At 44.2% G+C, this 72,089-nt stretch overlaps 1 protein-coding gene across 1 annotated transcript; it reads right to left on the bottom strand.

Annotated features, from left to right (window-relative positions):
* Positions 31,477 to 70,064, bottom strand: GPA33 (glycoprotein A33). Its single transcript, XM_005663142.3, has 7 exons — positions 69,698 to 70,064; positions 57,474 to 57,628; positions 51,486 to 51,702; positions 42,816 to 42,971; positions 36,335 to 36,454; positions 35,246 to 35,378; positions 31,477 to 34,782 (listed from the first exon to the last, which is right to left on the bottom strand). The coding sequence occupies exons 1-7, from the start codon at positions 69,738 to 69,740 to the stop codon at positions 34,644 to 34,646; spliced, it is 963 nt and encodes a 320-aa protein (XP_005663199.1). The 5' UTR covers positions 69,741 to 70,064; the 3' UTR covers positions 31,477 to 34,643.

Below are 72,089 nucleotides of genomic sequence, written 5' to 3'. Positions count from 1 at the left end.
CCCACATTGAGGTGCAAAATAATGTATATATGCCATACTTCTCAGACTTTTAGAATTTGTTTTATATTTTAATTTTTAATCCTTGTATCCTAATGACAGATCCTGATATAGATTCAGACTGTATTTTTTCCAGATAGTTTCCCCATATCATTTATTAAATAAGCCGTAGTTCCACACTAATTTCAAAATGCAGATTTTTTTCATATCATCAATTCCTATGTGTATTTAGGTCTAATGCCTGATTTTCTGTTCTATTCTGTGTGCTTATGCTCCATTTTACTTAGTATAATAGCTTTACAACAAGTTTTTCACACCTGGTATGGCAAAGAACAGTTTCATTCATTTTTAACCCAACATCTACCTTTCTACCAGGTCAAATTTGTTCATTTTTCTGCTTATTCATTCATTTTCTATTGAAACATATATGAAAAGCCTCCTAGGAAGTTCCCATCATGGCTCAGCAGAAACGAATCTGACCAGCATCTATGAGGATTATTCAGGTTCAATCCCTGGCCTTGCTCAGTGGGTTAAGGATTCAGTGTTGCCGTGAGCTGTGGTGCAGGTCACATACGCAGCTCCCATCTGGTGTGGCTGTGGCATAGGCCGGTGACTACAGCTCCAATTTGACCCCTAGCCTGGAAATCTCCATATGCGGTCCTAAAAAGACAAAACAAAAACAAACACTCACCTCCTAAATACCTGGCATTATACCAGGTGCAGGAGAGGAAAAGCTGGACAGCAGTCTCTCCTTTTAGTGAGTTCACAGAGCAGTGGGCATATAGCTGGTACCCCACAATGTTCAATAAATGTCCGACATCTGCAGTGTTCTTGGTTAAGAGTATGGGCCCCAGGCAGATAGTCTCCATTCATATCTGGGCTCTACCACTTGCTGGCTATATGGCCTTGGGCAAATTATTTAACTCTCTGTGGTTCTTATCTAAAAGTGGTGATAACAACACCTACCTCATGGGGTTATAATGAAAATGAAAAGATTTAATGTACTTAAATTCTCAGCACTGTATAAATTCTAGGTAAGACAACCTCACCCTGCACCGCCATCTGCCTTGAAACTATTGGGCCAGCCTCACCGTGCTGTTTATTCCTGTTTGCATCATCCACCTTCCCCACCAGCCCTGTCCCCAAACACCTGACTCTTAGATCATCCCTCTTCCCCCACATTGGGATCCCCATACAGCTCCATGGGCTCCTTTCCTGCCCCATCTCCCAGCCCTCCTCATGTCATAAAACCCTTGGCTGGGCCCTTTGGAGCACAGGGCAACTGTGGGAACAGCCTCCTCTGTACACCACCTCCTGTCAGAACATGCCCTCCCCCTTCATGTGCTTTAGGCCCCTCCACTGCTGGCTGCTTCCCTCTCACCTTCCACCTACCCCCAGGCTCCTTGTTGCTCTTTAAACACTGTTTTCCCACCCTCTTCCTCCGACCCTCTAAAACCTACACCTAAAAAAAACCCTGCAGGCTTGAGGGTCCCACTGATAGACTGTCACCAACCACCCCCCTTCTTGTTGCTGTCATCTGCCCCCACTCCAGCACTCCTCATTCTTTGATGATTTCAGCCCTGGGCTCACTGTCACACACTCCAGTGTTGTTCTGCCACAGTTCATGGTGACTTCGGTCTCCATGGAGATGATCTTTTCAAATCCTGATGTCTCAGTTCTTTGACATCTTCTCCCCAGTGAACTTGTCCTTTATCCCTCTGCAGCTACCCATCCTCCTAGTCATAGCCTGGTCCTTTTCACTACCAAAAACACAACCCCACCATACGTTCCAATTCAGGTGGTGCTTTATGCTCATACCTTCTGGCACCCCAGGTTCAACAATTCCTCTGTTGCACATGGGACCTAAAACCTGTTGATTCAATCACCTTTTCCCCCATCTCTCACTCTGCTTTGTCTTCGCTTTGCTTTTTACCAGAAGTCCACAATCAAGTGTAATAAGCCCTCCCTTGCATCATTCTTACCTCTTTTGCTCATCTTTCCCTTTCTTTGGTTGGCACAATCCAAATCTTTGCTAAACCCAACTCTGCCTACTTTGTATCAACACGCACACATCTGAATACAGCTGGAGAAAGACAAACAGCCATGCTGCCCAGTCTCACTATAAATTCATGACCTTCACCTCCAGGGGGCCCTTAATGCTGCTGTCTTTCCACAGTCCCTCATTCTCCTGCTCTTCTAGATAATTCAGACCTGTTCTTCTTTCCTTAAAACTCCAATACCCCCTTCCCCATGCTCACTTATAGCTTCATACTTCACTGAGAAAGAACTTCAACAAGCTCCCTCTACCATATCTACCCAGTCACTGGCACCTGTTCCATATCTGTGTCCTTGCCATCCCAGCCCATTAGAACAGACAGCTTGCTCATGCTCCTCCTTAAGGCCAGCACCACTCCTCCAGGCTGCATCTCATCCCTCTCTCTCAGGGTGTTGCACTTGCAATTACCCTTTTTCCTCTGGTACTCTTAATCCTTCCCCCAATTCAATCATTCCTATTACTGCTCAAACTTGAGATTATTTCTGCCATTTAAAAATAGGGAGTTCCCATCATGCACAGCAGAAATGAATCTAACTAGGAACCATGAGGTTGTGGGTTCGATCCCTGGCCTCGCTCAGTGGGTTAAGGATCTGGCATTTCTGTGGCTGTAGTGTAGGCTGCAGACGCAACTCAGATCTGGCATTGCTGTGGCTGTGGTGTAGGCCGACAGCTGTAGCCCTGCTTCAGCCCCTAGCCTGGGAACCTCCATATGCCTTGGGTACGGCCCTAGGAAGATGAAAGACAAAAAAATAAAAACAAGCAATCCTCGTGCTCCTCTACTGCTCCTTTTTAGAGCAAAGGTTCTCAAAAGAGTTTTCTTTCCTGCCTTGCCTCAATTCCTCTTCTCTCATGTTTCTTGAAACCACATAGAAACTTGTCCCTGTCCTTCAACTGTAATTGTTCTTTATCAACATCACCAGCGACTTTCATATTGCTAAACTTACTGTCCACGGATTTGGAGAACAGACTTGTGGTTGCCAAAGGGGAGGGGGAGGGAGTGGGATGGACTGGGAGTCCGGGGTTAATAGATGCAAACTATGGCATCTGGAATGTATAAGCAATGAGATCTTGCTGTATAGCACAGGGAACTATATCTAGTCACTGATGATGGCACATGATGGAGGATAATGTGAGACAAAGAATGTTATGTGTGACTGGGTCACTTTGCTGTACAGTAGAAATTGACAGAACACTGTAAACCAACTATAATGGAAAAAATAAAAATCATTTAAAAATAAATTTAAAAAATAAATGAATAAACTGAAGGTCAAAGTCTCAGTCCTCCTCCTCTTAACCAGCAACATTCCTTAGACACACTTGGCTCCCAGGACACCACACTCTTGGTTCTCTCATCTTACTGATTACTCATCAGTCTTAGCTCCATTATCCTGTCCCCTAAAATTTTGTAGTTCTTCAGGGCTCAGCCCTCAAAGGATCAACCCCCTGGACATCCCGATTTCAAACTTCTGAGTTCTGGAACTGTGAGGGAATACATTTCTCTTGTTTTAAGCCACCCAGTTTGTGGTCATTTGCATGGCAGCCCTAGGAAATGAATACATATTTCAATAAAGCTACTTAAAAACAAGCAAACAAACCTTTGATGGCTTTCAATCTCAAGTCATGTAAAAGTCCAAATCCTGGGAGTCCCTGTTGTGGTTTAGCAGGTTACAAACCCAACTAGTATCCATGAGGATGCAGATTTGATCCCTGGCCTGCCTCAGTGGGTTAAGGATCTGGCATTGTCATGAGCTGTGGTGGTGTAGGTCACAGATGCATCTCGGATCTGCTGTTGCTGTGGCTGTGGTATAGGCTGGTGGCTGCAGCTCTGATTTGACCCCTAGCCTGGGAACTTCCATATGGCAAAGGTGTGGCCCTAAAAAGCAAAAAAAAAAAAAAAAAGTCCAAGTCCTTTCTCTAGCTACTAAGACCTAGAACTACCTCTTTGACTGGCTTCCTACCCTCTCCTTTGCTCCAGCCTCACTCCCGCCTTGCTGTCCTGTAAGCACTGCAGACACACTAGCACACGAGGCCTATGTGCTGGCTGGTCCATCTGCCTGCAGTGCTCTTCCAGGCATCTGTGTAGCCCTCTCCTTACCTACTTTAAGTATTTGCTCAAATGTCATCTTCCCAGTGACCTCGTCAAGATAACTGTTCCCCCACATTTTCTAGCTCCCTAGCCTTATTTACTATTCACTACTGCAGTTAGAACACACTTGTTGCACTTGTTCATTTTTTTGTGATTACCTTTTCCCATCGCTAGAATGTAAGCTCCAAGGGAGCAAGGACTTTTCTTTCTCTTTGTTCACCTCTGTTTTCATGTTACCTGACACGGAATAGATGATCCATAAATGTTTACTGAATGAACAAATGAATGAATTTATTCATTTTTTTCAGTCAAAACAATGGGGCCATCTTACTATTTAATTCAGGGCTTTTCTTACTGTCCTTTGTTTTTTTACTTTTAATGATAGAAAATGTCAAACATATAAAAGGAAAGAGAATATAAATGTATCTGTCACCCTGGCAGAACAATTATCAACATAAATGTGACCAGTTTAGGGAGTTCTTATTGTGGCTCAGTGGAAACGAATCTGACTAGCATCCATAAGGACACAGGTTCGAGCCCTGGCCTCACTCAGTGGGTTAAGGCTCTAGAATTGCTGTGAGCTGTGGTATAGTTTGCAGATGCAGCTCAGATCCTGAGTTGCTGTGGCTGTGGTGTAGGCCAGTGGCTACAGCTCCAATTAGACCCCTAGCCTGGGAACCTCCATATGCCTTGGGTACAGTCCTAAAAAGACAAAAAAAAAAAAATGTGATGTTTTGTTTCATCTATATCCTCATTCATTCCATGTACCTCCCAAGAGATTATTTGGAAGCAAATCTCAACCATCATATCGTTAATCTGTAAGTGTTTAAAATGTACCTCTGAAAGATAAGGAGTCTTTTAAAAATACACATATCCTCACACCTAAAATTAAAATTTCTCAATTATCATCATATAATCATTGTTCATACTTCCCTCCTTATAAATGTTTTTGGTTTTGCTTTTTGTTTTTCACTTTGATAATTTGAATTGGGATACAAATAAATATCAGACCTTCTGATCTGCCGATATGTCCCTTTTATTCTGTGAATTCTCTATTTTTTGGTAAATTTTCAGTTGAAAAAGCCAGCTCTAATTTCCCATAGTTCACCTACCATAATTGTCCTATAGTTTCTCCTAGTCTGGATTTTGCTTACTGCATGGCTGCATTCCTGGGTGTCATTTAACATGTTCCTCTGTTCCCTGTATCACCTATAAACGGGTAGTTAGACACTTGGTCGTACTTTGATTCTTTGGTTTTTCTCAAGCCTGCTTTACTGGTGTTTCCTCTTTTTTAGGGGTGATGATCATCGCCCAAGTACACCAGTTTATCATTCCCTCCCCCATTTCTTAGCTGAAAAAAGTTCTACAAAAGAGAAGGCCCTCCACCTTCACCCTACATCAGCTCTCTTGTTTCCCTGAAATGCTTCATTTACCTTTTTTCAAAGTAATGATGTGAGTTTTTCTTATCATCTTCCAGAGGTGACTGATGAGTGGCTGTGGTTATTTTAGCATCATTGTGAACAACAAATATAAGTATTTTTGTGTGCTTTAACCTATTATAATAATCTTTATTGTTGCTCAAATTGCCCTCTCTTTGGCCAGTGGCCACTTATTTGGATTGACTTCTAAAACCTATTAACACGATTCCAATGGTCTAGGATAAACTTCTTTACTCTCCGTTATGACGTTATGTCCTACTTGTACCTCTCTTTCCCCGGACCTAGATTCAGCCTTTTCTCCAAAGAGCCCTGTTTTCTTTTGTGGGAAACAGTATTTAAAGACCACGATCTGAGTACCAGTGGTGCCTCACTTGTAAGAACAGTGTGCAGTAAAGAACTAAGCAGGACTAGATTACCCAAACCCTGCATATTCCAAAGAAAGGTTTGGCTCTTGACTGACTCCTGAGATATAACCTCTAACTAAGCCCTTGGAATATCCTGCCTAAGAGCATCTGTTTATGAAGGACTTTGAGCCATATCAGGTACCCTGTGCTAACAGTGTGACTTATGGTGGGGGCCTTGGATCACAAAATAGCTATCCGTTGACCTCTGGAGGACATCCCTACCGGACTGACCTCTAATAAAGATCCTGACATCGACGTATGAGTAAACCTCTGTGGTTGGCAGTACTTGGTGCAAATTGCTACACGTCACTGCTGGGAAAATTAAGTTTTGTCTATAAGACTCCCCTGGAAGGGGACAACTGGAAGCTTATCCCTGGTCTACCCGATGTGCCTTTTTCTATTGCTGATTTTAGTCTGTATCCTTTCATTGTAATAAACTGCAATCGTGAGTACAACAGTTTTGCTGAGGTCTGTGAGTCCTTTTAGAGAATCATTGAACCTGAGAGATTGCTTTGGGGGACCCTCTGACTAAAACTGGGAACTGTGTCTGGGCCTCTTCAGTAGATAGAACTATAAAATATATATTTTTAAGATCTAAGTACATCATGATTTCATATTTATATTCTAAATGAATTCAGGTCTACAGACTCAAACTTACTAACCTTGCATTTGTATGTCCTTTCAACCACTCCAAAAATATTTGGTTCTTAATGATAACAAATAATCACTCTTCTTTAATCCTATCATACAACAATCTCAAAATAGCAATACTAAATCTACTACCAACAATGTGATTACTGAGACCAATTTAAGGTTTTTTGTTTTGGTTACTTCTGTCTTCAGGGTTGATCCCAGTGGAAATATATGATCAAATTAGTGCTTTTACAGTTATTTTAAATAGTTCCTTTCTGGAGTTCCTGTATGGTACAGCAGAAACGAATCTGACTAGGAACCATGAGGTTGCAGGTTTGATCCCTGGCCTTGCTCAGTGGGTTAAGGGTCTGGTGTTGCCATGAGCTGTGGTGTAGGTCACAGACATGACTCAGAGCTGGTGTTGCTGTGGCTCTCGTGCAGATCAGCAGCTGTAGCTCTGATTCGATCCCTAGCCTAGGAACCTCCGTATACCACAGGTATGGCCCTAAAAAACAACAACAAAAAAGCTCCTTTCTGTGTTATTATGCCATTAACTGTATGCATAGATATAATCTCTTGTTTTATTTTTGCTTTTTAGGGATTGTTTATTTAATTTTTAAAAAATTAAAAAATATTTGTGTTTCTAAAGACAAATCTTAGGAATGTTCAAAAAAACCTCCTCCCTCTCCTCCTTTATATATAATCATTTAAAATTTATTATTCTTTTATTGGTTTTTATAATATGAGCAAATGCATATATGTATATCTATATATTATCTATATGCATATTTGGATAATATAGGTATATAAATACATTCACATCTTCCCTTTCTTGTTTAAATTGTAGCATACTATACTAAAACTATGATAAGCGTTTTTCTTCACTTTGCTTTTTCCACTTAAAAACATACCCTAGAGAACCTTCCTACACTGTTGGAGGGAATGTAAGTTGGTGCAGCCACTGTGGAAAACAGTATGGAAGTTCCTCAAAACACTAAATACAGAGCTGCCATATGATCCAGCAGTCCCACTCCTGGGCACATATCCAGACAAAATTATAATTCAAAAAGACAATGCAGGTGTTCCCGTCATGGCATAGCAGAAACAAATCCAACTAGAAACGATGAGGTTGCGGGTTCAATCCCTGGCCTCACTCAGTGGGTTAAGGATCCGGCATTGCTGTGAGCTGTGGTATAGGTCACAGATGTGACTCAGATCTGGTGTTGCTGTGGCTGTGGCATAGACTAGCAGCTGTAGCTCCAATTCTACCCCTAGCCTGGGAACCTCCATATGCCATGGGTGCGGCCCTAAAATGCTAATAAATAAATAAATAAATAAATAAATAAATGTTGCAATTCTCACTTAAAATAAAAAGATAATGCACCCCTAGTTCATAGCAGCAGTATTCCCAATAGAGAAGACATGGAAACAAATGTCCATCGACAGATGAATGGATAAAGAAGATACAGTACATATATACAATGAAATATAGAACTCAGCCATAAAAAAGAATGAAATAACGCCATTTTCAGCAACATGGATGGACTTAGAGATTATTATACTAAGTGATGTAAGAAAGAGAAAGAAAAATACATGATATCCCTTATATGTGGAATCTAAAATATGACACAAATGAACCTATTTACAAAACAGAAACAGACTCACAGAGAACAGACCTGTAGTTGCCAAGGGGGAGCAGGGGAGGGATGAATTGGGCATTTGAGGTTAGTAGATGCAAGCTATTGTATATAGAATGGATAAACAACAAGGTTTTATTGTATAGCATGGGGAACTATATTCGATATGCTGTAATAAGCCGTGATGAAAATGAATATAAAAAAAGAATGTACACATATGTATAGCTGAATCAGTTTGCCGTAAAGCTGAAACTAACACCACTTTGTATATCTGTTATACATCAACAAAAAATTTGCTTGGCAACAACAATAGCAACAAAACACAGTATACCCTAGAGATCACTGCATGTCTTGTACCCTTTTACACTCTATTGTATTTGTGCAGCTGAAGTTATTTATTCAACTGTTTTCCTGTTGGTTCAGGTTGTTGCCCATCTTTTGTTGTTATAAATAATGCTACAATAGTACCTTGTTCATATATGTTGTCAAAGTTTTAGTTATGTCTTTAAGAGTATTCCAAAATCTAGATTCTTAAAATATAAGCTTCCAGTGTGATTTCTGGGTGAAATGACAAATGCACATATAACTTTGCTAAATATTACCAATTTCCCCTCCATCAGAGTTCTTCTACTATACTGTTGTGCATGCCTAGCATGCCCAGCAGCTATCCTTTCTTCCTTTCTTCCTCCTTCCTTCCTTCCTTCCTTCCTGCTTTTGGCCCACACCCATGACATACGGAAGTTCCCAGGCTAGGGGTCAAACCTGAGCTACAACTGTCAGCCTACACCACAGCCACAGCCACAGCCACGTAGGATCTGAGCCGAGTCTGCGACTTATACCACAGCTCACGGCGATGTAGGATCCTTAACTCACTGAGCAGGGCCAGGGACTGAACCCACATTTTCATGGATACTAGTCAGATTGGTTTCTGCTGTGCCACAACAGGAACTCCATTCCTAGCAGCTATGCTTTCAAAAGTGCTTGTTTCATCATACCCTTGCTAATAGAATATATCATCCAAATTTTGGATTTTTGCTGATCTTACAGGAGGGAAACTGTATCTCAGTGTAGTTTTAACTTACATTTATCTCTTTTTTTTGGTCTTTTTTTTTAGGGCCCCACCCACCATATGGAGGTTCCAGGGTGAGGGGTCGAAATAGAGCTGTTGCTGCCGGCCTGCGCCAAAGCCACAGCAATGCCAGAGCCATGTCTGTGACCTACACCACAGTTCATGGCAACGTCAGATCCTTAACCCGCTGAGAAAGGCCAGGGATTGAACCTGTGTCCTCATGGTTACTAGTCAGAATCATTTCTGCTGAGCCATGATGGAAACTCCCACATTTATCTTATTATGAGTGATTTTGGACATCTTTTCACTTGGCTAACTATAATTTTCATGCTTTTTCTATACATTGTCCATTCATATCTCTGATTATGTTCTCATCAGGTGTTTTCTTATATTTCAAATTATCTTTCTGCTAACAGCCTCAAATTCCAACAAGGATGTTATATACCAAAGAATCCTCAGGTCCTGCTGTGACTGCAGTTGAAGGGTGGTATAGGGACCATGGAGGGTCACAGACCATGTGGAATCACCTGGACAACAGTACAGATATTTTCAAATATTAAGGTTTTGAATTATGAGATAAGAAATATTGGATTTCCTGGATAATTAATTTCATTAACTCATTAACTCAACTAATATTTCTTGAGCACATGCCATGTCAAAACACTGTTTCAGGCACTGGAGACACAATGATGAACTTATTCTCCTACCTCAGGGAGCTAATGGAGACGGAAATGACATTATTCTCTTGATTCATTATTCCCTAAAAAATATACTCTTATTTCATGTGATTTTCCCCATGTTTCCATTTGCAGTATGCAGAAATTGGGGATCAGCCCCACTAGTGGATCAAAAGCAATGGTAAAAACTCTGGTTTCTGCCAGAGAGATGACTTTCAGGGCTAGAGGAGGACCATTGGCCTCATCTTGTCTCATTTGCTTCTTCTGTTGATGGAGAAAAGATCCAGAGATCTCAACACTGCTCAAAGTCATCCAGAACCAGGCCCCTCGTTTTTAGCTCTTACTAGGTTATTTTTACAGCATCAACCTTGTAGAGAAGTTAAAGGAGCAAAAAGAATACAAATGCAACCCTTGCCTCTGGTCCCCATCTGGTCTAGAGAGTAACTCCTATCACTGAGGCCCTGAACAATATTTGCTCAGGCTGTTCCCTGGCGTCACGCTTATGCACCAAGTTACAGAGCTGTCCTGGGTCATGGAACTGGTTCAAAGGGACTGCAGGATGTTTTTAGTTTCATGAGGGTGACAATAAAAGCCAGTTAGAGAAAAATGGGAGCAGGAAGATAAAAGCAACATGCTGAGAGAGGAGGAAGGCTGCTCTGAACTGATAGACCACATAGATTTTTCCTGAAGGAAAGGACTAAGGCTCATGATAGGTAGACTTGTGCTTAAGCAAATAACTGTATTTTATTTAGGGGTTCTGGATCACTCTCTGAAAGAGGAAGTTGTGTAATAAAGCCCAGAAGTTAGACTCTTTGGGTTCCAGCTCTGTCACTCATCAGCTGCCTGAATCATCCTCAAGCCGCATCGATCTTCTGAGCCTTGGTTTCTTCATCTATAAATGGAGAGCGTGGCTGTCTGACTAAGCGTGGATGTAAGGATGAAAATGGGTCATGTGTTTTAACGTGCTTTGTAAAGTTCAATGCTTCCACCATTCCTGATCTGGCTATTCATGAACTCTGTTAAACCAGTCCCCTCCCCAGCACCCTGGGCATGTGTACCCATATCACAAGATATTTGGACGCTGTGATCCACCAAGGCTGATTTTTCTAGAAAGCCCTTCCCTTACACCCTGGGCATGTGTATCCATACTGCAAGATATTTATTTTGGGGCGGGGGGTGGGGGGTTGTTTTTTTTTTAGGGCTGAATGTGCAGCATATGGAAGTTCCCAGGCTTGGAGTCAAATTGGAGCAGTAGCTGCCAACTTAGGCCACAGCCACCAGCAACGCTGGATGGAGCTGCATCTGCAACCTACACCACAGCTCTCGGCAATGCCGGATCCTTAACCTACTGAGCTGGGCCAGGGATTGAACCCTCGTCCCCATGGATCCTAGTAAGCTTCATTATTGTCGAGCCATAGAACTCCCCATACTGCAAGATATTTGGATAGGGAGATAGAAGTTTTGATCTACCAAGGCCGATTTTTTCTAGAAAATGCCTTAATGAGCACTTTAGTACAATCTTTGAAGCCTATGTCTGGATGCTGGTTGAGAAGAGACACTTTGAATCCACCTCACAAAACTGCTGCTCCAAGGCAGCTGCAGTGTGTACTCTTTTCAGAGTGATATGAAATAATTGCCCGTTGGCACAGTGAGCCCATCTCTTCTCTAGGCAGCACAAAAGAAAACTCAAAAGCATCTCCGGTTTTGATTGCCAACTGGGGGAGGGAATAAAAGCAGCCTAAATTATGGGTCCAGGTGTTTCTCTGCAGGAAGCCATTTACGCCTCTGTGCGATGCTGATGTCACCCCCACCCCGCACCCCATGCTACCTGAGTTCCCAGTTCCGGCTCTCTGGGAGGTCCACATGGTGTAGTCGGGGCTAATGCTCCCTGCCTGAAAGATTGAAAAGTTCCTTAACCTGGCAGTAGACCAGGCTGAGAGGTGTCTGTCAGGGCCCCTGGGAACCTGGGCTGTGAATTTTGGTGGAAACAGAATGGCTTATCTTTCCATGGGTAGCCTTGTTTTGATTCAGGAAAAAAAATTTAAAAAGAAGGAAGAAATCAGAGAACATTGTCTTGCTGAGTAAGCCGTGCTTAGTTAACACTTTCAATTGTGGAATATTTCATGTTGCTTTTATGAGGAAAAGGTGGATTTGTTTTAAAAAAAACTTTAAGGAAGAATCTATTCTACTGCTGTGCGGACCATCCTCTGTAAGGCTTTCCAACATCCTAGCTGAAGGCTTTTTTTTTGTTGTTGTTGTTGCTATTTCTTGGGCTGCTCCCGCGGCATATGGAGGTTCCCAGGCTAGGGGTCGTTCGGAGCTGTAGCCACCGGCCTACGCCAGAGCCACAGCAACGCGGGATCCGAGCCGCGTCTGCAACCTACACCACAGCTCACGGCAACGCCGGATTGTTAACCCACTGAGCAAGGGCAGGGACCGAACCCGCAACCTCATGGTTCCTAGTCGGATTCGTTAACCACTGCGCCACGATGGGAACTCCTGAAGGCTTTTCACTTTCATCTCCTTTGTGAGTTCTCTTCCACCAAGTGCCATTAAAGATGTCCTGAGAACTCCTATTGGCTCCTTTCTCACCACACACCCTCAACCTCTCCATGTCCACGGGTCCCTCCTGGATACCTATGACCACTGAAGCATTAAACCAGCCAAAACTCTCTTCCAGATCTCCAAGCACTTAGACCTAACACTCCATAGCTGTTTTCATTATTCTTATTTATTGCTAATCAAACTTATCTTTTTTTGAAAAAAAAAAAAAGGACTTAGGGTGAATTATAAAAATACATAAAAAGTAAAAACTAAATAAAGGTAATGAATAAGGTGAAATCAATGTGATGATAAAAATGCAAAAAAAAAGAAATAACGGGAAAAAAATGTTTCACAAATCTCCTTAGAACAGTTTTATATGGTTGCTTGACCTGCATCATGAGTTTGACTTTCAGCTTGCTACTAACCATTGCAAAGAGGGGAGCACAAGTTCATTGTCCATCTATAGCAAATTTGTTGTGCATGAGTAGCAAAAACCTCCGAGTAAGAAGAGTTGAGAGAAAATTCTGTAGCGGATTCTAATCAATAAGAAATTTATGATGTAATGATCACAACATCCTACGAGTGAGTGCAAAAATGAGACCCAATACTGTTTCTAATAATTTCCTACAACAGTGTTCAGTGGAATAATATAATTTGCAAAAGAATTCCAGAAGAAAGCAAGATGGTACAAACCAAGTGTAGATCTGATGGTTTGGCTTGAGTCAAAGGTGAAGAATATTATTACTTTGTAAATTTTATTTTTTTATTTTAGGAGAGGTTTTGAAATTTATTAACTGGCAGAGATGTTTCTGGAGTGCAAAATATTTTTTTCTTGGCAGTTCAGTGCAGACATATTTGCTTGGAAAGCCAGCCAATGGGTGTGAGGGTAAAAGTGACAAACTTTTATGAAGGTTTTAATGCCTAATGTACACAGTGACCTAGCAGAAGCCACTGCACCTATTTCTGCATGGAGATGGCCTCAGGAGCTACCAGTGGACAGAAAACAACCCTAGTTTCACTCCAAACTGGGGTTAGCAGTTGAGGCCTCAGGTCTCTATGCCATGGAACAATACCAAAATAGCAAGGAGAATGCAGAGGAGGAGGACAGGTTGAGAAATGCTAAATGAATAGAATCTTCAGAACTGGCCACTGGATGATTTGAAGGAAAAGAGTGGATTCTGGAAGGACCCTCAGGTTGGGAAAAGACTTTCATTTGTGTTCTTTTCTCTTCATTGTATTTCCTTGGGAAAATTGCTATTGATAAAGAGAAAAGAAGATGCTCAATACTACAGGAATAAGCTCCAAGCAGTAAAGCACCTAGCCAGAGGAAATAATGAGAGGGACCCTAGCTGAACCCTCCTCTCTGCACACCCTTGAGGCTGAGTGAGTACAATCAGGAAAGAAGACAGAAGAGGGGCAGAACTTGAGGCTGAGGTATAAAGAGACTGCTTGGAGTTCAGGAACTCCTTGTGGTAGAGCAGCCTTGTAGGCTCTCAACCTTGGGGACTAAAGTTGGGCAAACACTTGTGGTCCCTACCATCTCTTTCTTTTGGTCACCTGATTTCAGTGCCGCTGTGATTGACCGGTCCATGTAGGTGCATCTGCTCCCACTTGAATGAATGCTACAGTCTCCTTTTTTGCCTCGGGATGATGCCTGGCCACCTATGTGTGCGCAGGTGGTAAGTATGGGGGAGTTTACACCCCCAGAAACAACCATTAACCAGTAGAACATGTATGGGATATAAGCTGGTGAATAAATGCCCTGGTTGTTTATCCCTTCAATGAGACAATTCTGAGGCACATTCTACATAGTTTCTCAGAGAGTCCCCAGTGGCATTGAGCCCTGGTGTTCCACAGCAGCAACCAACTCAATAACAGATTTACTGACCTTTTCACTATCCCTTTCTGTTTATTCATCACTTCAGCTTCTTGATAATCACTTCGTAAGACTGGCACCTTGAACTCAGGCTTTGCTCTCAGGGGAAACTGGACTAAGTCAGGCCCTTTCCCAGAATTAGTGAGCTAGAAGGGTGGGTTAAGGAAACCTCCAGAAGGCATGGAGGGAGTAAAGTAATGAAAAAATTATGTGTTAAGAGATCTGGATGCTAGAAATGGATGTGTCATTATTCATACAGTAGGAATTCCAGGAGGAGACAAATTATTGATTGTAATTATTCATGTTAGATTATCTCTGACTAATTTTATTGAGTAGATCTATCACCTTCTCACAACCACTTAGTTTTTTCCTGCCTTCCAACAAAGGACGTAGAGAAGAAATGAACTCAATGGGTCAGGTAGTTTGCCCTTGGGTCATTTCCATTGGCATCTGGTGATCAGAGCCACTTAGAACTCAGTTCAAGCTGGTCACCTTTCTGTTCTAGAACTGAGACACCATAGCTGGTGGCCTTTAGTTGCCTCAACTCATTGGCCTATTTGCCAAGACACTTGTACAAGACCTGCACTTGTACCTACTCTACAACAGCTTCTAGACATCATGAGGAATGCCTTTCCAAGAGAACAAGGGTGCAAGTCTGGATGGATACTTCTCCCTTCATGAAGGAAAGAAGAAAAACTGTGGAGTTCTGTTTCTCTTGCTGGGTGGCCCCTGGCAAGATCAGAGAGGACAATGCTGTTGTCTACCAGCCATGGCATACTAATCAAGGTCAGAACCATCAAAATGCATTTAGAAATTGTAACATTCACTTTGGTGGCTCCATAGACTACCCCAATATCACTTTCTTCTTCCTCTTTTCTCTTCTTCCCATCGATCTTATTGCTCTTCTGAAGGTCTAGATGGATTTTCATGCTACTTTCCCTTAATTTGCTATGGTAAATTGTCTCCAACTTCTCTCAGTCTGGAAAGAGAAAGATTTCTGACCCATGAGTTTCCACACTCTTATCAGGAGCCTCCATACAGAGGTACAAAAGGTGCCAACAGATCTCACAGACTTTTATATGAATTACAAGAGCTGCATTTTCAGTCAAATTTTGCCCAGACTCCTAGTGTGGGATTAATATATCAGGCCCCATAACTGAAATGAAAAATACACTGAAAGGAATCAATAGAAAAATAAATGAGGCAGAAGAGCAAATAAGCAAGCTGGAAAACAGATTGGTGGAAATTCACTGCCATGGAACAGAATAAAGAAAAAAGAAATAAAATAAATTAGAACAGTCTAAAAGTCCTCGGGGACAATATTAAACCCACCAACATTTGCATGATGAGAGAGAAAGGACCAGAGAAAATATTTGAAGAGATAATGGCCAAAAACTTCCCTAACATGGGAAAGGAAACACTCAAGTCCAGGAATCACAGTGAGTCCCCTACCAGACAAACCCAAAGAGGAACATGCTGACATGTATGAATCAAGTTGAACAAAATTAAAGACAATATAAGAAAATTATGAGAAAATATTAAAAGCAACAAGGGAAAAGCAACAAATAACAATACAAAGGAATCCTCATAAGGAATCTACAGGCCAGAAGGGAATGGCATGATAAGTTTAAAATGATGAAAGTGAAAAACCTACAAACAAGACTACTCCAGCCAGCCAGGCTCTTGTTCAGCTTTGATGGAGGAATCAAGAGCTTTATAGACAAACAAAAGCAAAGAGAATTCAGCACCACAAAACCAGCTTTACAACAAATGCTAAAGGAAATTCTCTAGGTGAAAAGAAAAAAATCACAACTAGAAACAAGAAAACCATGAAGCCAAAAAAAAAAGGGGGGGGGATTGGGGTAATATTCATTTAACCTTCTAAGCTTTCTGGGCAGACTTGACGACCTTGCCAGCTCCAGCTGCCTCCTTGTCCACCGCTTTGATGAGACCCATGGCAACCATCAATCTAATGTCACAAACAGCAAAATGGCTCAGAAGAGGATAGTCAGAGAAGCTCTCAACATACATGGGCTTGCCAGGAACCATACCAACCCCAGTACCATAACCAGATTCCAAGAATTTGGGGACTTGCATCTTTTCCCTAGAATAATGATCAATCTTCTCCTTCAGCCCAAGAGACCTGCAAATAATGAGCTCTGTGATAATCCAGCACAGGTGCATATCCAGCACTGATTTGACCTGGATGGCTCAATATAATCACTTGACCTGTGAAGACAGCTGCCTTCAACAGTGAGTCATTTTTACTGTCGCCAGCCACACTGCCAGGATGAACATCTTTGACAGACACATTCTTGACAATGAAGCCCACATTTTCCCCAGGAAGAGCTTTTCTCAAAGCTTCATGGTACATTTCAACAGACTTTACTTCAGTTGTAACATCTGACTGGAGCAAAGGTGACCACCTTGCCACTTGACCCATAGGGACAGTACTGGTACCACTCATTTTATACATGTCCTGGAGGGGCAGACACAAGGAATACACTGGCTGGTATTTTGACACTTCAATTTGTGGGAGAAGTGATCCTCTTGCCTCAGAAGATTGTTCTAGATTAGATGTCCCAAAGTCTCCACCCCCCCCTTTTTTTTGTCTTTTTGCCTTTTCTAGGGCTGCTCCCGTGGCATATGGAGGTTCCCAGGCTAGCGGTCTAATTGGAGCTGTAGCCGCCAGCCTACACCAGAGCCACAGCAATGCAGGATCCAAGCCACGTCTGCAACCTACACCACAGCTCCGGCAACGTCAGATCCTTAACCCACGAGCAAGGCCAGGGATCAAACCCGCAACCTCATGGTTCCTAGTCAGATTCATTAACCACTGCGCCACGATGGGAACTCCCCAAAGTCCCTTTTTTTTAAGTTTTTTTTTTTTTCCCGATAGCTGGTTTACAGCGTTCTGTCAGTTTTCTACTGTACAGCAACTTGGTCACGCATGTGTACGTTGTTTTTCTCACATTCTCATGCTCCATCATAAGTGACTAGATATAGTTCCCAGTGCTACACAGCAGGATCTCATTGCTTCTCCATTCCAAAGGCAATTTTTTGCTTCTATTAATGCCAAATTCCCAGTCCATCCACTTCCTCCCCTTCCCAAATTTCCTTTTTAATGGGACTGGTATTGGCCATGTGTTTTTGGCCTTCCTTGAAGTGCCGTGACCACACACTATGGTCTTGCCTTTTCATAGCCCTCAGGGGTTGGAGGGAAAGAGCACTGTCTCCTTTCCTGGGGTTTTCAGGTGGGTTTGTTTTTGTTTTGGGTTTTTTGTTTGTTTGTTTTTTGCCAAATTTCTTGAATTTTGTTCAAAACTCTTTTGCTTCAGTTCCCCTTTTCAAAGCCCTGCCAAGATGCACTAATTAGTAGTGCTCTAACACTGGCCTCCCTCCCTTATTGGGGTCCCAGTTTGGTTCAGTTATAGGTGCTGCCACATGGGCTTTAGGTATTGGGGATCTTCCCTATAAAGGAGGGCTGTGAGCTTTCCAATTAAGAAGTCTGAGAAGCCCGGCTGGCCATTTTCATTCAGCCCCTATATGAGATAATAACAATGGAAATTGCCCTGCACTGAGAGTGGCTCCTGCCCAAACTGGGTGCCCTATTGGGTCTTAGATGGTAGTATCAGACCAAGTCCCCTGTGCCCTGGAAACTAACACAGGATTTTCTTTTTCTTTTATGTCTTTTTAAGGCTGCACCCACAGCATGTGGAGGTTCCCGGGCTAGGGTCCTATAGGAGCTATAGCCGCCGGCATATGCCACAGTCACAGCAACGCTGGATAGAGCCACATCTGCAACCTACACCAAAGCTCATGGCAATGCTGGATCCTTAACCCACTGAGCAAGGCCAGGGATCAAACCCGCGTCATCATGAATGCTATTTGGGTTCATTAACCACTGAGCCATGATGGGAACTCCCTACCACAGGAGTTTCTAATTGATCCCTAGAAGGAGAGGCAGTCCTGAGCCCTGGTGTCAGCAATTAGGGCTAGAAAAGAATGGAAGGTGGTGGAAAGGGTGATTATATTGGCACAACGGCTGGAGCAGCTGGGACAGCCAGCTTGGTGGAGAAGTCAGAGTTTGAAGCAACATATTCTCAATTTCATTCCTTCCTTTTCTTACTTTTCTTGATGTAATAGTGCTTATACAGGAGTTCCTGTTGTGGTGCAGTGGTTAACGAATCTGATTAGGAACCATGAGGTCTTGCTCAGTGGGTTAAGGATCCTGTGTTGCCGTGAGCTGTGGTGTAGGTTGCAGACATGGCTCGGATCCCACGTTGCTGTGGCTCTGGTGTAGGCTGGCGGCTACAGCTCTGATTAGACCCCTAGCCTGGGAACCTCCATATGCCATGGGAGCAGCCTTAGAAAAGGCCAAAAGCCAAAAAAAAAAAAAAAAAAAAAATAGTGCTTATACATGAAGGATTCATCATTCTTCCCCACTTCTTCACAAAATAGCTATACAGTCATTCAAAAGCTACTCTAAAACTAAATAGCAATTGATCATCACTAACCATTTTGCTTTGGTATCAACCAACTGGGATTACAATGCAATTGAAAAGAAACTTGGTTACTGCTGTGACATACAGCAATTTAAGATAATTACTGGTGAGACGGAAAGGCAAGATGGTAGAAGAGTAGGGGGACACGCTCGCCCTCTCCCACAAACACAACAACAACAACAAAAAAACACATCTACAGGTTAAACGACTTGCACAGAACAGCAATTAATCACTGGCAGAAGAACCTAACTCCAATAACAGCAAGAATCTCGTGACATAACTGGGTAAAACAAGAGAAAAGAGGAGAGTGAGAGAAGGGGAATCCGGGCTGGACGGGTGCCCCCGAAAAAGAACTGTGGAGGAGAAAGGGATCCCACACCCTAGAAAGTCACCTACTCAACAGAAAGATCAGCCGAATCAGAGGAATCTCCAGATGCAGAGAAGAGCACAGAAGTAAGTCTGAGTTCTGAAGAGCAGAGTGAGAACTGAACAGATCATCCGAACTACTTACTGGCACAGTCACCAAAAACCGAGATGCTTGGGTGGGGGCTGGGCACCGAGACCTCAGCTCCAGAGTTTAGTCCCTGGAAACGGGCTGGGGTGGGCGGTGCTGAGACTGCTTGGGGGACCAGGAACCAGTCTGTCCAGTTGTCAGGGCAGAGACTGCCTGGGAGACTAGGAAGCTGAGCATTGCAGGTGCACTGGAGCAATATGCTAAGGGCTAGGGGGTGGAAAGTCACATCAGAGGGAACCTGGGAGAAGAGCTGGATCTGCAGGAGAGACAAGGCACCAGTGTTGGGGAGGGAAGAGGAGGAGGGGTGGGCCACCATAGAATACTCCTCACATCACAGCGAGCTCACTTGCCCACCAGCTATCAGAAAGCTGTGCTTCCCAGTGCATCCTGCCTCCCCCTGCCACGCGAGCCGGACCTGAGGCTGCCTGCCACCCTGGAGGGCTGGCCTCACCATTTGCAGGAAGCCCACCACTGCAAGGGCTTTCCCTGCCCTGGCCTGCCTGCCCTCTGGAGGGGCTACACCCCCGCAGAGCAGCACCCAGCACCACCAGCCCCCGGGGAAAAGGCCTGCAGCCCAGAAAAGCTAGTACAAGCTTGGCCTGGCTGTGCAAATCTGCCTCATTGCGGTGTGATCCTGCCAATCCCTGCTGCCCTTGGGAAGAGCCCCTTGGATTCTCAGTGGCCCAACTGGCTGCTCCCGCCCTTGGGGGTGCTGCACTCCCGTGGAACAGCTGACCAGCATGGCCAGCCCCCTAGAAAAGCCCCACCACCCAGTAACACCAGAGCAAGCTCTGCTCAGCCGCGTGAAATCTGCTTCCATCGCATTGCGGACCTCCCAGTCCTGTCTCCCTCAGGAAGTCCTCCTTTGCTTCAGAGAGACCCTGTCAGCCCCGCCCACCCCCAAGAAAACTCACGCTGCCTCAAAGAAGACAACCAACAACAGCCAGCCCCCAGGAAACATTCCATAGCAGTGCCAAGGCAATCCCTGCCTGGCCATGGGGAGTACAACTCCACCAAGAAAAAAAAAAAACAACAAGCAAGATGAAGAAGCTGAGAAACCACCCCTAGTTAAACCAGCAGGAGATCTCACCTAAAGCAGTCAACAATGAAACAGACCTCTGCAATCTGACAGACTTGGAGTTCAAAAGGGAAATAGTGAAAATACTGAAGGAATTTAGAAGATATGAAGGAATTAAGAGAAGATATGAACAGTAATGCAGATGCCCTCAGAAAGGAACTAGAAAATATAAGGATGAGCCAACAAAAACTAGAAAATTCACTTGCAGAGATACAAACTGAGCTAACGGCAGTAAAAACCAGAATGAATAATGCAGAAGAACAAATTAGTGATGTGGAAGATAGAATAATGGAAATTACCCAAACAGGACAACAGACAGAAAACCAAGGGAAAAAACATGAAAGCAATATAAGAGACCTATGGAATAAAATAAAGTGGGCCAATCTACACAGAATAGGAATTCCAGAAGGAGCAGAAAAAGATAAGGGGATGGAAAATATATTTGAAGAAATTATCACTGGAAACTTCTCAAATCTAAAGGATACTGATTTCAAGATACAGGAATCACAGAGGGCCCCAAACAAGTTGAACCCAAATAGACCCACACCAAGACACATTATAATAAAAATGGCAAAAGTTAATGATAAAGAGAGGATCCTAAAGGCAGCAAGAGAAAAGCAAAATGTTACCTATAAGGGAACCCCCATAAGGTTATCAGCTGATTTCTCTTCAGAAACACTACAGGCCAGGAGGGAATGGCAAGAGATATTTAAAGTGCTAAAAGGAAAAAAATATGCAACCTAGAATACGCTATCCAGCAAGAATATCATTTAAAATAGAAGGGGAAATAAAAATTTCTTCCAGCAAATAAAAGCTAAAAGAATACAGCAATACAAAATCCAGGCTAAAAGAAATATTGAAAGGGCTTCTCTAAACCAAAAAGAAGGATTAAGGAAGCCACAATCAGGGAGCAGTCACTCAGATAAGCCAGCATACAGATTTAATCATGAACATGTTTAAAAAAAAATAAAATTAAAAAGAGTCATCAAAATCATAAAATGTGGGAAAGGGATGTGAGGAAATAAATTCTCTTTTTAAAAATTTTTTCTTTTATGTCTTTATTTTTTTCCTTTGTTTCTCTTCTTAATTTTAGTATAATAATGAAGTGTTTGCCTATAGGACCATCAGGCTAAAACATATAATTATAGGAAGGGGTTAGCATTCTTTAAAAACAGGGCAACCACAAATCAAAAACCAAACATTGCATTTGCAAAAAATGAAAAAAAAAAAACCACTCAAAGCAGAAAATATTTGGAGATCATCCAACCAAAAAAAGAAAGGAAGAATGGAGAATCACAGAATCAACTGGAACACAGAGTTTAAAATGGCAATAAATAATCATCTATCAATTATCACCTTAAATGTCAATGGACTGAATGCTCCAATCAAAAGACACAGAGTGGCTGAGTGGATAAAAAAGCAAAAACCTTCAATCTGCTGCCTACAAGAAACCCACCTTAGGACAAAAGACACATATAGATTGAAAGTGAAGGGGTGAGAAAAAATATTTCATGCCAATAGACATGACAGAAAAGCAGGAGTTGCAATACTCATATCAGACAAAATTGACTTTAAAACAAAAGACATAAAGAAAGGCAAAGAAGAACACTATTTAATGATTAAGGGATCCACCCAAAGAGAGGATGTTACTATCGTCAACATATATGCCCCAAATACAGGAGCACCCAGATACATACAACAAATATTAACAGACATAAAGGGAGAAATTGATGGGAATACAATCATAGTAGGAGACTTTAATACCCCCCTCACATCAATGGACAGATCCTCTAGACAGAAAACCAATAAAGCAACAGAGATCCTAAAGGAAACAATAGAAAAGTTAGACTTAACTGATATCTTCAGGACACTACATCCAAAAAAATCAGAATACACATTCTTCTCAAATGCTCATGGAACATTCTCAAGAATCAACCACATATTGGGACACAAAGCTAACCTCAACAAATTTAGAAGCATAGAAGTTATTTCAAGTATCTTCTCTGACCACAATGGCGTGAAACTAGAAATCAACCACAGGAAAAGAAATGAGAAAAAACCTACTACATGGAGACTAAACAACATGCTACTAAAAAACCAATGGGTCAATGAGGAAATCAAGAAGGAAATTAAAAAATAGATCAAAGAGGAAATCAATAAAATAGAGATTCAAAAAACAATAGAGAAAATTAATAAAACCAAGAGCTGGTTCTTTGAAAAGGTAAACAAAATTGACAAACCCCTGGCTAGACTCACCAAGAGGAGGAGAGAAAGAACCCAAATAAACAAAATTAGAAATGAAAAAGGAGAAATCACAATGGATACTGCAGAAATACAAAAAACCATAAGAGAATACTATGAACAAATATACGGCAACAAGTTTGACAATCTGGAAGAAATGGACAGTTTCCTAGAATCTTACAGCCTGCCAAAACTGAATCAAGAAGAAACAGACCAACTGAACAGACCGATCACTAGAAATGAAATTGAAGAGGTCATAAAAACACTCCCTACAAATAAAAGTCCAGGACCAGATGGCTTCACAGGTGAATTCTACCAACCATATAAAGAGGAACTGGTGCCCATCCTCCTTAAACTTTTTCAAAAGGTTGAAGAAGAAGGAACACTCCCAAGACATTCTGTGATGCCACCATCACCCTAATCCCAAAACCAGACAAAGATACCACCAAAAAAGAAAACTATCGGCCAATTTCTTTGATGAATATAGACACAAAAGTTCTCAACAAAATTTTAGCCAACCGAATCCAACAAATCAAAAAGATCATACAACATGACCAGGTAGGGTTCATCCCGGGTTCACAAGGATGGTTCAACATACGCAAATCAATCAGCATCATACACCACATTAACAAAAGAAAAGTCAAAAACCATATGATCATCTCAATAGATGCAGAAAAAGTACTTGACAAAGTCCAACATCCATTCATGATCAAGACTCTCACCAGTGGGTATAGAGGGAACATTCCTGAACATAACCAAAGCCATTTATGACAAACCCACAGCAAATATAATACTCAATGGAGAAAAACTGAAAGCCTTCTCACTCAAATTTGGAACAAGACAGGGATGCCCACTCTCACCACTGCTATTCAACATAGTTTTGGAAGTCCTAGCCACAGTGATTAGACCAACAAATAAAATAAAAAGGCATCCAAATAGGAAGAGAAGAGATAAAACTGTCACTGTATGCAGATGACATGATACTATACACAGAAAACCCTAAGGACTCAACCCAAAAACTACTTGAACTGATTCATAAATTCAGCAAAGTAGCAGGCTGTAAGATTAACATTCAGAAATCAGTCGCATTTCTATATACCAACAATGAAATATTAGAAAAGAAATACAAAAATATAATACCTTTTAAAATTGCACCTCAAAAAATAAAATACCTCGGAATACACCTGACCAAGGAGGTAAAGGACCTATATGCCGAGAACTATAAAACTTTAATCAAAGAAATTAAAGAAGATGTAAAGAAATGGAAAGATATTCCATGTTCATGGATTGGGAAAATCTATATTGTAAAAACGGCCATACTACCCAAAGCAATCTACAGATTCAATGCAATCCCTATCAAATTACCCATGACATTTTTCACAGAACTAGAACAAACAATCCAAACATTTATATGGAACAGCAAAAGACCCAGAATCGCCAAAGCAATCCTGAGAAACAAAAACCAAGCAGGAGGTATAACTCTCCCAGACTTCAAGAAATACTACAAAGCCACAGTCATCAAAACAGCATGGTACTGGTATCAAAACAGACAGACAGACCAATGGAACAGAATAGAGAATCCAGAAATAAACCCTGACACCTATGGTCAATTAATCTTTGACAAGGGAGGCAAGAACATAAAATGGGAAAAAGAAAGTCTATTCAGCAAGCATTGCTGGGAAACCTGGACAGCTGCATGCAAAGCAATGAAACTAGAACACACCCTCACACCATGCACCAAAATAAACTCCAAATGGCTGAAAGACTTAAATAGAAGACAAGACACCATCAAATTCCTAGAAGAAAACATAGGCAAAACACTCTCTGACATCAACCTCATGAATATTTTCTCAGGTCAGTCTCCCAAAGCAACAGAAATAAGAGCAAAAATAAACCCATGGGACCTAATCAACTGAAAAGCTTTTACACAGCAAAGAAAACAAAAAGACAACTTTAAGAATGGAAGAAAATAGTTTCAAATGATGCAACTGACAAGGGCGTAATCTCTAGAATATATAAACAACTTATACAACTCAACAGCAAAAAAGCCAATCACCCAATGGAAAAATGGGCAAAAGACCTGAATAGACTGTTCTCCAAGGAAGATGTACAGATGGCCAGCAAACACATGAAAAAATGCTCAACATCGCTGATTATAAGAGAAATGCAAATCAAAACTACCATGAGATACCATCTCACACCAGTCAGAATGGCCATCATTAATAAGTCCACAAATAACAAGTGCTAGAGGGGGTGTGGAGAAAAGGGAACCCTCCTGCACTGCTGGTGGGAATATCAACTGGTACAGCCACTATGGAGAACAGTTTGGAGATACCTTAGAAATCTACACATCGAACTTTCATATGACCCTGCAATCCCTCTCTTGGGCATCTATCCGGACAAAACTCTACTTAAAAGAGACACATGCACCCGCATGTTCATTGCAGCACTATTCACAATAGCCAAGACATGGAAACAACCTAAATGTCCATCAACAGATGATTGGACTAAGAAGATGTGGTATATATACACAATGGAATACTACTCAGCCATAAAAAAGAATGACATAATACCATTTATAGCAACATGGGTGGAACTAGAGACTCTCATACTGAGTGAAGTAAGTCAGAAAGAGAAAGACAAATGCCATATGATTTCACTTATAACTGGAATCTAATATCCAGCACAAATGAACATTTCCACAGAAAAGAAAATCATGGACCTGGAGAATAGACTTGTGGATGCCTGGGGGAAGAGGGAGGGAGTAGGAGGGATTGGGAGCTTGGGGTTATCGGATACAACTTGGAATGGATTTACAATGAGATCCTGCTGAGTTGCATTGAGAACTATGTCTAGATACTTATATTGTAACAGAACGAAGGGTGGAAAAAAAAAAACGCATACATGTAAGTGTATCTTGGCCCCCATGCTGAACAGCAGAAAAATAAATTAAAAAACAAAAACAAAAACAAAAAACAAGATAATTACTAAAACAAGGACTGATATCTTTTAGCAGAATATACCAGAATTTTAGGAGTTCCATTTAATTTCCAAAATGTGTACATTAACACTGTTTACCCATATGATACAATCCATGAAGTTTTATCACCCCTTATTTGACAATGCCTCCCACCAAATTCGACATATAGAATAAGCCCAATTAGTATTCCTCTCTCTGAGATGGAGAGAAATCAAATTGAGGTTTTCCAGGGATCCTTTGGAAAACCTCAGAGTTAGCTAAAGGTCAAATAAATCTCACCCAAAATTTGATTTTGAGGAAGTTTGTCAAAGTATCAAAAAGTTTTAACCAATGATTAAAAAAAAAAAAAAAGATCAATGGCAAATACAGATCACTTAAACAAAGAAACTTCAATTACCAAAAGCAGTTCATATTTTAAGAAAACTTTGTCCCCTTAGAGAACCAGATTTCAGGTTTTGCACCACTTTACCTTTATTTACTTATTTATTTTTGTCTTTTTAGGGCTGCACGCAGGGCATATGGAAGTTCCCAGCCTAGGGGTCGAATGGGAGGTGCAACTACCAGCCTACAACCACAGCCACAGCAACATGGGATCTGAGGCATGCTGTGACCTACACCATAGCTCATGGCAACACTGAGCTCCATCATAAGTGACCAGACAGAGTTCCCAGTGCTACACAGCAGGATCTCATTGCTTGAGATCTCTTGCCATTCTTAACCTCAAAAACTTGATCTCTAGTGAAAATCAAGAAGCAATCGTAAAATGCTTGTCACACCAGCATTTCCTGATTGACAACTTACGCTTTAGTCTTCCTTTCTAAGACAAAAGTAAATAACTTAGACCTGCCCCACAATTGGTGTTCTAATATTTTGTCCTATTTGAAATGACCCAAATAGTCAATGAATTCTCTTCATTTAACTTTAGTTTCGAGTTAACACAAATCTGGAGGATACTATTTTATATAGACACTCCCGAAGCATAATTATTTCTATAGAGTTTGCCTAAAACCCTTACCTCATTTAGCTCTATTTTATTTACTTGAAAGCTTTGTCGCATTGTTATTTTTCCTGCTGACAAAACTTTGTAACAGGAATAAGTTCTTATTTGATTTCTAGTAAACCTATGTATGATAACAGTATTATACTTAATATTGATGATTCTAGACATGTAAATCAAGCCAACAAGCTTATCTAACTTTAATATCAGCTGATATTTCCTAGATCATGCGAACTCAAAATTCATTCTGGCAAGTTTCTTTTATATTTAGCATTTAGATAAGCACTTAATTTCCTTTCAGTCAATTAAATCGAGCTCTTTCACAAGTTTGTATTGTTATAGATGTGTGGCATTGCCAAAACTAACACAGAGAACTCATAGCTCTTTTCCAGAATTTCAGCCATGAATCAGGTGCAACAGGTACATCAGCTACAAAAGAGGTTGGATACAAATTGCGTTTCTGGCAGCTGGGACAAGTAAATGTCACCTGTCTAGGTGACTAAATCCTTTTTACCAATATTTATGGAAAAGACACTATTTGTAGCTTTTGCTGATTTTAGGAACCAAGTGGAATTTTTCTCTTCTTCCTGGAAATGTCCTGCTCTCGGATACAAACAGAGCGGACAGCTCTTTTTTTTTTTTTTTTTCTTTTCCTTTTCTCCTTTTGACATCAGTAAAAGTTTTAAATATCATGAAACTGATTTTGCTGTAAATGGAGTAACAGTCCCAAACAAGCAAAACCCCAAAGGACCATCAGAAAATCCTAAACAAATGCTCAAGTTTAGTCTTGGGGTTTTACATATACCAACAACACAGGAGACCATAAAGAACATAATTGCACAGGTAAGGAGAGCAGTGTGTGGTGCACAGGGTCCCCTGACTAGTCCTTCCCCTTGTGGGGATCCAATCAGGTACTATAGCCTGCAATTATTACAATAAAATATCTTTTTCTCACCCATGGGTTCCTAGCTGTAATCAGATCACTTTTCTAAAATGTGCCACAGAGGACTTTCCTTAGGGATAGTTGAAACATTCACCATCTTTATTTATTTATTTATTTTCTTTTTAGGGCCACATCCGAGGCATATGGATTTTCCAGGCTAGGCACTGAATCGGACCTGCAGCTGCCCACCTACACCACAGCCACAGCAAGGCCAAATCGTTTAACCCGCTCAGCGAGGCCAGGAATCAAAACCCACCTCCTCAGGGCTGCTAGTTGGATTTGTTACCGCTGAGCCACAACAAGAACTCCCTCCATCTTTAAAGATAGAAATTCAAGACAAGCAGATACAAACTGCGCACAAGCTCTAGGATCCAAAGAAACAAACAAATCAGCTCACAAATCAGGTAAAATCCGACCACTCTTTCCTCTCTCCAACAGGGTACCATACACAAAACAAAATGACTTATTCCAGAGAAAAGCCTGAAACAGAGACGGAATACAACTATTTCCTTGCTCCAACAGGGTACCCCAAACAAACCGGCTTATTCTGGAGGAAAAAAACCCAAACAAAGAGGAAAATTTTCGCCTGTATACACCGAGCGACTTACCCTACTGTGTGCAGCCCACTGGCTCCCACATTGTCTTCTTCAGCGGCCAAGCACTGGGGCAGCCAATGCCACTTCCAGGAACTTTGAAGGGAAGATCCTCAAAACTAGTGCTCCTGGCTAGGGCTTTACCCAAAAATTTCCCAACCAGGGCCAGCTAGCCACTAGTAGCAAGGCTTCTGGCTGGAGCGCTGAAATGTTTTACTGAGTCCAAGCTGATACTGCTCACCACACAATAGGCCAGTAAATGAAGAAACAAACTGTCGGGGCAGGAGCAGCGACTTTATTTGGAAAGTCAGCAGGCCAAGGACATGGTGGACCTATATCCCAAGGAACCATCTTGCCTGAGTGAGAACCGGGTTTCCTTTATTCTAAAAGGGGAGGGGGTAACGTCAAACATTTCCTGCTTCCTTTCAGCCTCCAGAGGGGAAGTTAATTTCCTCCTCCCTACAGTCATGACAGGTGGACCTGGCCTGGATGTTTCCTGTGAGCTAAACAAAGGTATTTTAGATTAACGCTTATTATCTGGGAGGTGGGGTGCCCAGAGATGGGCTGTTATGTATAATCAAAGCTCATTGGAAACATCACTTTAGTGATTAACTTGTAATAGAATACAGGTTGGTCTTCAGCTTGGAACCCAGAGTGGGGAAGATGTGGAACAAAGCTGAGCTAACCTGTTGTACGGGCAAGAAGTAACCCTTTGTTATTGTGAACCACTGAGATTTTATGTTTTTACCACGCATAACTTGGTTTAAGTTTGCTGATACAAAAGATGCTTTCCTTGTGTTAACAAAAAAAAAGGGAGGTGTGTGTGTGTGTGCTTTTTAGGGCCACACCTGTGGCATATGGAGGGTCCCAGGCTAGGGTTCTAATCAAAGCTGCAGCTGCTGGCCTACGTCACAGTCACAGCAATGTGGGATCCGAGCCGCGTCTGCAACCTACACCACAGCTCCCATCAACACCCGATCCCTAACCCACTGAGCAAGGCCGGGGATCAAACCCACATCCTCATGGATACTAGGATTTATTTCTGCTGCACCACAATGGGAACTCCAGAAAAAGGATCTTTAAAGATGGGCTAATGGTACATACCACCCTGCAACACAGTCTGGCCCTTTCCCACATCTAGCAAAGGCAGATAGATCCATAAACAGTTAACCCTTAAACCACATGGGGTAAGAGTCCAAATCCTGTACTGTCAAAAGTCTGCATATGACTTTTAACTCCCTAAAAATTAACTACTAATAGCTTACTGTTAATTGGAAACCTTACTGATAACATAAACTGTCAACACATATTTCGTATGTTATACGTTTTCTATCCTATATTCTTACAATACAGGAAGCTGGAAAAAATAAAATATTATTAGGAAAATCATAAGGAAGAGATGATGCATTTACAGAATTGACCTGTATTGACATCGTAAGTTTATATGTTGTCCGTTTACAAGATGAATCATCTGTCAGTACCTACATCAATATAGTCTCATATGATACAAAACACCGTAGATGTTGTACGTGTTACTAACACCAGACATCCAAAATGAAAAGATAACGTGAAAAAGAAATTCATGTTTATTTACAAGTATAATGAATCATGCATTGATAATGAGGCAGCAATATGATCTCTTTTCTGTAGCCTAATGTAATATGATTGCTTCATGATAGCCTAGCTTATACAGTAATGAATGAATTATTATATAATATTTGTGGCATACAGTATTACAGTCAAATCCATAGTAGAGTATTGGAAACATTGTTACTTTAAAAAAAAAAACCCATTTACCTGTGATGATAGGCTGTTAGACAGTTTCTCTTCCTTACTAATGAATGTCCTTTGTGGAATTTTTTTTCCAGAATAAGGCACTTCGTCTATAATAAACGCCTGTTCAGGCCGATATCCTTTTTCCTCAGTGATTATCTTAATGGCGTCTGGGAACCCGTCTGCCGCCATTTGGTCAGAAGAAGCTGCTTCCCCTGTTATCTTGACATTTTGAAAGCTAAGCCTCTTTCTAAACTTATCAAACCATTCTTTACTGGTATTAAATTCTCCAGCTTTAGGTCCTTCACTTTTCTTTTGCCTTAAGTTATCATCTAGAATGACTTCACTTTTTCTCAAATCATTATTAGAGTCTACAGGTATGCCTTTCTTACAGCAATCCTGCACTGACATAAAAGCTGCACTTCTCAACACTAGATAAAGAGGTATTTCGCAAAAAGTGCAAGGTTTTCAGAGCCTGCTGGAGTAGCTGCAGCAATGGCTTCACGAATTTCCTTTTCTTTTTTTACAATAGTTCTTACGCTGGATTCATTTATCCTGAGATGGTGGGGCAACCACAGCTGCAGACATCAATCTATGGTACACATCAAGCCATTCAGCTTTTCCTTGTAATGTCATGACTTTTCTCTGCGTCTTGGGAGCACTTCCAGCATCACTAGTGCCACTTTGAATGGGTCCCCTGGTGTTATTCAAGGGCTAGGGCAGTGCACTAAACACAATGAAAAATATGTGAGGACCACAAGATGACTTTTTACTGTGGTATAAAATTTATTGGAGATGCCGTGCCCACACGATGATTAGCTGGTCAGCATACACAGCATTTGAAGTGGACACTCACAACACTTGAGCTCATCGCAAGAGCAACAGGAAGTGGCTATGGCATGATTAGTATAGTATGTCCCATAGTTAACCTTATGCAGTTATGCTTTAATACTGTATCTTTACACTTGTTCATATTTCCCTCAACTGGGTATGGCGCATGTTTGGTCTGTATTTGTATGTGTAAGTTTTGATAAATTTTAATCTTTTTATAATGTAGTTGTGTATATATTTTTTAAAATTTATCTATTTTTTTGTCTTTTGTCTTTTTTAGGGCTGCACCTGAAACATATGGAAGTTCCCAGGCTAGGGGTCCAATCGGAGCTGCAGCTGCTGGCCTATGACACAGCCACAGCAACACGGGATCCAAGCCATGTCTGTGACCTATACCACAGCTCATGGCAATGCCAGATCCTTGACCCTCTGAGCAAGGCCAGGAATCGACCTGCATCCTCATGGATACTGGTTAAGTTCGTTAACCATAATCACTGAGCCACAACGGGAACTCCCTATTTGTGTATATTTTAAGACAGTAAATAATACAATAGACTAGTACCTACATATATTTTATGCATTCATGATAGACCTATCTTTTTCTTTTTTTTTTTTGCTATTTCTAGGCTATGTAGTTTGTCTGCAAGTTTTTCAAGTTGTCATAAATCTCCCCAAAATTTTCCAATGTATTTGTTGAAAAAACTCTTCATAGAAGTGGACCCATGTAGTTCAAACCTGTGTTCTTCAAAGTCAGCTGTATTAACAAGAAAACTCAAATACAAAGATAAGCACCACACCTAAAAACCAACGCATGTGATAAAAGTCAAATTTTTAAAAGAGAGACCTCCCCTCCAACTCTACAGTCAGATGAACTGCCTGGACCATTTCTTTATTTTGATAAGTAGGTCTCTATAGAAAGGATGCTCAATTGAAATAAATTTAACAGGAGAGTGCAGTCTCATCAACTGATAAGGTGATTCGAGACCCAAGTAATAAAGCCCTGAAAGGGAGGGCAGAAGGGTCAGCAGCACCCCCTTTCCACTCATAAAGGTCCTCATTTTCCTTCAAGATGCAGCCCATATATCACCTCTTCTTTGAAGCTCACAAAATATCTGTTGCTGAATTAATGCCATGGATCCTGATTGCGCTCATTTTCTTTCTTTTTTCCTTTCTTCCCTTCTTTCTGTCTGTCTGTCTTTTTAGGGCCACACCCATGGCATATGGAAGTTCTCAGGCTAGGGGTGAAATTAGAGCTGCAGCTGCCAGTCTACACCACAGCAACACCAGATCCAAGCCACGTCTGCAACTTACATCACAGCTCACTGCAATGCCGGATCCTTCACCCACTGAGTGAGGCCAGGGATCAAACCCAAAACCTTTTGGTTCCTAGTCGGGTTTGTTACCATTGAGCCACAATAAGAACCCCTTCATTTTCTTACCCAAGACTGGAGCTAAGGTGGATGAACTTTCAGAGCCCTTCCAGAGGCAGAGAGGTGAGCCAGGCCAGGACTAGGGGAAGGGGTCACTTCCCTTCCACAGCTCCCTCAAGAACGTGCCTGGAGAACCTGGCACCAGGATGACTGGAAGGCACCCAGAGTATTTAGAGGATTAGGAGGTGGCCTTGGGCAGGATATGGTGATACCAGACATCATTCATTCCATGAACATTTATCGAGTTTGTGTCAACACATCCAGGCCATGGGTAAGATTCAGCTCCTATCCTCATGAATCTTACAGGCCTAGGTGGAAACAGACCATGGTAATGACAGTACCATGGGACAGGTGCTGGGGGGGGGATGGGGGATGGGAGCAAAGGGCACCATGGGAAAGGACGTGGAGGAGAGGACCTGCAACGTGTGGCAGGAGACAGTCACAGAGCAAGTTGGCAGAGCAAGCTGCTGGGGTTGCTTCCTCTTCTTTCAGGAGAGGCGCCGTTTAGGGTAAAACTGGCAGGAGCCTCTCCACCATCTTTCTTGAAACATGTGCACAGACTCCCAAGTCTGTGCGGTCTTCCTGTCCCTGCAGGTGTCTAGAATATTCTTCTACAACTAGGCAAGACTATGTCCTGTCCCCAGCCACCATTGGCAACACTGCCTGACCCTATGGTGGCCACAAGCAATGGGACCCACACCATCAGACCCTCTGCTCTCCTCACTCCACTCCATCACCTCACCTCACCTCTCCCAGGAAGCTCAAGAGGCCCACAGTAGGTCAACACAAACCCATGAAACACAATCTCTACCTTGGTGTGAACAAAACCCACATTAAAAAAGGAATAAGAATCCCCACTGACAATTTTATTATTACTGACAACATTCTGAATGAAGCAAAAAAATTTTAACAAAAGATATAAAATATATATTTTAAAAAATCACGGATGGACAACAGATATACAGAATTGCTTTTCTGATCATCCAGAAAAAAAAATGACAATGTTTACTTCCTAGTAAATTGCTTTTGGGTGAGACTAGCACTAGGCCACAAAACCCAAACAGCCAGGACTTTGCTGAGCTCCTGGGAGCACAAGAAATAATCCACCAACAGGGGAGAGGCTGTGGGAGAGGGAGCAAGACAGCCCAGGCAGCAAAGCAGAGCCAGGAACAGGCAGGGCAGGGCAGGCGTTAAGCTTCGGGAAGCAAAGGTGGGCATGTCAGTTGCTCTGGGCTTGAGAGGAATCACTACAACCTTAGAACCCAGGGCCAGCTGCAAACTAGCTCCCTTGTGTGTGCTCCTATGGGTGTGCATTCATTTAAATTGTCTCCTGCTTAGTTCACAAAACTAGCAAGTGGGTTTGGGTGAGAGTCATCTCTGGGTCTACAATCCTATCAGGGAGACCAGAGAGGGGAAGGCCCAACCTATCAAAGTAGTTTCCCAAATGAAGCTGGACTGAGCACCTGCTAGGAGGGCTGTGGGCTACAAGGCCTCTGGGGGAGGAGTGAGGCCCAGGCCCTGCCCTCAGAACTCACACTATAACATGGGGGAGAGACATGCTCAGTTAACTGTGCCAGATAGCCTGTGATGTGGGACAAAACAACAAGACTGTCCTTAGACATGTGGCCATTCAGGAGAGGGTTAGAGTCTGCTGGGATTTGAGAGGGGCCTAGAGGGCCAAGCATGATTTGACAGGCGGAAATGAGAGCTGCATGGGCTCTCCCAGCCAAACAGAAAGCAAAGCCCCATAAAGGAGTGGGCAGTGGGAGCTGGGGTGGCCCTTGCAGGGAGCCTCTGGAATGTTCAGGAAAGTTGTAGGAGATGCAGCTGGAAAGGGAGCTTGAGGCCAGGCCAGCATGGGTCCAAAGCAAGGAGTCTGTACTGAAGTTGGATAAAGAAAGGGACTCCTTTATGTACTCATTTATTCTTTCATTCCTTCAACAAAAATGTATTGCATGCAGACCCTCTGCCAGGTTTGTTCCCTTGGGTGCTGGGCATACAGGTGGCCAAGGGCAGCTGTCACCCACCTGAGGAGCATTTGTAGAACATTCACGGGTGGTAGCACCATGGGGAGGTGGAAACCGAGGCCTGGTCCAGGGTGAGGGTGGGTCCTGAGCCAGATGTGGCAATGGGAGGGCCACCATGCAGGTGAGGGCCCCTGGCAGTGTCAGTCACAATTGAGATGCCCCCGGCCAGGCCAAGCCAAGTCCTCCAGCAGCCATCATGGGGAAGAAGCAGCCCATCAATGATGGGGATGAAGGGTCAGAACAGCGCAGTTTGGAAAGGAGAGGTAGGGTGATGACCCCATCCTCCCCTCCCCCAGACTGTAGCAGGCCCCGGTCATTGGCCAGCTTGGTCAGGGGACTCCTGGTCAGGGTCACTCGGATCTTCATCCCTGTAGCCGTCCTCTCCCTCCTCTTGCCGCTCTCTGGAAAGCTCTATCATCTGCTCTGGCGGCTCCTGGTAAGCTGCCCGATTCCTGCAGGTGGTGAGGGCAGAGGAGAAGGGTTTGCCTCCTTCAGTCAGGCCTGAGTGCTCCGGGAGGGAGGAGCACCCATGAGATCCGGGGTCCCCACCCATCAGCTGCAAAGGCGCCCTGGGCTGCAGGGCTGGGCTCAGAGCGAAGTAGGGTGGCACAGACTTGTTTTGCTCATGACCTGAGGGCCTTACGGGAACAGGCTGGTTCCTCAGGGGAGGAGCGGGACAGAGGCTCCCCCCACGTCGTCCGGCCCCGGGAATCTACAGGAAGCCCCACCCTGAGATCAGAGTCTTGGAGAACTCGGACCTTAGGGTCAAGCCGCTTGAGGATCATTCACTCTCCTGTCAGCTATAAAACGCGGCTCATAAAAACAACAGCTGTCCCCTGGGGTGTTGTGAGTGAGCCAGGGCGCACCATCCCAGTGGGCTCAGACCCTTGCCAGCAGGCTGCCCCCGACACTCACGGCCGCGCCACCTCAGCGTCCTCGGCCTTACTGGTCTCCCGGCAGCAGCAGCAGTAGACGATGACGCCGATGATGATGAGGGCCGCCGCCACGCCCCCCGCGATGCCCGCGTACAGGGCCACGTTCATGGAGGCTGCGAGAGACAGCCGCCACACGTCCTGAGCCGCAATCCCAGAACCCAGGACAGGCCGAGGCTCTGGGTGGCCAGCTCGCCGTGGATAGGAACCACATCAGTCTGTGTCTGGGATGTGGGAGGTGGTCTCTCCCAGGCTCCAGGGGCCCCAGTCCTCCTCCCAGCCCCGGGGGCGGGGGGTGCTGCCAGCCTTGGGTAGCACTCCCTGAAAGGCACCCTCTCTTGGGAAAGCAACCAGACAAAACTGGGGGATATGCTTCAGGGTGGAGGGGAAGACAAAGACAGATGGGGCAACAGATTTGGGCACCCAGATTCCAAAAACGTCCTCGGTGGGCGTTCCTGTCTTGGTGCAGCATAAACGAATCTGACTAGGACTCATGAGGTTGTGGATTCGATCCCTGGCCTCACTCAGTGGGTTAAGGATCTGGCATTGCAGTGAGCTGAGGTGTAGGTTGCAGACGTGGCTCGGATCTGGTGTTGCTGTGGCTCTGGTGTAGGCCAGCAGCAAAAGCTCTGATTAGACCCTTAGCCCAGGAACCTCCATATGCTATGGGTGCCGCCCTAAAAAAAGACAAAAAAGTCCTTGGGATCAGTCTCACCAACTCCTACTCTAGCTCACCCTAAAGGGTGGGGTCCAAACACCACAGCAGCCAAGTCTGGGCACTTCCCCCTGCCCACTAAGTGACCCTAAGAGCAGGCAGGACTAAGCAGGTCTCCAGAAGCCAGTCCTAGGCACTATTTCCAAAGAACCAAGGGAACTGGACTGGCCTCCAGATGAGGATACCCTGGGACAAGAGCATCTGGCCATCACTTCCCCCACCCTGCCAGGGCAAGACCTTAAAGAAGCTGCCCAATTTACCTCTATGGTGGTCCCTCTCAGCTGGCTCTTTGGACCCCCAGCCAATCATCTTCTGGCCTTTGTCCCCCCTCCCTCCCTCCATCCCCAATGCTCTTACGTGGTCTGACGGCCAGAGTGATGTTGCAGGACCGTATCCCCACCTCATTGGAACTGGTGCAGACATAGTAACCTGACATTTCTGTGGAGATGTTCTTCAGAGAGAAGATCTGTCCTGTGACTGGGAAGGAAGAAGAGGCAGGGTGAGGAGACAGGTCACCACAGTAGAGGAGAGACAGCTGGGAAGGAGCATGGTCGCCTCAATTCCTGGTAGATGCAAGCACTGCCACTGAATTTGTCTGAGCCTTATCTGCGACATGGAGAAAATATCCGCCTCTAGGACTGCAGAATGATTACACCAAGCAGGCTGCACAATTCTGAAGTGCTTAGAATTCAAGCAGGCCCTCTGGGTTTGAAGCCTGGTTCTACTACTTATTAATTTTGTGACGTTGGGCATAGAACTTAGCTTCGCTGAATCTGTTCATTTAAATAACATGGTAACAGCGCCTGCTTTGCAGTGTAATTGTGAACATAAAATGAGGTATGAATAAGTATAAGCCCACAACCAAAGGCCAGATGTATAAATGCTCAGGAAACATACAATATATATTACATGGAAACACTTTATAGTTAGATGATATGATTATAACCATTTTTTTTTGATCTTTAAAAACAAAATCCCTTCACTTGGACTCATGTGAAAGAGGCTTTAGAAATTTAAGAACTCTGACTTCTGCATTTCTCTGCCATGTGTAGTATGTGTTGAGGGGGGCGGTAAGTGTGTGGGTGTGGGGACATATATGGTGTGTGTGAATGTGGGCAGGAAGGTGGCAGGCTGTCAGACTAGTCGTTTCCTCTTCCTCTTCTTCTTCCACCACTGAAGTAAGCCGTTTAACTTCTGTGAACCATAGTTTATCTTAAACCTTAACTGGAAGTGGGAGGGAAAGCACCTGATGTTCCTGAATTCAGGGCCATGGTTCAAATGTCTTCATGCCAAACCTTCCTGCTAAATCTGTGGTCCTATGAATTTTTCCACCTTGAAAGGGAGAGCTTAGACATATTTATATGTTCTGTCCTCAGAGATGCTCTGTCATACCTGCTATTTTCAGAGCGGAGTTAGAGAGATTTGTCCCCTAATTTACTGCAGAGCCAGCCTCCCCTGCTGTCACTTAGGTAGCTATGCTCCACCTAGAGGAGATGTTCTAAATTGAAAATAGGATCCAGCCACAGCCCTGTTCACGTTTCAGAGGCAGCCCATCATCTTCAATAACAAGTCCAGACCTGCTTTTTTTTTTTTTTTTTTTTTTTGTCTTTTTAGGGCCACACCCAAGGCATATGGAGGTTCCCTGGCTAGGGGGTGAATTGGAGCTGTAGCTGCCAGCCTACACCAGAGCCACAGCAATGCTGGATCTGAGCTATGTCTGCCACCTACATAGCTCATGGCAATGTCGGATCCTTAACCCACTGAGAAAGGCCAGGGATCGAACCCGCGTCCTCATGGATCCTAGTCAGGTTCATTAACCACTGAGCCACAATGGGTGCTCCTAGACTTTTTTTTTTTTTTTTTTTTTTTGTCTTTTTGCCTTTTCTAGGGCCGCTCCCACGGCATATGGAGGTTCCCAAGCTAGGGGTCTAATCAGAGCTGTAGCCACCGGCCTACGCCAGAGCCATGGCAACACGGGATCCAAGCCACATCTTCGATCTACACCACAGCTAACGGCAACACCGGATCTTTAATTCACTGAGCAAGGCCAGGGATCGAATCCACAACCTCATGGTTCCTAGTCGGATTTGTTAACCACTGCCCCACGACGGTAACTCCTAGACTTCTTAATATGGATGTGAAGTTACAGATCTGACCCACCTGCACTCTGTTGCAGGACTGTAGCTCAGTGTGGATTTTCCTTGTCTGAACATGCTACTCAGTACACTTCCTAAAATATATGTCCTTAGATTTTCCAACAAACATTTGTGTCATGACATAAAACTATTACTTCAATTCAGTCCAGTCCAGAAAATCTTTAGATGCTCATGGCAACAGCTCAAAACAAGATGAAGAGGCATTTCCAGTATATAAGGGAAGACAGACATGAAAAATGGTGATTCAGGGTGATTAGAGTTCAACCTGGAAGCATTATTTGAGCTTAATCTCCTCTGAAGGGTCAGGGGAAGCCTCTCTGAAGAGCAGAGAGTAAGATAAAGATCTCATCAGTTGGAAATAATAACACTTTGATTTGGGGTTATTTTCTTCCACTCTTTTCGTATACAGTTTTCTCAGATTCTTCCCTTAAAACCTAGCATGCTAGTCTCTGGATGCGCATTCTCTATGAAATGCTACCCCTTCTATCCTAGAATTCCTTGGTGATTTTTCTGGAATATTGCTTACATGTGAGATTCATACATGGAAGTGAGAAAGGAGCCCATGGCCAAACCAAGTTTAGAGCTAATGGGCACTGGACAGGAGGTTACAGTATTAATTGTCTCATTTTCTAAACCAATTGGATGGATGGATGTGTGTGTGCATGTGTGCATTTTTTTTAAGGTCCACACCCGCAGCATATGGAAGTTCCCAGGCTAGGGGTTAAATTGGAGCTGCAGCTGCAGGCCACGTCCACAGCCACAGCAACACCAGATTCGAACTGTATCTTCAACCTACACTGCAGCTCAAGGCAATGCCGGATCCTTAACCCATTGAACAAACCCACTTCCTCATGGATACTAGTTGTGTTCTTAATCTGCTAAGCCACAATGGGAACTCCTGGATTTTTACATTTTTAAGAGGCTTCTTGAAGGAACACACTCTAAGAACTGTTCTACGACCCTGGGCACATTTCAGAGGTGTATAGCTCTTATCAGAATCCTACTGTTTTAGCTTCTGAAACTCATCTACATGTTAAGTATACACAGCACATTGCAGATAAATTGACGGCAGAAGACCTCAGACTCTCTCTTTCCCACTGATCAGAGCTTAACTTTGAGCTCCTGGACCTGTTTAAGGTGGGAGAACATGTGGCATGCTAGGTGGGAGTCAGCACTATCTTTCTACAGCTCCTCAAAAACAGTGGACATTAGGAGTTTCCTTTGTGGCTCTGTGGTTAAGGAACCCGACTGGTATCCATGAGGACTCAGGTTCGATTCCTGGCCTCACTCAGTGGGTTAAGGATCCAGCATTTCCTTGAGCTGTGGTATAGGTAGCAGACAGCTCGGATCCTGTGTTGCTGTGGCTGTGGTGTAGGCCGGCAGCTGTAGCTCCAATTTGACTCCTAGCCTGAGAACTTCCATGTGCCACGAATTTGGCCCTAAAAAGCAAAAACACAAACAAGCAAGCAAACAAACAAACCAACAAACAAAAAGTGGACATTAGTAGCTACTCTGGATTACTCAGTGCACACCCATTGCCACAAGACCAGCTTTGATTCTGATTTGGCGCTTCCAAGCCCCTTTTCCTCTTGGAAAGGACCCAATCCCACTCCAGTGGCGGCACCTTGTGGTCAGAGTGGGGAATGCAGAGGACAGTAGGGCTCCCACATTCCCTCTGCTCCAAGGGGAAGAGGTTTCTTCCAGAAAAGCCCTAGTCTGCCAAAGACACTGATGCCAAACGGACAAGATTCAGAACACTCTCCCCTAAGGTGCTCCAGCCCAAGAATTACCCTTCCCTCCTTCCTTGATAAACAGATTCCTATTTTTCAGCACATGGAGCTCAGGTGACTGGGATGGGGTTAACAGAGGATGCTTGGAGTTATCACATTTATGATCTCTTCACAGCTTTCAGGGAAGGTTGTATAATACCCTAGTTTTGCAGATAAAGGTACTAAGGGTCAAGGAGGCTGTGAATGACTTAAGCTTCAAAGTGGAAAAGCCAGGACTCAAATCCCTTGTTTGCTAATTCCAGAGTCCCTATTTTTACTGCTGGCTAGCGGCCACTGTTCTAAGACAAAGGAAACAATCTCTAATAGTGTGAATTCTGTCTTCAGATGTAGGAGGGTGGAGGAAACCTTCTCCCCAAATTGTCCATTGTGGACTGTTGTAAAATTCAAAAATGGGTTTGGACTGACCCACAGAGGTAGAAGACACAACAGAGCTCCGAGAGGCAGAGCAGAGCAGAGCCACTCCACCCCACTATCCAGATGCGAGCTTATGTTGTTATTACCATTAATGCTCTTTTCTGTCACTCTCAGGTCCCCGTTCTGACTGACTGAGCAAATCATTTATTTATTTATGTCTTTTTAGGGCTGCACTTGTGGCATATGGAGATTCCCAGGCTAGGGGTCTAATTGGAGCTGTAGCTGCTGGCCTATACCACAGCCACAGCAATGCCAGATTGGAGCCGAGTCTGGGACCTACACCACAGCTCATGGCAACACCAGATCCTTAACCCACTGAACAAGGCCAGGGATCGAACCTGAGTCCTCACGGATGCAAGTTAGATTGTTTCCACTGAGCTACGACGGGAACTCCGTGACTGGGCAAATCTCGAGGCAGGATAAAGCTTTTCCAAAGTAACTAAGGTCTTTTCACACCCTCGGGTTTCTCTCCTTTGGGAGCACTAAAAAACTATGTTTTCACTTCTAAAAAGCAGAAGAGTCTTTCCTGATGGAGTCAGGAGAGCTGTAAGGAGGGTAAAGGCCAGCCTCCCTAGCCCATGCATGCTCTCTGCCCCAGCTCTCATTGCTGCATTTCTTAACAGCGGTACCTCCCGCCATTCCTGTATGTGTGGTTCCTGCACTGCTCTCATGATGAGCCGACTCATCCTTAAGGACCCAGCTCAGATAATGGCTAATAATTCCTAGCCTTAACTGAGTGCTTGCTGTCTACTGGGCACTGGTCTCAGTGCTTTACATGTGCCTTTACTTAATCTTCACAACATACCTACTAAGTAAATACTAATATTATGCCCATTTTATTTTTTTTTTAATTTTTTGCTTTTTAGGGCCACACCCATGGCTAAGCCCATGTTATAGATGTAGAAATGAAGGCACAGAGAGGCTGAGTAATGTGCCAAGATCACACAGCTAACAAGTGGTAAAGCCAGCACTCAAGCTCATGATATGCTCCTAACCACCATGCCAACTCGAGTGCCCCCCTCCTGGGAGAAACCCTCTTTGACACCCATTACACATCCTCTGGGTTCCAGCACCACTGGATATAAACTATTGTAACATTTCCCACCTTGGTAACTGCCAGCTTTGGACCCACTTGTACACACTTTGGTAGAAGGTCAGACAACCAGCATCCATGGCCAGCCTACTGAGCCCATTGCTAGAGTCCCTAAGCTGATTATAAGCCAGAGAGGGGAGGCCAGCTCAGAGCTAGTTTTGACAGAAATTCCAGAGACACTTGATAAAAATTTTCCAACTAGACCCCTAGCCTGGGAACCTCCATATGCCACAGGTGAGGCCCTAAAAAGAAAAAACAACAACAACAACAACAACAAAAACCTGCCAACCAGAAATATGTAAACAAAACTGAAAGGTTGTTGAAATCCACAATACCTCTATTTTACATTTGATATGGTGGATTCTACTCATTCTTTTTTTGTTGTTTTTTGTTGTTGTTGTTGTTTGCTTTTAAGAAGTTCTTGTTTTACCCCCAAATGAACAAAAGGTATCTTGATGAGGTTCTCCCTGGTTTGACCAGAGCCTGGATTGGGGCATTTACCCCTCGGGGCTCCCCTCCCACTCCACCTCCTCAGAACCATAGTCTACACTCACTGCTCCACTCTCCACCCACACTGGACAGAAAGTCCTCCCAGAAGTTAATCCAGTGGGACCTTCCAGGCTTTGTCTTCCTTGATCTTCAGGAGTAGTGGGTGCAGCTGGCTGGGCAGTCAGGGAGCACCAGGGCGGAAGGATTTAACCAGAGTTTTCCCACCCCAGCTGGCTCCAAGATAATGACTGTGAGATGTTCATGCAGCTCTTCCCCCTGCCCCCCCCCCTTTGTTTCCCGACCAAAAGGTCAACTACCAAGCTGCCCAGTGCAAAACCAGTCTCCTGGCAACCAGAGCAGAATCTACCATCTCCTTCCCTGAGAACGTGGGACTCTTACAGCAGACCTAGTTGTGCAGTTTGGTGGGGCCATAAAACGGGGGTGTGTTTGGCGGGGGGACAGTTAGAGGAGACTGAGATGGACCCGCCTGGATGAAGATGAGAATAGGAAATTCTCTACCCTTAAGTGGAGCCATAAAGGTAGACTTGGGCCTTAAGTGTATATTTTAGGACACGATCGTAATCAAAACTGAAATCCCACCCTGTGCTTTTAGCACAGAGTAGTTATCCATGCACGCTCACTCAAGAGAATTGAGTTATGGGGAATAAAGAAAAGAAGTTAATGTTTATTATGTTATTATTTCTCACAACAACCTATGAGGTAGGTACTCTTATGAAAAAAATGCTATTTAGAGAGATGGACCAAGATATCGCATGGTGACGACCGTGGGGTTGGGGAAAGGGGCAGCTTTCAGTGGAATCTGATTGGTCAGCCCCAGGTCTCCCCTGGCAACACTAACCAATGATGTGGGGACTCCGCCTCCCCGCTGATCTTACCTGGTGTGACCTGATGACGCTCCTGGTTCAGCACGTCATAGCTCTTCCAGCTGTACTGAGGGGCTGGGGAGCCCTCCTTGGATTCGCAGGTCAGCTGGATGTCGTTCCCAATCACAGTCTCTCCCTGGATGCCGCAGTCTGGGTTGGAGGGTGGCACTACGTAGGGGAGGGGCCAAAGAGAAGCCATGAATTGGGGCTTGATGACAGCCATCCCTTGACCCCAAACACATGCACATATATACATACTGCCTTGTTTGTTCACGGGCAGAGAAAGGTTAAAACCATTCTTCGCTCACAGGTCATATAAAAACAGTCTTCAGGCTGGATTTGGCTGTTTGTAATGTGCCTGCCCTTGGATTCAGTGAAAGCCTTTTTCTCTGAAGCCCTTCATGGTAACTTCTTAGGAATGTTCCCTTCAGTAAAACATTATCCTCTTCCTGTGCTTTACTGATAAAATGCAATTGCCAGAGTTCCCATCGTGGCTCAGTGGTTAACAGACCCAATTAGTATCCGTGGATATGGGGGTTTGATCCCTGGCCTCGCACAGTGGATTAGGGATCCAGCATTGCCGTGAGCTGTGGTGAAGGTCGCAGATGCAGCTCGGAATTTGGCGTTGCTGTGGCTGTGGCGTAGGCTGGCAGCTGCGGCTCTGATTTGACCCCTAGCCTGGGAACCTCCATATGCCACAGGTGCGGCTCTAAAAAGACAAAAAAAAAAAAAAATGCAATTGCCACAGTGATGAGAAAGAACTCTGGCAGCAGCAGGGGTTGTGCAGGGTGGAGAATGAGGACTGAAGGCGATGGTGAGGACTGGGGATAGGGATGGGATAGGAACAAGGAAAGGGAAGTCCATAGAAAGAAGGTTATAAAAATCAACAGGCTGCCCTCAATTCACAAGCCTAACCTGATCTCCGTGAATTCCTGAAGACCTTAAGCTAGTCCCTTTCACTCTTGTCAGCACTGTTAACATACCAGTGTGTAGAGTGGTTTGTTCTACAAATCTCATTGGGCACCTACTGTTTGCGTGACACCTCTGGCCATGAGATGACACAGCGAGTGAGTCCTCCTATTCATGGAGTCCAGTGGGGGCAAAAGACACACAGCCAAACAAAAACCAGGCAAGAGGCAAGGATGCTGGGACAGGGAAGGCCTGACAAGGGACACTGACGCAATCAGGAAGCCAATGGCAGAAGTAGTAGGGGGAGGGGATCAGAGAAAGAGAGGGGAGGGTACTCTACACAGAGGGGAAACAGCATGTGCAAAGGCCCTGAGGCAAGAGGTATAAAGTATGCCTGGGACCACTGGCAGTGTTTGGGGAGTGGAAAGGGGATGACACCCAGAGGAGAGGGCTATTACTAGAAGCCCCTGGTAGCAGGCCTTTCTCATCTGCTTCTTTCTTTATGTGCTTCCTTGGATGGTTTACTTGCCCCAATAAATCATGCTGCTCATTCTGCAATCCACAAGTGCATGGTCACTGAGCATGGAGGATGAATTCCATTCTCTGTTCTGTTCAGAGCTACTGGGAGAAGCTGCTAGGACCTACCTCTCGCTCTAGCCTCTAGCCCGTGGTATTTCCTCTCTGACAAGGTGGGTGGTTGCTGTGTGTGTCCATGTATCCTGCTGTCTTAGTGAGATCCAGCCAAGCATGGGGCGAGTGTAGGGCAAATCAGAGGCATTCCCTCCTGCCACCCCCAGTAAGACAATCCCTAAACCTAAAAGACCTCAGGTTCAAGGACAGCCCTTAGGGATCCATGCCCAGACCTCCGGGGACTGAAGCAGCCTAGGGAGGGAGAGGCTGCTGCTCACTGGCCACCCTCACAAGTAGCCCTCCTGTCCTCCCTGATGGCCCAACAAGCAGGTAGCTGGGGGCCAGAGAAAGTGAATATTGCCTCGGAGGAGCCCGGCTCCATGTCAGGGTTGCTGAGCCGAGCTTTATCTCTTGAGCTGTCCAGAGGTCCAGGAACATCCCTCTCCAGCAATCAAAACTGTCACCCTTGTTTTGGAGATAAGCCTTTACCAGGAGGCTGAGGCTTTATTCCACAAAAAGAGACCTGACCATAAATATAGTACCACCTGCGGAGTCTCACATGACTCAGTCATGCTAAGTGTGCATGACTGGAAGTCCAGCCTTTCCATGACTGAGTTTCTTTGAGATACAAGCCAAAAGGGAGAGGGGAGGGACTGGGGCAAATGAACAGCCAGAGAACGCGAAGCCTAGCTTTCTTACACCACCATTTGCTGAGGAAAGATTGCTAACAGCAAATCTTTAATCCATTCTGGAGGCCGCAGAAGAGCAAATAAGGAACCAACCACCCCTAGTAGACAGGTCTTATGGAGAAAGGTGTTGGGTTCTTTTCCCAGGTCCTTATTCTCAGCCCCCAAACTGCCTTCTCGCCTCACCTCATCCTAGGCACCCCCAGCCCTCACTCCCTCCAGACCCCTCCCTGAAGCTCCCTTCCTCAGCCCCCACCATCAAGAGCAGCCAGAACCTTCAATCAGACAGAACTAGCTCAAATTGCCCTTCCGCCTGCTGCGGGGGCTGGAGACCTGTGCGCACTCTCGCAGATCTAGATCTCAACCGGCGCGTCCCATCTCCCAAACAGAATGTAGATGCTACCTGAATATTTATTGAGGGCGGAGTGATGGGAGGGGCGGGGCACGCGCTGGGCTCCGAGGCCTCTCCAAAGCGTGAGACTCCCTTCACAGACAGCAGAGGGCGCCAGAGGCCGTGAAGACGACCGGTCCTTCCTGGTGGCTCCAGGTCCCGGGCCCCAGAGCCAGGTGGCTTTCCAGTGGTGACCAGGCTGGTGCATGCCTTTCTGTCCGGAAGCTGTTCGCCTCAGTTTACTGTGAGGTTACGCAACCTGAGTGGGTGGCCTCGTGTAATTAAAGCTTTTCTGCCTAAAAATATCCTAGCAGCAAAGCCATTTGGAAAGAAAACTTTTAAAAAAAAAATATTAATTGGATTTCTTAACATACAGTACCAAATTATCCCTTCTTTTAAAAAAGCAAAACATTCTTTTCACTGAGTTCCATAATCTCTGATTAAACTTGTAGCCTTTGCCCTTCGAGTTAACTAGTTCCTCTCTAAAAGGCAGCTGGCCCTGAGAAGGGAGGGGGGCAACTCGGGACAGTTACACCTGAGTGGGCTCCTGCTACCTTCCCTCAACTAGCTTGTTACCAGAAGAAAATAGGTGCTGTTTAAGGGAAGCCATGAATTAGCCAGAGAAGGATCAGGTGGGGAAATGAGGGACTTCGATCGAGGGAAGGGGTGGGGGGGTGTGCAAAAGAGAAACAGCAGAAAAAAATCTCGTTTTCCTGGCTGGGTAACACCTCTCCCAGGAGCTAATACAAATAAAAATTAAGTGCTATGCAGGCAAAACTGTTTGATGCAACCTTAATCATAAGAGCTTAAATTGGAGATAGCCTGAGTGTCCAGTCCAGGGACAGAGGACTCTGCATCCACTTGCTGGAGTGGCATGAAATTTAAAGAACAGTGAGTCGTAAGACAGCAGGAAATGTTACCTGATATGTAATGAAAGGAGAAAAATACTAATTGCTAGACTACAAATTCAGTTATGTACATGCGTATGTAGGATGAGCTAAAAGAAAACGTGGAGAAATATAAAACCTAGTGATATAGGTGAATTCGTTTTTTATTTTTTCTCTCTTTATTTATTTATTTATTTATTTATTTATTTATTTATTGTCTTTTTGCTATTTCTTGGGCCGCTCCTGCGGCATATGGAGATTCCCAGGCTAGGGGTCCAATCGAAGCTGTAGCCACCGGCCTACACCAGAGCCACAGCAACGCGGGATCCGAGCCATGTCTGCGACCTACACCACAGCTCACGGCAACGCCGGACCATTAACCCACTGAGCAAGGGCAGGGACCGAACCTGCAACCTTATGGTTCCTAGTCGGATTCGTTAACCACTGCGCCATGATGGGAACTCCTCTCTCTTTTTTTAAAAAACTAGTGTTTTTTATAAAAGTAAAGGACCACCCAACACAGCTATTTGTTTGTGTTTGTGTTGCTGTAGTCAAAGAACAAGAGCAGGAGAGCAAAGCAGAAATAGGCTTCTAGAATTTCTAACAACTTTCCTGTGTTAGAGATTTTAATGTAAGGAGCCTTCCAAAAACAGGCAGGCCCGTGATTCAATGGAGCTGGTAGAAAAACATATCAGGCCCTTTACCTAGTCTGAGACAACTAAAGCACAGCCTTAAAAATGCTCTAGGATGATAGCATGGTGATGGTATCAGCTTAGTCCATGAGATTGGGAGCAGGGGAAAGGTTCCTAGTGCTCTAAGACTCAGGACCCCCCCCCCCGAAAGCCCAGAAAAAACATCCGTGCACTCACGGGGGGCGGCAGTGGGGAGCGGGGGCATTGTCCCAGACCTAAGCTAAGACTTTCAGTGTGGAAGAGCAGTTACAGAATCTCAGTTTTCAGTGAGTGGCATTTCCAAGATGCACATGTCCTAGGGCCAAATGAGGGCAACAGGCACATCCAGGGCAGGCACTGCTCTACCCCTCCAACTTTCTTTCATTGGCATGGGTGCAAGAAGGATGAAATATTATTGGTGCTGTGGCACAATAAAACATAATTGGCAAGCTTACATCTGCCATAGCATGAAAGAGGGGGTATGCTGAGAAGTAAACCCAGAAGAGTTTGGGAATCATCCAGAAGTGAAGGGATTGCCAGTTGGGAATGGCAGGCTTACAGGGTAGAGAAGCGAAGGGCTTTGGATTGGGGCAGCCCTGTTCCTATCGAAGCTTGGACACTTTCTTGTTGTCATTTAACCTCTTGGGTCTCAGTGCTCCCTTCTATTAGATATGAGTGTTAACACTCACTTTCATGAATGAATTGTAAAGATTAAATGAGATCGTATCCATAGAGCACCTAGTGAGATGCCTGACACATCGCAGGCCCTCAAGAAATGACAGGTGTTATGATTATGAATTTGGTGTTGTCTATAACAACTCTATACAGGCAAAGGTCATTGCAAGTTGATGGCAGTTTTCCTTCCATGTAAGAGGGATCCCTCGGTTGGCTGAGCAGGAAGCCCTAGAGAGACCAGGTATTTGGTTACATGGGTTGGGTGCCAGGTTGGGAAGGGAGTTCCCTGTCCTCACTAAATAACACAAAAGCTCCTCATTTGGCCACAGAAAGCCTGTAATTCTCTCATTAGAGATTTGCTGATACTGAAAGTCAGAAAATCGGATATATCATCTTCCATAATATGATTAAAATGTCATTCCTCTGCAAATTCATTCAGAAATTGAATGTAGTTCCAACCAACTTTTTTTTTTAACTAAGCAAGGTGATTTTTAAGTAAACATGAAAGAATAAATGTATAAATACTGACAAGAATTTTTGGAAGTTTAATAAGAGAAGCTATTACACAGTGTCAGATCTTAACAGCCAACTACACAATCACCGATAACTCGAAACATATATATATGTATATATCTCAACACTGATTACAGATGTACTGTAATCAAAGCCATATGATATTGGCATAGGAACAATCAAAAGGAAAATAAACAAAATGAGTAAAAAACAGCCATGTAAGAACTTAAGATGTGACAAAGTTGGCATTCCAGTGGGAAAATAATTGTTTCTTTGGTGTTAATAAATGATGCTGATGTAACTGATTATCCATTTGGAAGAAAACAAAAACCCTTAGCATCCTATGCCCCTAAGTAAATTCTAGCTAAAGTAAAGGTCTAAGGGTAAAAAATACGGCTTACAGATATAAGAAAAGAACATTCAGTTCATTGTCATAACCCCAGAGACAGTAGTGAGAAACCCTGTGCAGGACAAGAGACCCCAAACCCATGACAGAAAACATCAGCAGGAGGCGGAAGGAGACTTCTCCTGTGACTCAGAATGTCCACTAAAATTCTCAGGTTGAGGCTCTGAATGGCAAGTGTCCCCAGCACTGAGGAGAGAGGTGAAGAACATCTCAGTGACCTTCCAAAGCCTCTATCCTAGAGGAATTCCCCTCCTCCAGAAAGCTAGTGCTTCATCCAGGAGATTTTTTTTCTTTTCTTTTCTTTTTTTTTTCCCCCTCTTTGCATGCACACCATGCAGAAGTTCCTGAGCCAGGGATTGAACCCACGCCACAGCAGTAATGGAAGCCACAGCAGTGACAACTCTGGATCCTTAACCTGCTGCAAAACCCAGAACTCCAGGGAGGAGATTTCTTTAAAGAGAATTCTCGGAGTTCCCCTCATGGTGCGGTGGTAATGAATCTGACTAGTATTAATGAGCGTGTGGGTTCTATCCCTGGCCTCGATCAGGGGGTTAAGGATCCAGCGTTGCTGTGGCTGTGCTGTACCCAGCAGCTGCAGCTCTGATTTGACTCCTAGCCTGGGAACTTCCATATGCAGCTGGTGTGGCCCTAAAAAGAAAAAAAAAATTTAAGTAAATTAAAAGGTTGGTGATGTTCACTACTGGTAGGAATATAGGAAAATGTAATGCTCAGGCAGTATAAGTTGCTTCAGAAAAAGTTACTTGCCAGTATGGAGTAATATTTAATGACAGCATAGTCCTTGACCTAGAAATCCTACTTTTTTTTTTTTTCTTTTTTGCCACACTTGTGGCACGTGGAAGTTCCCAGGCCAGGGTTCAAACCACACCATAGCAGTCAACCAAGTCGCTACAGCGACAACACCACGTCTTTAACCTGCTATGCCATGGGAGAACTCCAAAACCCTCTTTTTTATTCGGCCATGCCCTTGGCACATGGAAATTCCTGGGCAAGGGATCGAAACTGCTCCACAGCAGTGACCCAAGCCACTGCAATGACAATGCTGGATCCTTAACCTGCTGCACCATAAGGGAACTCCCTAGAAATCCTACTTTTAAGAATCTATCCAATAGAAATAAAGACAATACAGGAAAGAATATACATACATAGACATATATACGCCTATAACTATCTGTGTGTGTTATTTAAAATATATAATGTAAATCTGTCATTGACAGTATAAAAATTAAATGCTTATGAAAACCTCAAGAAAGGTCAAAGGGCATACAAGCAAGTACTATACAAATTGCTTCCTTAAAAGATAAGTTTCAATATACAGAATAAAATTCAAGAGTTTATTTTTTTCACTTTCCCCCAAATTTATGGTCATATATATATGCATGTATACATCAGTGTTGTTTGTACAAAAAAAAATATGGAAGTAGGCTGAGAATGCTTTTCTGTATGGAACACTGATGGAACACTGGGAGAAATCATAGTACATTCATTCGAGGGAATGTGTTCTGTTAATAGATAGATCTGTACGTATAGATCTGGAGAAATGTGCGTAAAACATTAAGAAAAAAAAGTTACAGTAATCTTTATAATATGACCTCTTCTTTAAAGGAAAAGAAAGAAAGAAAAAGAAAGTGTGTGTCTGTGTGTATGGAAAGAGCATATGGAAGAATACACACAAGTGCTACCCTTGGCCACCTTCTTGGTAGTAGGGTGCAAGGAGGAGATGGTTATTCCCTTATACAAGGCTTTATAATTTGAATCACCACAGTGCTTCAAAAACCCAGGAAGCCACCTTATGCAACTAAAAATAAGATCCCACTGGAGTTCTCGTCGTGGCACAGCGGAAATAATCTAAATAGGAACCATGAGGTTGCAGGTTCGATCCCTGGCCTCACTCATTGGGTTAAGGATCTGGTGTTGCTATAAGCTGTGGTGTAGGCTGCCAGTGTGCTCAGATCCTGTGCTGCTGTAGCTGTGGTGTAGTCTGGCAGCTGTAGCTCCAATAGGACCCCTCTCCTAGGAATATCCATATGCCGTGGGTATAGCCCTAAAAAAGACGACAAAAAAAAAAAAAAAAAGATGCCCACTATGTAATGTAAAAAGAGGAAAAATGAAGCAAACAGAGTCCATTGCTTTGGTTTAAAGTGTCACTAACTCCCAGGTGGGGGCCATTGCATACAGTGGACACACATGGTCACGAGCTTTTCCAATAACCATTTGACTTTGAGTCAGGTGCCTGCTTCCTCTGCGCCTCATCTGCAGAGTGAAGATACTAAAAGTTGATGACCGTTTCAGTCATTCCAAAGCTATAAATCCCAATAATAAGCCATTTGTATGGAAAGAACATGATCATGGGAGATATTTCAGAGGCAGTAGAACCTGATCGATGATGTGTTAGAGCCGAGAGGTGAGGAGATGTGGGAGATGGTGGCGTGAAGGGCTTAGCTGATTAGCTGAATTCAGGGCCAGGAGAGGGGCCTGACCTTTAAGAGAGTCACAATTTGGCCCCCAGCTTCAAAGTAAGGCAGTGAGGATCTAGGATTTCCTTTTTTCTTCTGTTTAGTAAATTTAGCATGGAAAAGAGGAGAGCTGATGTGAAGGAAAGAGCACTGGACAGAGCATGGGCAAGTTCTCCAAGGTGGACCCCCAGGGACCACTCCAAATCAGCCTTGACCTCTGCCCTGGGATCTGTCTGCCCAGGGAGAACAGGTTTAGCCCCAGAGGAAGGAGGAGTACCCGCCTCCCCAACAGACGGGCAAGGGGAGGAGTCTAAGCTCCAGGTCAGGGTTTGCTTGCTCACTGGGCTGGCTTTATCTGACCACTGGGGTGTCCTCCTCCTCGCACCCCATCCTCTACCCAGCGTCTTCCTACCAGCCTGGAAGAAGAAGGAGGCACTCACCCAGGACCAAGAGGCGGACGCGGGACTTGGAGGTGCCCTCCATATCTGACATCAGAGAGACGGAGCACTCGTAGGTACCATTGTCATCCATGGTCAACTTATCGATGGTGACAGAGGCATCTGACCGATCGACTTGGACTGACAGGTTGACACGGTTCAGGTAAAGGTCACCGTAGATGTAGTTTTTGGTCGTAAATATCCAGGTGATTACCCTTTCCTGGGAGGAAGAGGAAATACCATTTGGTCTTCACCCTAAGGCCCTGGTGTGGTGCTGCAGGCTCTCCTGCCTACCTTCATCCCCCAACCCCAGGCTCAGATGTTCTGATACACCAACCCCACAGAACAAACAGCTCTGTGCATGTGCCCACCTGTGGATTTTTCTTATAATGAATATATATTTTTAGTGAAAATATATATACTTTGGCTACACCCGCAGCATACAGAAGTTCCTGGGGCCAGGGATCAAACCCTTGCCACAGCACTGACAATGCCAATTCCTTAACCACTAAACCCCCAAAGAACTCCAATTTTTAGTGAAACTATTGAAATCCTAGGGCAGGTAGGCAGTTCATACCACAGGAGCACATATGAATAAGGAAGACTTTCTCAGATCATGAGACTTTCATCTCTTGTAACCTCTGGCACCTCTCTTATCCATTCCATTTTAGCTCATTGTCTGTTCTCAAACATCCAGTCAACCAATACTTACTGAGGACCTACTATGTGCAGGCATTGTGCTACGTAGCCATCCTTTATTTACCTGACTCTTGGCTTTGGAATGTATTTATTCACTGACATACTCATCATTTATCAAAGAGAAGTTGGTACTAGCTAAGACCACTACTTTTGAAACACTGCCTAAGTTCAAATCCCAGTTCTGCCACTTACAAATTTTATGACCTTGAGCAAAATGCTTGTCCTCTCTATGACTGTGTTTCCTCTTCTACAAAATGGAAATAATCACAACACCTATACATAGGGTTTTTGTGAGACTTACAGTAGATAATATATGCACAGGGGCACTGCCCAGTGTGGTAAGTTTTCTGTAAGTGCTGGCCATTATTGGTGAGCATCTGCTAGGTGCCTGACAGTCAAAGATGAGCAATTCATGATTTCTGCCCTCAAAGATGAACAAGGTGGAAGGCAAACCAACATCAGAGCATCTTATGATTAGCTATGGGATCTCAGAAGAGAAGTATTACATCTAAACTGGAAAGTCAGGGGAGGTTTCCTAGGAGCATTCCCAGAAGGTAATGTCTTGAATCCTGGAGGACTAATAGGAATTAGTCAGGCAAAGGGCTGGGGGTATTGGGGCAGTGGGTGTTGGAATGGGATAAGTGTATTCGGCATTTCAGGCAAAGGGAAAACAATGGGGAAAGACCTAGAAGTGGGAAGAAACTCATCAACCCTAAGTGATTGTTATGAATGGAGGTGAGTGTGTCAGTGAGCAAATGGGAGGTAGCAATAAAGATCATAGCAGCTCTTTATTGAGTATACGCTATGGGCAAGGTACCATGCTAAGCACTCTTTATTATCTCATTTAATCCTCACAACACCCCGGAGATTATTATACCTGTTTCACACATGAGCAAACCAAGGCACCAAGAGGTTAAATATCTCTCCCCAAGTTATATGGTTAAGTAAATGACAGGGCTGGGACTTGAATTGGGCATTCTGGCTTCAGAGTCTGAGCTCTGGAGATTCTACATTGCCAGATAGTAGACATTGTATATGAGACTAAATGGTTTACATTGTATCCTGACAGCTGTGTATTTTAGTATTTTAGGAAATTAGCTCTCAATACAGGGTGGGACATGAACTGGACTAGAGGAGAACTAGTTAAGAAATAAGTTTAGCAGCTTAGGTGAAAAATGATGGGTCTTCAGACAAGGCTATGGGAATGAAGATAGAAAGAACAGATAGAAGTGAATTTGAGGGGTGGTAAAGAGGCAGGACCAATGGGATTGGAGGGATTAAACATACAAAGTTAAGGAGCAGAAAATCGCAAGTGTAAGAGTTTCTTGACCTGGATGTTTGAGTGAATGGTGATGTCATTTCCAAAAGAGGAAACACCTAGAAAGAGAACATTTTATGAAAAAATAATGCATTCTGTTTCTATGAGATGCATGAAGCATGAACAGGGTACCCAGGTGGATGAGTTCAATAGGAGCTCGATAGGTCAGCTGAGTGCCACCGGGGAGGAAGTTTTGGGAGTCATGCTGATATTAACTGAGCTGTGGGCTGGATGAAGTCACCTCAGGTAAATGGGTAGAGAAATGGCAAATCCCCATGTTACTTCATTCAGAAAGGTCAGGGAGAGGTCAGAGAGATAAGAGGGAAACCAAGACAAGACTACCCAAAAGCCAAGGGAGGGAGATTCCAAGATGGGAAAGTCGTTGACAGAAAAGCCAGGGAGAAATTAAATAAGATGACTGAATCAGCATGTTGAATTGAACAAAAGAGAAGTTGCAGGCGACGTCGGTGGTGTGTCAGGGGAGGAAGGCAAACCATGCTGGCAGGGAAAAGAGTGAAACTCAGAGCCAGGTGTGATGCCTGTGCAGGCTCTTTATGCAAACAGGGAAGACGCTCTGGTCTTTGGACAGTCACACCGTGCTAGGCTCATGGAGAGCAGGCCCCCTGGGCTGGGTATGCTTGTGCAGGGTATAAGCATGCTACTGTCCTGGTAGGGGGCAGATAACTCTTGGGAAGCTTGGTTGAGAAGGGGAGGAGCAACAAGGCAGGAGGTGAAGACACATCTTGGGCTCTGGACCTGTCTGTGGATGCTGGTCTTTCCCAGCTCAGCTCTTTTCTGACTCACTGGCTCTGCCAAGGCCTCTTTGTGCCCCAAATCACAGGTCCCCTGAGGCTTCCTCCTTCTTGGATCTCCCCCAGGTCACACACCCCCGCTAGACCCTGCCACGGTAATCTCCTAGAGGGCACAGATATAATCCCTTTCTCTGCATCCTTGCTTGCTCTCAAAGGGATTGCCTCAACCCTTTAGGGACCCATCCATCAACAAGAGATCTTTAGCATTTATCTCAGCACTCAGAAAAGTGCCTGGCAGAGACCTAACATCTGGTTTGCTGAATATTTGTGATGGCAAAAGATGGTATCCTTCAATTTCTGCAAGCTGAAGGCAACAGCTGCCCTCTCTAGGTTTTTTCCTGGAATTCTGGAAACAGATAGGACACGTGCCGGGGCCCTTCAGGGTCCCTTGGGCAACAGACAACAGGATGCCTCAGGCCAAAATATACTCTTCTTTCCTATCAGCCTTGCTGCTCTAGCACTTGTGTGTCCTGGATCACCCTTCTTCTCTGTCGTGGAAAAAGCTACCTGCTTTCACTCTAAGTGGTTGGGGACCTGATGCCAGGCATGTTTGAATTTTTAAAGTAGACCACACTTTTTAAATTTATGAATAGATGTTCTTCTTACAGTTAAAGAAATGTGAATTTGCTCAACAATGAGATACTTTTTCACTCATCAAATTGGCAAATAAATAGTTTCTCCAATACTCTGTGTTGGGGAAATAGGCACCTGCATTGTTGTTGGTGAAAGCGAAGACTGGCCTGACATCTAATGAGAATGGTTTGATATTATTTATCAAAAGTTTAAATTCACATATCCTTTGACACAGAAGTTCCATTCTAAATAATTTATCCTATATATTTTTTATATATAAGTATATATTTATAAATAATTATAATTGTTATAAATATATACCCATAGACATGCATATAAGGATCTTTAGTGCAGCATCATTTGTAGCAGAAAAATATAGGGAACAAACCAAATGTCTGTCATTGGTACATGTAAAGCATTCATAAAATGGAATACTTAATGCAAATGTTTAAAAAAGAATGAGATAAATATAAATGTGCTGGCATATGGAAAGAGCTCCAAGGTATATTGTTAAGAAGAAAAAAACCCAAGTGTAGGACAGGGCGTGTGTAGTTAGATAAACATACATATTGATATATGTACATGTAAACATATGCACATATATGTCTGTGTTTGTAAATGCATCATATATTCGTAGAGCATCTGATAATGGTTGCCTTTGGTGAGGGGAGTAAGGGACTGGCATTCTAGCGTCGGACAAAGACATATTTCCACTCTGTGTGCTTTTGTACTGTGTAATCATTAGGCACATGCACGTGTCTCTTAGCACATGCATACCACACAAATGAGGCTGTAGGGGAGCAGACCTTCTCATATACGGCTGGTGGGAACACAAAGTGTTTCCCTATGGAGGGCAGTTTGGTGCTCCCTATAGAAATTATGTAAGCATTTACCCTTTGTGGGAATATACACCACAGGTGTATCTACACACACACCCAATGCCATGTATAAAGGGTTATTCTTGGTATAAGAGGGTTGAAAATAAGCAAATTTCTGTCATTAGGGGGCTGGTTAAATAATAACCATGTATGGAGTTCCCATCGTGGCTCAGCAGTTCATGAACTCGACTAGGATCCATGAGGATGTGGGTTCAATCCCTGGCCTTTCCCCGTGGGTTAAGGATCCAGTGTTGCTGTGAGCTGTGGTGTATGTCGAAGATGAGGCTCAGATCCCGCGTTTCTGTGGCGTAGGTTGGCAGCTACAGCTCCGATTAGACCCCTAGCCTGGGAACCTCCATATGCCGTGGGTGCAGCCCTAAAAGACAAAAAGACCACATAATAATATAATAATAATAATTGTATATCCACATGGTGGACTTTTCCTCAGCTCTAACAAAATGAGGAAACTCTTTATTAACTGATATAGAAAGCTTTTTCAGGAACTACTAGGTGAAAAATGCAAGGGACAGAACAGTGCCTACAGTATGCTACCTTTTGTATAAAAAGAGGGGGAAACAGGAACACATACATACACATGTGTGTATGTGTGAATATATACACATTTTCCTGAATTGCATAAAGAATTTCTGCAAGGATACACAGGAAACCACATGAGTTATCTCAGCCAAAGTGATATTCAAGATACTGAATGATTATAGCAGAGATACCAATCAATCAGTATAAATGCTGGTCCCAAACAATCAGTACCAGTGAGAATTAGCCTTACTCGGGGGATGGGGAGGTAGAGAGTTAAGTATGGGAACATGGTGGATCAGATGGGAAGGGCAGGGATGGGAATGAGACTTTTCATTGTATACTTTTTATGATGTTTTAATTCTTGAATCATGGGATTATATTGTCTACTCCAAAATAGAAAATAAAATAAAATCTCCATACTCCCAAAAAGGGAAGAGAAAAAAAAAAATCCTATAACAAAATTTGACCTCAGGGAGAGCTCTATGCTTATCAAAAGAAATGACTGATTCAAAGGATACAGTTTAGGTCCTTTGAGAGTGGCCAACAAAGAAGTTTTAGGGAAGGTGACTCTTTCAACATAGAGGTGGCACCATATGGCTCTCCCTGGGTGCAACATTCACCACTCCCTCTCCACCCAGCCCAGCCTGGGTGCTAACTAAGTTAATACTAAGTCAATTCTCTCTCTCTCTCTCTCTCTCTCTCTCTCTCTCTCTCTCTCTCTCTCTCTCTCCCTATATATATGTGTGTGTGTGTGTGTGTGTGTGTGTGTGTGTGTTATATTCATTCCTTGGACAAGGATTGAACCTGTGCCACAGCAGCAACCTGAACCACAGCAGTGACAACACCAGATCCTTAACCCACTGAGCCACAGGAAACCCCTATTCTTTTTTTGTCGGGGGCCCACACCCATGGCATATGGAAGTTCCCAAGCCAGGAGTCAAATTGGAGCCTGTACCATAGCCACAGCAATGCCAGATCTCTGACCCACTGAGCAAGGCCAGGGTCGAAACTGCATCCTCATGGATACTAGTCGGATTCGTTTCCGCTATGCCACAATGGCAACTCCAATTCTATCTAACATTTATTGAAAGACTTTGTAGTGCTTATCTTCCAAGAGGTCATGATCAGGTCATACTCCTTCCTGTGATGCACCCAAGTTTTTAAAAATCCTTACCGTATGACTCCTTAGAAGCTTGTCCCACTGGATAAATCCTTCTCGGTTGAGGGAGGAAGTTTGGTAGGTACACGGAAGGGTGACACTCTCTCCCCGAGCAGCCCGAAGAACATCCTTTGGGGTTTCCACAGAGATGGCATGGACAGTCACCCAGACTGGGTTAAGTATGTGGGAAAGAAAGAAAGTGGGAAGGAAATGACATAGGCATACCCACTCATGGTCCACTCAACCTCTTAAGGGATACCCAGTGGGGCCCTTCCTCCTCCAGCCACAGCTAGATACACTACCACTGGGGTCCTGGCCATGGCACACCAGCTGCTCTCCTCAAAGACTGTGAAGACAAACACGTGGACTTGGTAGACCCTGTCCTCATCCTGCAGCATCTCAACAAATTCAAGTGTGTTCTGTGGTGGGTAAAAGCCTGGTTTTGAGAGTCAGCCCCATCTCTTACTTACTGTGTAAACTTTTCTCAGCCTAGGTTTTCTTATCTACAAAAAGGAATACTAATACTCACTGGAGCCATTGAAAAACAATGAGATGAATGAGATATCATGTGTAGGTGCTTTGCTTAGCTCCTGGTACATAGAACATTCTCAATAAATATTCCCCACCATCTTTTTTGTTATGATGATTACTTATTTATTTAAAATTTATTTATGGAGCTTTTAAATGTGGTAATAAATTTGATGAATAAGATTAAGTCAAGTAAAGAGAGGGTACTCCTAGGGGCATTTATTTTATATAAGTTTATCAGAAAAAAGGTGAGAAAAAGAGTGTGGCCACATCAGTATCACATATATTCTTACCATGTGACACTGACTCTCCTCTCTTTTAAGTCGGGTGGGTCTGTGACTACAGTGTACATGATGCCCCTTTGGCAGAAGCTCTAGTAAATGGATTTCCTTCCTATATAGTCTAGGTGCCCTTTAAACTGCTGATTTTCATGCTGTTTCCCAGGCTGGGCAAGTCTGCATCCAGGCCCATCAGCAATATTGCTTCCTATTCCAGGTTGCTATGCTGGGGGGGTTGGGTTCCAATGGATACAGTATCTCCATCTTTCCTACCCAGTTCCATGTTGTCCTTCTATGTGCAGTAGCTGTTTAATGAGTCCTCAGATCTTCCTCGGGAAGAATTGCTCTATATGTATGTGTAGATTCCGTGTGTCTGTGGGAAGAGGTGAGCTCAGGGTTTTCTGATGCAGCCATCTTTGACCGCTGCTGTGCCAGTCCATGCTTAATACACAACTTCTCCATGGCCATTTCAGGAAGTAGCATAGCATTTAGTTTATATGCACAGGCTCCGGAGCTAGAATGCCTCCGGAATTACTGTGCCTTTATTTACAAAACATATAACCTGGAGCAGTTTACTTAACCTCTCTGTGCCAGAGTCCTTGCGTGAAAAATCAGTTGTAAGAGAGTTTCTCTGTGGCTCAGTGGGTTAAAGACCCAGCACTGTCACTGCTGTGGCTTAGGGTCCTATCCCTGGCCCAGGAACTACCATGCTGCAGGCACAGGCAAAAAAGAAAAAAAGAAAAAGAAAAATGGGTTGTATGAAGATTAAATGACATGAAATGTATTCTTTGTTTAGAATGTTTCCTGATGCAGAATCAGAGCTGACTATATGATAGTTTCATTTTATATATATGTGTGTGTGTATGTATATATATTCGTATTAAAAATTTCTACTTTCTCACCTTTTGTTTAGGTGCATCCTTGGTTAGAAGTTAATCACACTAGATAAGCACCCACAATCACCAAGGGTGAACTATCATAAAGGAATAATAATTGCTAATGATTATAATTAAAGAACAGATCGGTTTTTGAGATCATTATTACAGTGAGTTTAGGTCATTTTCTGTTAACTTGTGAGAAAAGAGATTGAAATGAATGGTTGAGAAAGCACTCATACAGGAAAAAAAAATCTTGAACAAATACAGAGCACTATTTAAATGCTATTTGTAAACCTGAGGAGGATCTTTAAAGGCTGATCCTGTGCCCTGAGGCACACTTAACATTTTCCATAATCCTAGATGAGAATTTATCCTATGTTTAAGAACTTCATGCCAACAGCCATCACTGGGAATCCTCCGTAGCGAATCTAAATCCTCCTCACTGATTCGGTCAATATCCTCTTGTTCTGACATTACTGGCAACGAAGACATCTGGCTTAACTTCTTAATAATTTCCCATCATACGCTCAGAGGTTTCTGATGTGTGTAATCACCAGCTTTCTCACCCTCATCTGCAATAAACCCAGTCCCTCTCACTTCTTCCCATAGGCTTGATGTTTATTAGCTCTGTGGCCCTCGCGTTTTTGTTCTGTGGGATCTTCACATCCCTACTCAATGGATGAGACAAAAGCACCTGGTGGGACAGCTAATCCGTAATCAGAAAACTGGGAAGTGGAGAAGTTCATTTCTAGAGCCTTCCAACAACCTCCTTTTCTACTTGCTTTACAGGTCTACATTGGGAATCTTCCTTCCGGTGGCCCAGAACCCGCCCTCTCCCTAGCAGCTGCAGCTCTCCCATCCTGTTACTGCTGACAGCTGTGTCCCTCATGCTCCAGAACTATTCTTTCTTTCCTTTGCTCTTGGCTCTCCTTTTTTTTTTTTTTTCTTCAAGGCTGAGCTCTTCTGATATTCACAAAGATCACCCATCTGCTAAGTTAATTCACCATACGGTGTTAAAAAACTAATACTTCAGTGATGTGTTAACCTATTCAAGGGTATACGAATGGGAAGAGCAGGTGCTTTTACCTGCAAGGAAGGAATCAAAATCTCGCAGCACTATAGTAGTTTGCTGAGGAAGGACTTTTGAGCACATACATGGTCCTAGAGAAAATGTCCAAACGCTCCTAAGGAGTGTTGAGTACTCTGTCCTTTGTGCCATCTAGTACTCATGGGTACCTTCATCCTAGAACTTCTCTCTCATGAAAGTTTATTTTACAGTATGGCAGAGTGTCCGAGAGCACAAATGCTGGAGCTTAATTATCCCATCTGGCATTCTCATTCTTAGTGTCCCTAGCTGTGCCACCTTGCACAACTTAACTTCTCTGTGCCTCAGTTTTCTCAATTATAAATTGAGGATAATAATATTATCTAACTCAAAGATGTTGTGAGGTTTGAATGACAACACATTTAGCATGCACAACCTTTGCCCTGGCACATTAGCAAGACCTATGCCAGCATTCTGTATTGTCACCTCTTTCTCCTCTGTACTGTGCTGTCTTCATTTTCACATCCCCAATGCTCAACAAAGTGCCCAAGATACAGGAGGTACTCAAATAAGTGCTCTTTGACAGAAAAATGCATGAGTTATAGATAATTTAAACTTAAAAATGGGTAGAATTTACAACCAGACAAACCTGGTTGAAGAACTTACTCTACATAGTGCTAGAAAATGTCAAAAAATCAAACGAAGAACCAAAGGAGCCTCGGGGAGGGGAAGACAAATTCGCAAGTTGCCCCAGATGGAAACAGGAAAGGTCATTTAACCTTTGTAAGTGGGCGGGATGTGAAGACCCAGCTTGAAGGATTGCTTGTAAATAATTAAGGTTTGTTAAGAAGATAATAAACGGTCTCTTGAGAGCTAACCAGAAAGCAATACATCCACGGAGGATAATGAAATGCTTGATGGAACTGACTGCTTGAGGCATCCACAGCACATTATGGGAACCCTTGGGAAACTGGCAGTAATGCCTCCACTTAGGAAAATCCATTTGCTCAGAGAAACCACATTCTTAGTTAGGGAGGAGGGGCTGGCGGCCAGAAGGGACCCATCCCTCCCCAGGACTAGATGCATGCTCTGACGTTGAGAAAGTACTGCTGTCTAGGGTGAGGGTTGCCGCCCGCAGGGACACAGGCATGGGCATGTTGATTTGTCCTGTCCTCACCCCCCCAGGTGGGAATGATCTCTGTGGCCTCTCAGATTGGCAGCTGGGGGAGGAGGAATGGAGGGGTGGGGTGGGGAGTTAGCTCTCAATGGATGTTTATTGAACTTTTATTTCTCAACAGGAATCCATAAATTCCGGTCAATTTAATGAATTTTTCCTAAGGTCCTAGTTTAGTGTAAGGCCCTGGGAAAATAGTCAGAGGCATGTTCATGCCCCACCTCCTCAGGGAACCCATCAGGACCATCCCAGCCATAGTATACTGGCTTGGCTGAACCACTTCAGGAAGCATGAATCACACGTCATTCTCATGTCAATGTGGGTCTGTGTGTGGGGGCCTCCTCCCCTCATCAGATGGCATCTCCTTCCAGCAGGGTCTGTGTCTCAGACTTCTCTTGTACCCATGGCCTGCCAGTTCCCTCCTGGAAGTAGCTACATAGATCTGGGTGCTAATAAGACCTTATTATAGTGGCCCAGGATGAAGTTAGAGGCCACTGTCAGCCTACATCCTAACAGAGCCTAATTAAGTGTTAAGTGCAAGTGTTAAGAGAGTGAAGTGGGGGTGAGGGTGAGGGGCTGCATTAGGACCTGTAAAAAGGATTTTAATGGAAAGGCTTATTGCACTGGTGGAATTTGAAATAGCCCCCAAGGTATTCAGTTCACTATGTTGAACTTGTATATATAAAGGAGTCAAGCAGGATGAAAAACTGTGCAGACAACAGCACCCCATTTCCACATAATCACAGAGAGCAAGCAAGTTCTAGAAGAAAATATAGCAAAACACAGAATTAATAGCAGTTATCTCTGGATTCTGGGATGATGGGTTTCTTTGCATATTTTTGTTTTCCAACTGTTCTGCAACAGACATGCAGTACCCTTGTAACCATAAAGCCCTGTTATAGTTTTATAAGTCAGGCAGGGAGTGAGGGAATAGAGACACTGAGGGCAGCTTCTTTTGTCAAGAAGCTCACCTATCACAGGAAGATGGGAAGACAGGAACCAGAAGGCCATGAAAGATCTTGAGAAGGTTTTTTGAGTCCCTTCTGGGATAGAAGATGGAGAGACTTGAGCAGGCCTATGGGTTATAGGGATGGAGCTCCTAGAAAAGAAGAGAAGGAAAATAGAGGAGGAGCCAGATGGAGAAGACCCCAGCCTAGGGGGTCAAGAGGAATCAGGGCATAAGTGGAAGACTCGCCTTGCCCACAGCAAGTGACAGCTGTTCCCATGTATGCAGACAGAGATAAGCCAGTGGGCAGGTGAGAGGCAGTGAGCTCTGTCCTCCACATTTTATGCCTCTCTCCCAGTGAACTTTGTGACAATCCTAAGTAGGAGCGCCCGTCTATCACCATGTTCTGCTCATGCCAGGTGTTTATGGCATCCTGGACTCACCAGGGCAGAGGATAAGGAAGCTGCCCAAAGGTCACTGGGTGGTAGAGGAGGAAGGCACCTCAGGAAGGAAGCGGGCTCCATGTGTGATCGTTGGTGCCCTGGGCAGAGAGAACTGCTCCAGGGACAGGGTGATCTGGGAATAGAGACAAGCTCAGCAGGCAGGAAGGACACAGGGACACAAACTGAGTGCTGCCAAGGTGGAGTGGTTTGAGGAGCAACTAATCTTTACCTTGAAGTCAAACATGTCCTCCACTGGCTGTCTCAGTACTGAAATTCCCACTGTTGAGTGAAGATGCTAAAGCACCTATTAAAATGCCAGTGCTGTCTGGGAGGCAGAGAAGATACAGCAAGTGACTCTCTTCTTTTAACCCACGGGGCAAATCCATTTCTCAATTAGACTTTCTCAGCCATCCGTCTAGAAGGAGACTCTGGGTGGGTCAATTTTTTTTTTTTTAATGGCCACACCCATGGCATATGGAATTTCCCAGGCCATGGACTGAATGTGAGCTTCAGCTGCAACCTACACCACAGCTTCAGGAATGCCAGATTCTTTAACCCGCTGTGCCAGGCCAGGGATCAAACCTGTGGCTTCGCAGGGACCCAAGCCACTGCAGTCAGATTCTTAACACACTGAGCCATAGCAGGAACTCCAGAATGGATAAATTTTAATAAAAGCTAATGAGATTAGGAAATTGAGGCTTGGGGAGAAGCAGGATAGTGTCAGAAGGAAGGGAAGGAAGACAGGATAGGAGATACTGAGAGCAAACCAGCTTGCTGTCTAGTGAGTTCGAAAGGGAGGTACTCATTCTAACACCCACCAGCAAATGGCTGCTGGATGCCCATGTTCCAGGCACACTGCTGGACTCTGGGGGTAGAATGGCAAGCAGAAACAGACACAGTTCCTGCTTTCACCATGTCCGATCCTCTGAGGGAGCCAAACGATAATAACAAAAAACTGCAGCAATAAATGTGAAACTGCCTTAGTAACCAGTGGTACACATTCAATGACAGACTTGAACAGAGGATTTGGGGGTGAGGAGAGGCTGTCCTGAGGAAGGGCCTTTTGAGCCGACACTGGAGGATGAACAGGAGGGAACCACAAGAAAATGGGGAAAGAAGTGAGTGGTTCTTCCCTGGAGCCTCGTTTCTCAATCTGTAGTCCCTGGACCAGCATCATCATCATCAGTTGGGAGTTTGTTAGAAATGCAGAATCTCAGGCCCTGCCCTGGGCTTACTGATTCAGTCTGCGTGTGAACAAGATCCTCCAGGTGACGTCCATCCACACAAGTGTGAGAAGATAAGACACCAGCGTCGAGACTGAGCATTAACTCAGGGAAGAGGCCAGATGGTGCAAAACTGAGCTGCAAGTCACATGCAGACTATCAGCCCCCGTCACAGAGACAGTTGGCCATGAAACCTATTTTTCCTCAAGTTCCAATAAGCAACTCTGAACCTAAACTTTCACATCAGAATCACCTGGATAACTTGTTCAAAATCAGAGCAATGCTTAGATTCTCGCTCCTCAGGATTCCAACTCAGAGGGTCTGGGGGAGACTGGGCATCTGTACTTCTACTCCCCAGGTGACTGTGGTGGGCAGCCAGGGTTGCCAGCCACTGCCCTAAGTCATCACTCCTCCCCCTTTGTACATATACCCCTTTAGGCTGACCGTTCATTACATCCTTCCCTCTTTGGGCTTGGAACTAGGGCTGGGGCTTTTTCAAACTGATTTCATCTCTGACAGCAGACATTGTAATTCCCCAGGCACATGAGCCTTCCTGTGAGCGATGGCTTCTGACTTCTGCTTAGGCACCGACAGGTAGGGCCCTGCCTCTGGGTGAGAGCCAGACCCTGGGAATTGGAACAGCAACAGGGCTCAGAGCTGTGGAGCAGATGAAAGGCTGGGCTGCCCATCTTGCAGCACACTTGCTGGCTGACACCACCCTGACTCTGGCCTGAATACTACCCTCTTGGGGTCAGGATTAACTGGGCATAAGGGCACTCTCTTATCTGATTCTCATCAGATGTGTATATCTGAGGCTGAGCCTGGTAAACGTCACAGCCTGGTTCAGGTCACTGCATGGACTTAGGAATGCAAGTGACATTGGGCTCAGAATACCCCATGTTCCAACAGGGAAGTCCCCTGAGAGCTCTCCAAGCCTGTGTGGCCAACAGGAACACAGCGCTTCAGAGTGGGTAACATTAATCCCTGCTGGGGATTGTGGCTCTAACAAAGGCTTCTGGGGAAGAATTATAAAATGGCATGATCAGGAGTTCCCATTGTGGCTCAACGGAAGCAAATCTGACTAGCATCCATGAGGATGCAGGTTCGATCCCTGCCCTCTCTCAGTGGGTTAAGGATCCAGTGTTGCCATGAGCTGTGGTGTAGATTGCAGACACGGCTCAGATCCTGTGTTACTGTGGCTGTGGCATAGGCCAGCAGCTGTAGCTCGGATTTGACCTCTAGCCTGGGAACCTCCGTATGCTGCAAGTGTGGGCCTAAAAAAGCCAAAAAATAAAAATAAAAAATAAATAAAAGAAATTTTAAAAAATGGTATGATCAGCCTCAAAAGGACAGGAACTTAGAAACTCAGTTCCCTTCAAAAACCCATTATGAATTAAGCATCCATGGGCTTATTGATATTTTTTAGATGAGAAAAGAAAAGATATATTTTTTTAGCATCTGGTATAGTTTGCGATGATGGATTTCTTTATTCCTTGGTAAAAAGCAGTACTTTCCTAAGTTTTTCTATTTTAAACTCCACGCTTTCTTCTAGTTCTAGGAAGATGGAGCTTTTGTTTGCTTTTGTTTTTTATCAAGTCTTCCAAGATTTAGTGGTTCTGGGAAGAATATTTTAGGGACTCCCCTTCCCTGGGAGGGGGGAGGTTCCTCTTCCTGAATCTCTTTTCCTGCAGCTATACCTGCCATCACATCAAGTCTTTCATGGATTCTGGTGGCTGAAAAATTCCCAGAGTGGAAGCGCTTTGGTCTTATACCCAAGTCAGAGCCTTTTACCTAGCAGCCCTTCGGGAGGGGTGACAATCCCTCATCCGCAGTGACTCTTACTCTCTTGGTAGAGGTCTGCCAGATCAGAGCACTCAGATCACCAAAGTCTAGCTACTTTCCTGTAATGTACACTTGCCCACACTGATAATAACACAACAAGAATAGGCATTTATTGAATGCTTTTTATGTGCCAGGTGCTGTTTTAAGGTCTTTACATTGACAAACTCATTTACTATCCCTAATAACCCTATGAAAGGTACTGTGTGCATTTTCACACATTATAGGTTACCGTCTCCATTTCAGAGATGAGAAAATTGAGTTATTGAGGTCAAGTAGTTTGCCCTATGCTAAAGTCATTTAGGGAAGAGGGCCTGTCCCTCTCGAGTGCCTGTGATGGCAGAGGAGGGGGTGGGAGCATCTGCCAGGGAGAGAGTAGTATTATGTCCCTGCCATTGGGTAGAAATGTCCAGTTGCCTTTTAGTTGGTTTAAGTAGTGTTTTTAAATTTCTAACACACCATCTTCTGTTTGTGCCCCCTTTTTTTGACCTTATGGGATTATATTCTGATTTCCCAAAGTCCCAGATCCTAGTTTCATCTACTCTGTTACCCTGCCCAGGCCATCAGCAAAATTTAAGTTGTTACTGAGCAAGTTCAGACGAAAAACAGAAGAAGGATGAAGGCCAGTATGTCCTCTAGAACCCAACTTAACTACCACCTCCTCCAGGAAGCCCTCCCTAATTTCCCTGCTCTTCCTCTGGTGTTCTCTCCCAACCCATGGTGGGGAGAGCCACTCGAGTGTTTTTTTGGTTTGGCCTCTGAGGGCCTTCATTGCTCACTTGCATATGGCAATGGCTATTTCACTCCCAAACATTTCCACTTGGCAAACATACACCCCAGCTGGCCACCAAGCCCAACCTCCCTCACCCCACTGCTGCAACCCCTTCTCCTTCAGTGTAAAGTGTGGAAGCGAAAGTGGTGAGCCCCTGTGGCCAGGCTAGGAGGGTGGAGGGAAATGGGTGGGGACAGAGGACACACTTGATCAGTGTGTCTGAATGCAAACTCAAGAACTGGTTCTACTGGATGAGTTCACCCAGGGGTCACATGCCTTCTCACAGTTAGAGGTGAAATGTACCGCTCCAGGCAGTTCACAGTTAAGGGTACTTTTCTTTTCATTTTTTCTTTTGTCTTTTTTTTTTTTTTTAATGCTGTACCTGCAGCATAGGGAAGTTCCCAGGCTAGGGTTCAAATAGGAGTTACAGCTGCTGGCCTACATCACAGCCACAGCCACAGCAACTGTGTCTGCACCCTACACCATAGCTCACAGCAATGCAGGATCCTTAACCCTCTGAGCGAGGCCAGGGATCGAACCTGCATCCTCATGGACACCAGTTGGGTTCATTACCGCTGAGCCACAGTGAAACTCCAAGGCTAATTTTCATTCTGAGCTGGGTGTGTGTGTTGGGTTGGGTTTTTTCTCTAAGCCCAACCTCCTTTTTATTCATGCATGCGTTTGGGGTTGCAGACAGCCTACAAATGCAGGGATGTCTACTCGAGGAGGAGGAGGAAGCAGAGCGTGGGGGAGACTTCTAGGCTTTGGAGAAGACAATCAGAGGTCGCTGGGCCAGCCCAGGGAGGGTGGTCATCCTTTCAGCCTCCTACCCTCTGGGTTTGAAGCACATCCTTCCCGTCTGGATCTCATGGCTGAGACAGCTTCCCTCATGATTAATCATTCCAGATCCTTTGCTTCTGTGGTGCCTACACATACTGTGTGCTCAGTAAAGAGCTGTTTGGATAAAGGAATGAATGAAGGAGGCCTTCTAGCCTAAAGACAGGGGCCCCTCTGCCCCAATCAGGTGGGCCTCCGGGCAGGGCCTCCCTAGAACTTGGATGAGTTTGACCTAGCCCTTCCCTAGAACTGGAATGCCCTCCACCTAAGAGGCCTAAGGCCGGGTTTCAAGCGATAGGAGAGGAGGATGAGTCTGGGACCTTGGGAGAATGACCCTGAACTGGCAGGCCAGCTGGACCTGAGGCTTACCTGAAGGAGCTGAAAAGTGAGTTCTAAATCAGACCCTCCTCCATTCTACTTCCCAGGCCTTGGGGCTCCCAAGTTTCCTGGTATAACTCTTCACCTCCTCCTGTAATGGAGCAGGATTCTATAGATCCTTCCCAGGACAGACCTCCTCTCCCCATGTCCTCGGCCTGCCTCTTGTTTGTAGAAAAGATGTAGTCTCCCAGGCCTCCCCTGAGTCACAAAGCCTGGCTCAAGAATTAATGCAAAACTAGCAGGTGGGCTAAGAGAAATGGTGAGAATTTAAACAGTAAATCAGCCGCATGCTAACCATAGAATATTGAGTTCCTTCCTGGAGTACTTCAATAATAGTATCTGATGTACATTTCCTGAGTTGCTTTACAGATGCTAAAACCTTCCACCAATGGAAGAAGTTAAGTACTTGATGACCAAGAACTTGTAGTTCTTAGATCTATTGGAGCCGGAAGATTAATAATGCTGACCCCTGTCATACTGCCCTGTTAACTGCCCCAGAGACTAATCACAGGATCGTGCACAAGCTGACCACACACCCTGCCACTCCCCTTCTTCAATTTGCCTTTAAAAATGCTTCTCTGAAACCCACTGGGGAGTTGGGTCTTTTGAGCACAAGCCATCCATTCTCCTTGCATGGCCCTTGCAATAAATTTTCTCTGTTCCAAACTCCATTTCCATTTATTTGGCCTCACTGCATTGGACCCATGAGCTCAGATTTGACAACACTCCCCAGTCTTGCCAGATTTCTGAAGCCCACAACAATTTCTAAATTGCAAGGTGACACAGAGAAAGACAAATACTGTATGATAGCACCTATATGTGGAATCTGAAAAATACAACAAAGCAGCAAATAAAACAAAAAAAAGAAGCAGACTCAGGAGAACAAACTAGTGGCTACCCGTGGGGAGAGAGAGGATGGAAGGGGCAAATATAGGAGTAGGGGGAAAAAGGGTTATTGTGGGATTACATGAAATCATGTGTGTGAAACTTGAACATTGTAAAGCACTATAGAATTTAAAGACTATTTCATAAAATAAATATTTTTAGTTTTAACATATGGTTGAATTTTAAAATAAATCAAATTGCAAGCTGATGAGATTCTCAGCATGATCAAATACACTGAATTAGTGATACTCCTAAAATTCCCCCAACCCTCATCTCTCAACTCACTGCTCATTCTGCTTCCTGCCCATGCCCAGAACCTTAACACCAAGATCTCCATGCTGACCTTTAGACACTCCATGGGTCCACACATAGCAACTTTGCTACTTAGCACTTGATTTAGAGGCTACCATTATACCAGTGAGTGTCTGGTTTTTATTTTGTGGGATTTCCTCATCTTTTGAGTTTTCAGTGACCAGAGTATCAAGAGAGCAGAAGAGCCTTGGTCTTTGGAAAGGGCCTTTCTAGTTGATTTATTTTTGAGCTCTGTCCATGACCCTGGGTAAGTTGCAGCATCTCTCTGCCTCAGTTTCCTTATATGTGATACAGATGTTATCACACTTACCCTGGCCTCTTTCTCTGGTTTTAAGGCAATGATTAAAATCCCAGAGTCCTGGAGCCATACATCCTGGTTTTTCTGGAACAACCCTGATTTTAAATATTTTGTTCCTCATTGTCAGATCTTACATCTGATCTGATCTGAGATCAGAAAAATATCATCTTGAACATATAATGAGTTATTTATTCCAGAAATGGGCTAGAATTTTGTTTACTAATAAGCAAATAAAAAACCATTCTGATTCTGGGTGCTGGCCCGGACCCTGCTTTCTGAATGACAGAATGTGTCATTCTGTCTGGCAGGAATGCAACTGTGTCATTGCAGGCCCTCCCTGGGGGGACTGTGCAAGACCCTCAGCATTCAGCCCTTGTCTTGCCCACCCCTGGGCACTACTCACCAGCACAGAGCATCCACAGCACAGGCTGCATCTTCCCCTCCATTGTCTTGCTTCCTCTCTGCCCCAAGTCCAGCCTGCTACTGGTGTGCCCGCAACTTTAACCAGTCTGAACCGACTGGTTAAAGCTCTAACAGCATCTGGCCCAACCCAGCCTTTGGCTCCCTTCCTGTCTACCTCTGACCAGCCTGGCCCCACACCCCCCCCCCTCAGCTGGACTGATAGGTGAGCTTACCTGTAGGACTGGACTCTTGCTCCACCCCCTCTACCAAAGGCCCCAACAGAAACCTTCTCTCCCTTCTCAGTTACCTCCCCTTCCTTACTCTCCACTTAGCAAGCGTACAAAGTCCTGGGCTTCTCATTATAATGTGGGCTTCTCCTCTCCGGGACAGGAAGCTGCCACCTCATAATGTCGAGGGAAATGATCTCAGAGGAAGGGTTTCAAAGCCAATAAAAGAAGGGTGTTGGCCACAACTGCTGCCATATTTCAAGGCATAATGTGATCTGTTCCTCTATTTCTCTTCCTTGCCTACTCCCCCGACCCCACGCCACGCTAGAGACACAGTCATGAAGACCAGGAGTCCCTACCCACAGAGAGTGAATAATTGCTCAGAGGAAGATAGTATACAAACAAACAAGACGGTCTTGGAAATACTGGGACTAGTTTGTTTCAGTTCACTTGGAACTGTCCCAGTTTTAAAACAGAAGGTCCTATGTTTCAGGAACCTCTCCATCCCAGGCAAACTGGGAAGGTTGGTCCCCCTAAAAGAGTGCCAGTGCTATGGGGGCCATAACCTGGGGAATGACATAGGCAATGAAATTGAGGCAGTGGAAGGGGTCCTGCCTTAGACTGGGTGATCAGAACAAAATGGGGAAATTAGTATCCTAACTCTGTGTCTCATAAGCAAGTGTCTAAGTCTCAAAGAAGTTAAATGGCTTCTTCAAGGTCACGTAGCTAGTACACGGTTTTCTGATTTCTAGTCCACTATGCTGGTGACCCAGATGTCGCCCTCTGTGAGGAAAGGGTGGTGACTAAGGATATAAAAAAAGGCAGAGGCCCTCTGTTCTCTCTCCTCCTGAGTGGTCCCCTCTTTATCTGTTGCTTCTCTTAGTTGTGTTGACACTCCATCTTTCCCACTGCCAACCCCCAACCACCCTCTGCCTCCCCATGCCAGGGGTCTGTAACCTTGAGCTTTGCCCAACTGATGCCAACCTTCAGTCCTTCCCTGCCCCTTCCTATCCCATTCCCACCCCCAATCTCCATCCTCCCCTCCTTCATCTCACCTCTCTCTCATACCACCTTTTGTCTTCATGGAACTTTGAAGATTGAATCCCCCATGGTTACTCAGTTGTTGTCAGTCGTCCATTCTTCAGCAGTCACTCACTGAGCCCCTATTGTGATGCCCAGGATGGTGGCTTCACAACTGGTCAGTGGTGGTGCTCTGTGCCTCCCCAGAGATGCCTTCCTGGACCACTCTATCCAAAGGAGCACCTACCCTGGCTGTGCCAGGTCTCGGCATGCGACACTGTTTTCTCTCTTCAAAGATTTAACCACTATATAAAACTAATTTTTGCTACTAAAACTTTGTCCATGCCATTCCCTCTGTAATTTCTTCCCCTACAGTCACATCTGCTCTTATAGTTCAACATGTACCTTAAAGACATATATTATCTGTTCTTTGATAAAGCCTTTCCTAACTTCTTCAGTCAAAAGGGCGCTTTCCCTCCTTTGAACTTACATAGTACTCTGGATCTCTCTTAGGACACTAACTACATTCTGCCTTGTACTTGAGTTATTTTTGGTTCATGTCTCAGCCCTCCTAATAAACTATGAGCTCATTCATTTATTCAGCCAATTATCAATGATACTCTGTGCCAGGCATTTCTCCACCTAGCTGGGAAGAAACATTATTTTACACATGTAATTATGTGTCTTACTAACTTTGGTCAAGTAAAGAACCTGACACATAGTAGATATCAGTAGATATTTGTAAATGGGTAGACAAATGGATCAATGCATGGGCAGAGGAATGGGGTCCTTATAGAATGTGCGGAGTGAGGGAGTGAACTAATGGGTTATTGGGCTTTGTTTCCATCATAATGATGGTGGAGTAGGGTGAGTTATGCACTCATTTGAGGTTTTGAATCTTTTGGAATGCTTATATCACCCAGGGTTGCCAACTGACCATCACCGTGGGGTAGGGGGATGGGGCAGGGGTCGTGGAGCACAACAGCCCAGTTCACTATCCAGAGTCATCTCTGTTCAAGGAAATGGAGCCCTGGTCACAAGCAATGACTGCCCTTTAGTCGCACCAGGGTGCTCTCCCAACGTCTATCAGAGGACCCTCTCATTCCATATATCTGCTGCTTTACCCCATCCCCCTCTAGGCTGAAG

This window comes from Sus scrofa, chromosome 4 (genome assembly GCF_000003025.6).
Source record: "Sus scrofa isolate TJ Tabasco breed Duroc chromosome 4, Sscrofa11.1, whole genome shotgun sequence".
Lineage (NCBI taxonomy): Eukaryota > Metazoa > Chordata > Mammalia > Artiodactyla > Suidae > Sus > Sus scrofa.
Note: the sequence above shows the minus strand (reverse complement) of the source record. Positions and strands in the feature narration are given on the sequence as shown.

Bases quoted from the DNA above. Each gene is read 5' to 3' on its own strand.
- GPA33 (XM_005663142.3), bottom strand. From the start codon at position 69,740: ATGGAGGGGAAGATGCAGCCTGTGCTGTGGATGCTCTGTGCTG. The intron at 51,703-57,473 runs GTAAGGATTTTT...TCTTCCTCCCAG, and splicing joins AGCTTCTAAGGAGTCATACG to GAAAGGGTAATCACCTGGAT. The intron at 34,783-35,245 runs GTGAGTGTCGGG...CACCACCTGCAG, and splicing joins GACGCTGAGGTGGCGCGGCC to GAATCGGGCAGCTTACCAGG.